Source organism: Lytechinus variegatus, chromosome 7 (assembly GCF_018143015.1).
Source record: "Lytechinus variegatus isolate NC3 chromosome 7, Lvar_3.0, whole genome shotgun sequence".
In the NCBI taxonomy this organism is placed as follows: Eukaryota; Metazoa; Echinodermata; class Echinoidea; order Temnopleuroida; family Toxopneustidae; genus Lytechinus; species Lytechinus variegatus.
This window is the reverse complement of record NC_054746.1, coordinates 23,435,212-23,506,236: the sequence shown is the minus strand read 5'-3', so window position 1 is coordinate 23,506,236 and position 71,025 is coordinate 23,435,212. Positions and strand designations below refer to the sequence as shown.

General features: G+C 37.2%; 3 protein-coding genes across 6 annotated transcripts; 1 reads left to right on the top strand and 2 right to left on the bottom strand.

Annotated features, from left to right (window-relative positions):
- Positions 1 to 8,987: 8,987 nt before the first annotated feature.
- Positions 8,988 to 9,785, bottom strand: LOC121418080 (protein unc-13 homolog C-like). The gene has a single exon (XM_041611785.1). It carries the CDS (start codon positions 9,783 to 9,785, stop codon positions 8,988 to 8,990), a length of 798 nt encoding a protein of 265 aa, XP_041467719.1.
- Positions 9,786 to 26,160: 16,375 nt separating this feature from the next.
- LOC121418797 (heterogeneous nuclear ribonucleoprotein U-like protein 1) lies at positions 26,161 to 50,055 on the bottom strand. 3 transcript variants are annotated; one of them, XM_041612937.1, is made up of 17 exons: positions 49,552 to 50,047; positions 48,133 to 48,393; positions 47,843 to 47,948; positions 39,693 to 39,760; positions 38,568 to 38,707; positions 38,167 to 38,266; positions 37,551 to 37,663; positions 37,072 to 37,224; positions 36,594 to 36,701; positions 35,199 to 35,349; positions 34,742 to 34,812; positions 32,005 to 32,127; positions 31,583 to 31,711; positions 29,352 to 29,520; positions 28,836 to 29,153; positions 28,293 to 28,567; positions 26,161 to 27,792 (listed from the first exon to the last, which is right to left on the bottom strand). In XM_041612937.1, exons 1-17 carry the CDS (start codon positions 49,862 to 49,864, stop codon positions 27,439 to 27,441), a joined length of 2,952 nt encoding a protein of 983 aa, XP_041468871.1. In that variant the 5' UTR covers positions 49,865 to 50,047; the 3' UTR covers positions 26,161 to 27,438. The 3 variants fall into 3 exon arrangements, with proteins under 3 accessions (XP_041468871.1, XP_041468872.1, XP_041468873.1); XM_041612938.1 differs by lacking the exons at positions 34,742 to 34,812; positions 35,199 to 35,349 and having other exon boundaries at positions 49,552 to 50,045; XM_041612939.1 differs by lacking the exons at positions 26,161 to 27,792; positions 28,293 to 28,567; positions 28,836 to 29,153; positions 29,352 to 29,520; positions 31,583 to 31,711 and having other exon boundaries at positions 32,051 to 34,481; positions 49,552 to 50,055.
- A 12,181-nt stretch (positions 50,056 to 62,236) lies between these two features.
- On the top strand, positions 62,237 to 69,719 carry LOC121418796 (dynein regulatory complex protein 8-like). 2 transcript variants are annotated; one of them, XR_005970513.1, is made up of 6 exons: positions 62,237 to 62,344; positions 64,403 to 64,487; positions 65,666 to 65,818; positions 66,642 to 66,751; positions 67,444 to 68,120; positions 69,565 to 69,719. XR_005970513.1 is itself a non-coding variant. In XM_041612936.1 (5 exons), the coding sequence occupies exons 1-5, from the start codon at positions 62,314 to 62,316 to the stop codon at positions 67,560 to 67,562; spliced, it is 498 nt and encodes a 165-aa protein (XP_041468870.1). In that variant the 5' UTR covers positions 62,237 to 62,313; the 3' UTR covers positions 67,563 to 68,275. The 2 variants fall into 2 exon arrangements, 1 of the variants encoding a protein (XP_041468870.1); XM_041612936.1 differs by lacking the exon at positions 69,565 to 69,719 and having other exon boundaries at positions 67,444 to 68,275.
- Positions 69,720 to 71,025: the final 1,306 nt, after the last annotated feature.

Sequence of the window (71,025 nt, the reverse complement as noted above, 5' to 3'; positions counted from 1 at the left end):
TCGTATCTTGTTTATAACAATAAAAACTAACATATACTTAAAACTTCAGTCTTCTGTTAGGACTACCCCCGGGGGGGGGCACTCAGTATATAATGCATAGTGGGTATGTGCCGTGGAGGGGACCCCCATTTTCACACTCAAATTTCCGTTCCAAGGCATAGCATTTTTGCCTTGTTGAGAAAAAGAACAAAGAAAGCCGCTCCAAGGCATAGCATTTTCTTCTTATCGAGAAAAAAGAAGAGAGAAATCCGCTCCAAAGCTTCGCATATTTTTCGTTACGCCGCTCCAATCGCATTGAATGAGCTGCAATTTTGGTGAAAAGCGGCCGCAGAGCTTCCCGGCGGAGGCCGCGCTAGCTGCATCATGCACGCATGACCGTTCCATAGGGATGCATACGCACTCACACGCTGGCGATCCGTTCCAAGGACCCCCGTTTTCACAAACATTTGTCGTTCCGCAGCCCGTTACGAGGACCCTCCTTTTTACAGTAAGCCCGCTCCAAGGCCCCTGTTTTTTGTCTCGCCCGCGGCACACCCCCACCACCTTTTTGGTCAAGTGCCCCCCCCCCCCCCGGGGGACTACCCCCTGAAAAACCAACAAAAAAACTAGATTTTAATTCGTCATACGGACGAATTAGGTGGTCTGTCTTTATTCTCGCCATCATGATTACTATGACTATGTTCATGTAGATTAATATGATCTTCATGATGACAACGGAATGCTCATTGTGGATGGAATACTTGTGAAAGACGGGAGATGATAAAGCACTGTGAAAAGGGTCTCTTTGATGTATGACAATACATGTGATATGAAAAAAGTAATTATAATCTGTTCTATCTTGCTAAATTTAACTTTTATACCATTAAATCATCATAAAGGATCATGTACGAGGTGGTAAAAAGAAAAAAAAATGGAAAAAAAAACTCATCTTGCCTACCCCAGGACTCGAACCTCCGCCCTCGAGAAAGCAAGTCAAATGCGTTATCCATTGAGCCACGATATTCCCCATAGAGATTACACGTAAGCAATTTTGAGAATTACAATTCCAATTTTGCAAGCGAAATACGGGCATGATCCCGGCATCTGATCAAAAAAATGGAGAGCACATTTGCGAAAGCTCAGAATCTCAGCTACAACATACTAAAATCTTAGGGAAAACTGACAAGAAAAAATGGAGATATGGTTCACGAAATAGAGGAATGTCGAATCTAGTTTTGACAAAAAGTCATTTCCCATAGAGATTACACGCAAAATGAGGAAAAATGACCTGCCTTTATTATTTGCAATTTTTTAGGATGATCCGTTTATCAAAATAAAAAATTAAGGCACAATTTATGAAGAGTAAGACCTAAGCTACATCATATCGAAAATTGGGCGAAAATTGACCAATATTCACGGAGTTAGAGCCTAATTTGCATAATTAATATGACGTCATAACAAGGAAAATGGAAATTTTGAATTTCGACGCCATTTTGATGACTTCATGATCAAATTGAGGGACAATGGTGACATAAAATCAAATGTACAACTCATACTCTATCGATATATGAAAAAAAAATTGGGGGTCAATGGACAATTTAAAGAGCTATAGTGAATTTTCAATAGGCATGTTTTTGCCCATATATGGCCTATAGTGAGAGCTCGCGCGCACACGTGCTGCAAACTTTAACGGGTGATAATTTCGTTATTAATGGTCGTAGAAGGTTGATCAAGGTATCAAATTACTCAGAATTATATTATCAATGCAATGATATAAAAAAGAACGGTGTTTCTGCGTTGCGTTAAGGCATTCGCGCGCGCATATGTGTGCGCGCGCAAATTTTTGAAATGCTTAAAATGGCCTGAAACGTACTTTTCAAGGTCACCAAGTCATGATGACTTTGATCAAAAAGTGATTTTGAGCATTTTTAAATTTTAACACACGTGCGCGTTGTGACCTTCAGGTGACCCTTGACCTGAAGTTAATGTGCTGTAAATATTGTTAATTTTTGATAATTGATAATGGAGATATGATTGATAACGTGATTTTACAAAATGGCGTCTACATGACGTCATCATGACTTGGTGACCTTGAAAAGCTTATTCTGGCGTTTCCATGACAGATCCGATAGATGACATGAAATTCGATGAAATTGACTTATTCAAATTTTAGATATCTTGGCGACAAATATGTGGTCATTAAAAATAAATAAAAAGTAATAATAAAGAAAATTCTGACGAAAATAAGAGGTGATCTGTCACAGACAGACCACCTAAAAATCAGATTATAGCGGCCAATCGAGAAAAATGTTGATGAAAATATTTTTCGGCCCCCCCCCAATTGGCAAAAGCTGGATCCGCCCCTGAAAGGGAAAAGGTAACAAAAATGAGGAGGAAAGAAAGAATGAAGGAAAGAAATATGTTTCCTTCATTCTTTTAAAGAAAGAAAGAAAACGGGAAGGAAGGAAGGGAAAGAAAGAAAAATGGAAAAGAATACAAGGAAAAAATAAAATAAAGAAAGGAAGAAAAAGAGGGAGGGAAGAATGAAGGGAGGAGAGAACGAAAAAAGAGAAAATAAGGGAAGGAGAGAAAGAACAAAAAGAAACAAGAGAGGAAGAAAGAAGTCAAGGTAATTAAGGAAAGAAAGAATGAAGGAAATGAAAAAGGGAAATTTGATAAAGAAGGAAAGTAAGAGAAAGAAAAATGAAAAGAGAGAGAAAAAATGGTCAGGAAAGAAAGATAGGATATAAAGATAGATGGAACGAAAATGGGCATGCAGGAAGGATAGGGTAGAAAAGAAAGGAAAAGGAAAAAAGTTCAAACTTCAAGTAAACAAAAAAATTAATCATCTAATAAAAATAATGTTATTTGGTGTTTTTCTTAATGTATTTTAAAAGTTTCAAAAAGAAAAATGTTTTAGAAATGAATAAAATTTCAAAGTGAAACATATTGTCAAACTTAAAAATTAGATGAAACATCGCGGCATCGTACACACCAAGACTCAAAACGAAAGCTGAAAAAATAGATCTATGAAAAGTCAATAACTTCTTGCACCGATTACATCTCCAAATCATTAATCTGAGAATAATTATAAGAATTTCCTGCCGACTTTGTGATTTTTTTGGTGGAAAAACTGTTTATCATGTGAGATTGTTTGCACCATTGTGAATTTGCTCCGATCATACATGCCTAGCTAGTAGCCTGCCACACACACATAGGCAGGATGCCAGTTCATTTGCAATGTATTGGGTTACACAAGCAAGAAAATCACTGCATTACTTGCAAAAGTTTACAGTTATCAATTTAATTGTTGTCTCTGCTTTGTCATCTGTTGGTTATTTATAATTAAATGAAAATTTGTCACTTTTGAATGTACTTTTTTCAATATTCTGAAATACGGGACAATTAGGCGTCCCGGGGAGGGTTTGTCGGGACGCCGGGACAAAGGAGCAAAATACGGGACAATCCCGGGAAATACGGGACGTCTGGTCACCCTGCATATACTATACGTATGGTCACTCCCCACTGACGCCTGGGATCCCTACCTATATTTCCCCACATACGGGTACGAAACCAGAAACTTTCGCCCCCGAGAATTCTACTTTCCCTCTAAAAGATCTAGCCCTAAAACATGTATATGGGGTCCAACTTCATTTCCAACATTTCTGCGATATTGATCTTATTTTTAAAGAAGAATTCATTAAAAAAAACGGGAAATTTGTTATGAGAAGATGGGAAGAGCTTACGGCCGTGTTTACGTTGCCATCTTGATTTCTTTGTCTTCCGCTTGGTGACAGCACGCAAATCGCGCGATTTGCGTGCTGTCGCCAAGCGGAAGACAAAGAAATAAAAGAAAGCTCGATGGTGGCAATAATAAAATTCACAGCCTTAATTCAGCTCATCGGTAGTTTTATTACTGTGTCTAATTTCATTGTATGCGCAATTCCTATCATTGCTTGATAAATTACAGACACCAATATGTATAATACATTCAAAAACGTACTTGGTTTTAGATTAATATTGCTGATGATAACACTATTTGGAAATCATTTGAAGCAATGACAAATTTTTTTTTAAATAAAAAAAAATCTATGTGACTTCAAAATTCAAAATTCAAAATTTATTTCCACAATTAAAAATATACGTATGTACAAATCATTGACATTAAAAGATATATTACACGTGGAGGGGTCAAAGAAAGCATAACTGCTTGTATAAATTGGCCCCTAAAGTATGGAATAAGTCATATTAATACATGTAAAGTAAACAAACAATATAATCATAACATAATTACAAATACCTCTAAGAGAAGGGAGGGGGGGGGTGAAAACAAATCATTACAATAAATGGAAAGCCGTGTTTAAAAGTGTTTTGTTTCGAAGACATGCACGTTTAAATTGGTTTAAAGATTTTGATAATTTAACAGAATTCGGTAATGAGTTCCAAAAGAGTGGTCCAAAATAAAAAACAGATCGTCTAGTTAAAGCTATGCGTGGCAAGGGAGGGTGATAACTGTTACAATTTCTAGTTTGATATGAGTGATATAAATTATTCATTTTAAAATAATCTTGAAGAGACTTAGGTAACATATGGTTGTGGCATTGGTACATGAATAAACAGGTCTGTAATGATATGATATTCTGAATCGGTAAGATATTGTTTCGTTTGAAAAGAGGTGCACTTTCAGAGAGGTAATTGGAATGAGTTATTAGACGGATTGCTCGTTTTTGTAAAGTAAAAATTCTATGTATATTTCTTTTAGTTGTAAATCCCCATGCAATCACTCCATAGTTAATGGTAGATGTGATAAAAGCATGATATAACATTTTTAGAACTGAACTTGGCAAAAAATTAAGTTTAGCTATTACCCCAATCTTTTTAGCAATCTTATTACAGACCTGTTTAATATGAAAGTTCCAAGATAAATTGTCATCCAAATAAATACCTAAAAATTTTACATTGTGAAGTTGAGTAATTTCAAAGCTATTATAGTATAATTTTAAGTTGTCTATCTTATGGCTGCATGTACTAAACAACATATAATTGGTTTTTGAAGTATTCACAATTAGATTATTGACGGACATCCACTCATTGATCTTTTTAAGCTGTAAATTCATATCTCTGAACAGAATATCAATATTACTACCAGACATAGAGACACACGTGTCATCAGCAAATAGCACAAAATTTAGCATATTTGAACATTGGGGTAAATCGTTTATAAATAACAGAAAAAGGAGTGGGCCGAGGACTGAACCCTGGGGCACTCCATATCTCACTGTCCTGGAGCTTGACTCACATTTGTTAAATATAGTAATTTGTTCTCGATCGGTTAAATAATCTGTGATCCATTTGAGTGGCAAGCCCCTTATTCCATGGTAATCTAGTTTTTTTAACAGAATAGAGTGGTCAATAACATCAAAGGCTTTAGAGAGATCAATAAATATTGCTAGAGTATGTTCTTTGTTATTAATAGAGTTGTGTATCTTATGTGTAAGCTCCAAGACAGCTGAAGACGTGGAGTGCCCCTTCCTGAATCCATACTGGTTGTTAAATATTATATCATTTTCATCAATAAAACTAATAATCCTGTTATACACACATCTCTCAAGTATTTTAGCAAATATATTTAGTACAGATATTGGACGATAATTGTTCATATTTTCTCGACTTCCACTTTTGTGTATAGGAGTGACCTTAGCAATCTTCAAATATTTGGGAACAGTACCTGTTGATATGCTTAAATTAAAAATATTACATAATGGAATGCATATCAATGAGATTGTTTTTTTCAATACTCTAACAACTATTGAATCCATACCAGGACTAGAGTCGTTTGGCATATCTTTCACAATTTCATAAATTTCTTTGCATGTTATTGGTTTAAAAAACATGGATTTCAGGTTACGTTGTGGAATGTAATCCTGAAATGAAGGTACAGATGACGAGTTAATAGCAGTATGTTGATTTATCAATTTTTCACCAATAGTTACAAAATGATTATTAAATGCATTCGCAATAAGTGAATTGTCAGACAATGTTTGACCATCAGGAGTAATAATTGAGTCAATAGGTTTAGAATTAAGTTTCTTACCCATTATATTATTTATTAATTTCCATGTAGAATGGATGTTATCTTTGACCTGTTTAAATTCTTGTGTGTAATAATTAGATTTGACTTTACGCAACTGATAAGTCACATAATTTCTATATTTTTTATATTTAATTTCATTTAACTTAGTTGGATTTCTGATATATTTCTTGTATAGATTATTCTTTTTAATACATAATTTTCTAAGTTCCTTAGTCATCCATGGTTTTTTATTCCTTTTCTTTATGGAATAGCTTCTTATGGGGAAGCAGTCATTGTAATGACGTAAAAATGTACCTAAAAAATGATTGTACTTTGTTTCAACATTGTTACTTGAACTAACATCAAATTGAGAGTTAGACAACTTGATAAAGAAGTTCTGTAACGATGAGTCATCAAAGCTTCTCTTAGTGTAATGAGTATCAGCAGGTTTGTCATTATAAGAGGAGATTGAAGGTAACAAAAGAAATACTGGAAGATGATCACTTACATCTGCCACTAAAATTCCAGAATTAATGAAATCAGTGGAATTTGTGAAAATATTATCAAGTAGGGTGGCTGAAGAATTAGTGATTCTGGTGGGTTTGAAAATGGTTGCACGTAAAGAAAAAGTGAGCATCAGATTCATAAAATCTTCAATACTGTTGGAGTTGTTATTAATCAAATTCAAATTAAAATCTCCCATTATAAAACAAGAATTAGAGCTAACGTTCGATTTATTCAAAATATTAGATAATTCAACTTGAAATTCCTCTATTGATTGTCCTGGAGGGCGGTATGTTACACCAATGATCTTGTGTTTATGTTTGCATAGTATTTCTACAAATAAAGTTTCTATGGTTTTTTTAACACATGTCAGATCATTTCGCAATCTAAAACGTAGAGACTTATGAATATATAATGCAGTTCCGCCACCTCGTCCATAATCACGTGGATTGTTTATGAATTCATAATCAGGAATGTTGTAAAGATTAGTTGCTGAAGAACTGGTAAGCCATGTTTCAGTGAGGCCAATGATTTTGAATTTATGATTTATATTATCAAGAAACATGTCAAAATGATCAAAATTTTTTTGAATGCTTCTACAGTTGAGATGAACGATTGAGAAGCTACTCGATAAAGAATCTGCATCATATTGTTTATTAAAATCATATACAGAATAGTAAGTGTATTCGGAAGTTTCAGAACTATTCTCAATGAGCGACTGAAATAATTGACTGCTTTCCACATTGTGAACTGAGGAACTGTCATTATTATCTAGGAAGAGATTGCTCATGACATGATCGGAAATTGTGTTGAAAGGAAACACATTGCCGATGCAGTTGATACAGTCAAAACAAAAATTATCATGTTGGTAACACTCATCCAGCATTAAAAGATGTTGGATACTGGCTTAGTATAAATACATGGCTTTCATTGGACAGTATGTATGTGCAATTTGTAGAGAAAAGATAATAGTTGTTGTAAACAACAATATGTATGTAGTAAAATTCAAAAGTTGACATGGTACGCAAAACTACGCAGAGAAAAAGCAAAACAAACAAGACCTACTAACAATGCTTGATAACGATAAAAATAAGGAATTATAAAAATTAAAAAACAGGTTAAAAAGTTGGTGTGTATGATGTGTAATGTTAGGAGTAGTTTAGGTGTTTTTATATTTAATGTTTGTTTTATTTATACATAGTTCTAAATACTAAAAAAAAATATGAACAATAATGACAATGACACTGTCAACTGGCAGTGCAATATAAAAAGTTCACTGTCATATATATGTATGTTGTGTAATGAATATTTTGTTAATCAGTTTTAGTTATGTATCAATATGTAGTTCATACTTTTATGTATATCAATTTTAATATTAATGTACTAATGTACATTTTATAAAGTTGTAAATTCAAGAAAAGTATGCATAATTGTAAAGTTTCGATTAGGAGGCTTACAAATTAATAGCTTATTTTCTTGTTGTTGTATGTAAAATATTCAAGATGTGTTTTATGTAAGTAGACCGAAGCTTCGTGTAGGAACACCTAGTGACAGTGTCAATGCCAGTATAGAACAAAATTGGATTTGCTGCCACATTCTTGTAAGTACTCTATCATTTATGTAAATATTTGTTCAATATTAATGTGTACATATAAAGAAGTTAAAAAAGAAAAAAAAATAGCTTAAGAAGTTTCTAAGACTTAAAAATGCACAGTTACTTCATTATGCTTTTTCTTTTTCTTTTCTTTTCATTGTTACATTTCTTAGTCCTGTGTTTTTGGGTTAAATTTTATGTAGAAATGTTTAGATGTATGTGTATGTATGTGCCTAAGCAAGGAATAATTGAGCGACAATCTTATAACAATAAAGAACAAGAATTGTTGCTTTTAGCCAGTACTACCTCCAAACATGTATACAGGTTGATATGACATATTTTCACAAGAGTTGATTATGTGTTGGAGTTTATATGAAAATAAGAATCATAACTACATATAACTGCATATTTGTATGCACATTTGTTAACAGCGTATTCATTGTGGCAGTCTGCCAATAATACAGAAAAGATATGTATAATTGCTTTACTTGAGTAGTTAGATACATGTAAGTATAAGAGTTGAAATGTGTACAATAAAGAAATGTACTTCTCAACTCAGTGTGCAAAAATTGTTCCTAGTAGAATGTCTTCAAACTTTCAGAATAAAAGCACTTATATATGCATAGAAGAAAAATTAAACATTGAGGCAGTATCTGCTTGTACCGACAAAGATGTAGTCGCTAAAAACTATATAATCAGCTGTTCAGTTCTTTCTAGGTATGAAAATATGTAATTCCAAGCACTTTGGCACTTTGTCAGTGCATGTAAGTTTTTAGGATCACTTGGGCAGTCAGGAAGGTTGTGATAGTGACACTGGCCATGAAAAATAGTTCATTATCATGTATTCGTGAACGGTCGGTTAAGTTTTTTTAGGTCTTCATCGTTTGCAATTAGTTTTTGTAATGACTTGCCACCTGATGACATTAAGGAAACAATGATTCGACCTTCAGATGACCATGCTGAATTCACTGCGGGAATTTTCCGAGCTTTATTCAAAAGTATCTGTTTTTTCATCGTGAGGTCTTCTACGATTGAAATCCCAGAACCCTTTAGTTTTCTTCTGTTAAGGAGAATTTCACGCCTTTTTCGATGGGATGATAGCTTAACAATGATGCCGCGCGGGCGTCTATCAGGTCCAGATTCGTCTTCAGTGGAGCTTCCTGTAGCTGAATGGGAATGGTTGATACTTGGTTGGTTGATTCTTCCGACCCGGTGTGATCGCTCGATGTCTTTTTTGGCTTCGAATGAGATCCCCAGATTCCTAGAAACTATGTCTGCAACTAATGAATCAGTGTTCTCACCAGTTTTTTCAGGAATGCCGAATATTCTGATATTGCAACCCCGAGAATATTGTTCCAGCTTGTCGATGGCGAACTGAAGACCACGGAATTCTTCTTCTCGACATTTCATGGAATGCTTGAGATTGTTGATTTCCTGATCTTTTATTTCAAGTTTGTTCTGGAGATCAAATATGTCTCCCTGCATGATCTCTAGTCTACTTAACACTTCATCCATTTTTTTATCAATGGCATTGCTAATTGCATTGTTAAGAAGTTCGATAAATTCAGTGTTCTTCAAAAGATCCTTGATAACTTGGCACGTTACCGCCGCTGTTTGCCGTGTTGAGTTTGCCATGATAGGTGAATGAAATATTTCACTCGCATAGAACGTGTAGAAAGTTAACTTTAGTCTTTATACTAATGTACTGGTAGTCGAGTCGGACATACTACATTTAGATCTAACAAAGTTAGACATTTGACTAGTCGACTCTCAGCTCAGCTCAGGCCTCATGTGACAAAACACCAAAAAACATGACAAGTCTTGGATATAATAGGTAGGATGTAGCAGCGACAGACACGTTACAGCCGTTTAAACTCAAGTCTTAGCTCCGGTAACAAATGTTTAGTACTCCCGCACGCTTTGCAGCTAGTAGTGCAGTGGGCACGAGAAATAACAATAACAGTTCGATCACCGTAAAAGTACAGCACGGTTTACAGTTAGTGGGACCAGAGCAAAAGAATCCGAATCATCAGAAGGGAAAATACAGCGAAACTTGCCTGTAATTTTATGTAGCCCAAAACTACTCCATACATACTGGAATGTCCATATGATCAATGCATGTTAAAGCATCCTTTCAGAGAAAAATAAACGCATTCTGTCAGTGTCTCGTCAGAATTCCAGAGGCGATGTAATGTATCATAATATCCGTTGCGAATCAAAAATCAAAAAAATTCTATGTGACTTGAACGAAGCCAGCAGTGTGATAGTGAGCCTTTGTTCATTTGTTAACAAACAGTCCACCAAAGTCTATACAATGAAAAAACTGGACATATTGCAGACTCTGCGTAATGCTTTGCATTGATTTGCGTGTAAAATAGTTTAAGTGCCTATTATTTCCCTGTAGTGTCTTTGATATGAATATAAATCATGCGCCTCTTAAAAGGCAAACAAAATCAGAATCCGTGAGTGACCTCTAACACCAGTCAACGAGAAGAAAAAAACTGCATTGAAATTTCTCCAATTGACGAATGTTTTGGAAAAGTGGCTTCATATCGTTCGTTAAGTCTCGTACCAAAATTTGATTTGAATTTCTAAACTTTGCGCAATGTCGTGCAATCCCATGGAAGTGTTGCATGTGTTGTGCCTGTGATTTTCCAGTGCACGGCGGCATGTAACAATCATATGGGTGAGTTGTTCCTGCGTCAAGTTTCTAGGTCTATCTTGTTGTCTTCCTGGCTTGGATAAATTCCAAAACTGACATAGTTCATACAGTTTCTGCAAATTACATTACAAAAAAGTGACTTAAAAGTGTTACTGAAAACTCTCTTAAAAAAAGGTAGGTTTTGATAACCACTTTCAGTTACAAGAAGCTGCTTTCTTTACTAACAGGAGCGGATCCAGGATTTTCCAAAAGGGGGGCAAATTTTTCGGCGAAAAATTTTGACAAGCCCCTACCCCCCAAAAAAGTTTTCAACCACAAATTAAGGATATTTCATACCTGAAAAAATTTGACAAGCAAAAAAAAAGGTCTTCAATATCAAAAGAGGTGGTACACCTCTGTTTTCATGGCATTTTTACATTACAAATTTTCATTTTGCTTCTCAAAAGGATGCAGAATTTTACTTTTCTTTCATGGAGACCTTTGTTCCATATTTTGATAAAAGCCCTTTGGGAAAAACATCCAAGGAGAAAACAACAAATTCCCTAATAACTTGCACAAAAATTAGTGAGAGAGTTAATTCATTTTTTCAAGTCATTACTTTCTATTCCTTTGTCTTGTTTTTTTTATTTCACAGAAAAACTACATTTTTCCCCCTTATTTTTTCTTCTTTCAAACAACCAAGGTGTGATTCCCCTCAATATAATTGTTCGATCTCAACTTTCTGTTGTAATTTTTAATTTTAATTTTAGATTTCGTTCAAGATGACAAGTTCTCATTATTGATCTGCAAAGCAAAGTGCTTATTGCTCATGGAAAGTCCATGTCATTTGGATTATAATGATGCCAAGACTTCAAAGGCTGAAGCTGATATTAATACTTGATAGAACAATGTGATAATAAAGGAAAAAGAGCTCACCATGATTCTGATGACAAGTAAAGAACTGATCGTCCAGCTTCAGATATTTCTTGCCTTTATTCTGATAATGGATGTCATCAAGCTATCATGTGGAGTACCTCAGTCTCCAGGTAAGCTTGCCAAAATAAGACTAAGTTAGTTTTGCTGTGTTTGTGGGGATAGAAAATTGCGTGTGTAAATTGAGATTTAGCAGGGATGTAGACAAGGCTGGTATTTCTTGAGTAAAGAAGCCAATGGAGAAAACCTCCCATAGAATTTGTACACTTAATTCGGCCTGAGGCCAAGGCCTCGACTACATCCCTGAAATGTAGTTTTTGAAGGGCAAATTCACCCCCATCAACAAGTTGATTTTCTTATCCTTCAAACTAAGTCATATGAATATTCATAATATACAAGAGAAAATGTGTATATGGATTCCATAACTTGCATGCCAACATGCACATAGCTGTTTTGTAAGACCAAACAAATTTCCAAAATGTCTAACTTCACATCAGATTCTGATGAAGTTTTAAGTGTTATACCTGTGATAGTCTTTGGATGTTCTTAAAAAGGTGAACTTGACCCTGAAATTTTTTATTGTGTGACTTTTTTTCTTTCTAGACAGATTTTCACTTTGAAAATCTTAATCAGACTTCATTTCAGAATAAAAAAAGTGGAGTACTGCATTTAGAGCACCATTTCAGGGTTGATCAAAGAACAATGCTTATTCACTGTATGTACTTTGTCTTTACAGTGATATAAAAAATGATCTTGAAGAAAAGAGATATACGAGTTACAATTATTAAAATTTTTGAAGTTGAACAAAGAAATTAAGTATGCACATTTCAAAGGTTAAAATTCCTTTCCTTTCACCTTTTTGATTTTGCCACAGTTTGGAAGAAGATCTCCAGTCAAATCTTGCTGACAGGTAGTCATCAGCAAATTTTGCTTCCTCACTCAGATGCAGCTGTTTGGCTAGATTCCACTACAGGATGGTTATGGCTATTTGGAGGACAAACTGCGCAGAGTAACAAGACTTCTACTCTTGATCAGCTCTGGAAATTAGATCTTCAGACAATGAACTGGATCCTGATCCACAAGGATAGAAAGAAATGGCCTTCAAGGAGACATCAGGCAGTTTTGTGTTCGAGAGGAAGAGCCCTTGTTCTTGCTGGGGGAATACTGACATCTGGCTCCTGGAGCCCAGATGTGTGGAAGTATGACACAGACACAGGGATATGGGAGATTGAAGTTGGGTATGAACATTTGCTAAGTAATGTAACAAGATTCTGGTGCTCCGGTCAGGACCTGTACGGCCTCGTGCAGGATGAGTCTTATACCACATTGTTACAGTATCACTGGGACCATAAGAGTTGGACAAAGATTCCGACCAGATTTGGCACAAAGAAAGCTATGTCAGAACTTGAACCAGACCTAAGGAACATTTCTATCTATCCACTGTGGCCTTCAGAAAGAGGGTTTATAATTCTTTATGCACCTGCTGATGGTAGTAAGTTAAAATTCAACTCTGACAGATTCGGGCTGATAGGCTCACAATGTATTCTTTGGTTACTAGATAAGGACATTCAATGGACACCACTGCTCTCTGACTGCAACACTGATGGTAATTGCCTGGCATCATTATCACCTAATGAAAAGACACAGATTCTACCTATTGATGTGCCACCATGCCGTACACATGCTGGTACATGGATTGACAGTGATCATAATATATGGATGCATGGTGGTAGGTCCAGTAGAGAACCACTGCGAGACACATGGATGTATGACTTAAAATCCAATTCATGGACACAGCTTGAGAGTCCTTGCCTGACAGCAGAATGTCAGGACCCTGATGTTCACATAGATCCTATTACTTGGACTTATAATGACACACTCTTTCTCTTTGATAGTCAACATGGCCAGACATCCTCAAACACAACATCTCTTGCAGGTATCTGGACATTGAACATATCAAGCTTTCTGCAACATTCCATGCTAGCTGTGCCTCCTATTGGTGTATTTCTTATCTCTTTGAGTGTTACCTTCATCGTCTCGTTGGGAACTTGCGTGATCATAATCCTTGTGAAGTGTTCGTCACCAACGGCCCCAAGGATCAGGCCACCTGTAAGGACTTATGGCAAAGTGCAGTATTCACCTGTCAGCTCTACTGATGGGCCGTAAAAAAGAATTATCCTAGAGATATGGTCCTTTGTTGATGTTCATGAATATGAAATAATACCTGTGATTATAGATATCTCATTCCAACAACTGTTCAATTGAAATTCTCAAATTTTTGTTAATAAAAAAGTCGAGTTTCTTCATCCAACAGAATAGTTTGGCAGCAGGTATCTCTGTCTTTCAACAGAAATCAGAATTGAAAATTCATCTATGTGACTTTGATTTTGTAACAAATATTCATTGCTCACAGAAGGAGAAAATTAATCATTGAGCATTAACCTGTCTGTAAAGGATTTGTGTCCACCCCCCCCCCAAAAAAAAAGTGTGAAAGTGCAATCATGCAGTCTATAAAAAAAAATCAAAATTGAAGTTTGACCAGGTATAATGCCTTGATACATTCCATGTCATGATGTCCCATAAAAATGCAAAAATGTTCAGTTGTTTCCTGATCCATTCTTTGGATCTTTCTCTTAAAGCTTCATTATTGTCAGAATATAAATCTGCTCCCTCACTTTAAACATTAGCATTTTCATGAAAAGTACATTTTGGAGAAGAAATGAATGGATTTGAATGAATTTACTGCAAAAAAATGTATGTTTCAAGGGAAATGAATATTAGTCATTCTAACATATTTAAGAATAGTTTTATATTTGGGTTAGGTAGGGTAAATTGATTATCATCTACTCTTGTCTGCAAATGATTGTATAATAATCAGTATCAGTTTACTGTAATATGATTACCATTTTATTTGCCAAACATTGATGACAAAATAATTGCATTATAATCATGTATATTCATCATAATATTCCTGTTTAGACCAATTTTATGCCAAATTGCCATCATGAAACATTCCTGTAGATCCCTGGGGCCGTTTCATAAAGCTGTTCGTAAGTTAAGAGCGACTTTAAGAACGACTGGTGATCCTTTCTTACGCGCTAAACCATCGCCAATTCAATGTACCACTTACCATAAGAAGGGATCACCAGTCGTTCTTAAAGTCGCTCTTAACTTACGAACAGCTTTATGAAACACACACCTGTTCTGGTAAATCACTCGTATTCCAGATGCAAAGAAGTGCTTTTATTTGCACTTCATCATTGTATAAATAGTTGATGTGAAATGTGTACATTCACCATTCCTAGTTTCTAGTTGCCTTATTTTCTTTAAATGCCTGCTTTAATTTGACTTTTGACATTTGACAATGTGCAATCAGAATGCTGTATACAATCTAAAGAGGATTAGTAAAATGCTTATTTTATATCTTATTTTCATTTTTACAATAGTTGTATTTATGAACAAAGAAGCTAGAAGAGTTCTATCATGTAATGCATGCACATCAATGGATTGAGAAATAGATTATTTGAAGTTTGCCATGAGACCTTACTGTGAAGCAATGATATACATGCAGTTCAAGGTACCTATAGGGCTGGGTCATGTCTGATTTTTTTTTCATGACATTTCATTTTCATATTTCACAAAGGGTATCTTATATTGCACAAATACAAATAGATTGAATAACAGAAAAACATGATGAATGTGTAAAACATGAGGGTTTATCTCCCTTTCTTCACTTGCCATTGTTAAAACGTTTGATAATTTTTCATGTATTTTACTTTCAAATTACCACCAATCATACCAGGTGCTCCATATCTAACGAGGCAGTCATAGCCCACCTTTTCCTTTGTAACTGAAACACGATTCATTTTATTCATAGATGTGCATAAAGAAATCATCATTGTAAGTAAACATTACTTTACAAATTCCTTGACAAGTCAAGCCATGTTTTATATTCAGCAAACAGGAACAAACTTGTGTAATTTCATGTAAAAATATGCAACAGAAAAGATGGGCTTGCCTTGAGGACATTGTTTTTGGAAGCATCATTCAATTTACTTCAATAACTCCATACATCTACTTGATTTGCTAGTTCAGCCCTCTGGACTGCCATACCCGAATAGAACTCCCAAGGATTTAAAAAGCGCGAGCGCGCCCTCTCCCGTTCAGGCTTACTACCCATGATCACCGCGCAACTAGCGTCCATCTCCCTCTTTTGCTTTCGGCAAGCCACCTGTCAAGACGTGCTCAGATAAGTCTCCTAAGAGCTCAAATCTTTTTGAGCTTTGGTATATTATTTTCGCTTATCTGTGGTGCATTCTCCCTTTTAATTTCAATCTTTCCATTTGTGTGTAAGATTGTGTTCAGAATTTACACTTGGCGTGACTTTTTAGACGTGTTTTTGGTGACACTTAAATTGTTTTTCTAACGTTTGAGTTCTCGTCGCGCCGCATCGCTAGCGCGTTCGCGAGGCACCGGGCTTGGCCTGCCTACGTGGCAGCAAGCCTTCACCACCTGTCATGGTTATTGTTCTTCACGTTCAAAGCGTGGTGGCTTTTGGTGCCGTTTTTGAATTAAATTCTAGACAGCCTCTACACTTTGTTGTCGAGGGTGTTATTGTTATTTCTTTTTGCAGGTTGGGATCTTCTACTCTATTCCTTCCTTGCTTTCTGGAATTGATTTATTAAGATTTTCGATTGATTATTGATTGATTAATTCTTCAATTCTCTTTCCTTTCTGTTCTGAATAAATTTCTTAATTGATATTTTATTCACAGGCGGATCTTAAAGCTCAATTCCTTTTTCCTTCTGTTCTGAATAAATTTCTTGATTGATATTTTATTCACAGGCGGATCTTAAAGCTCAATTCCTTTTCCTTCTGTTCTGAATAAATTTCTTGATTGATATTTTATTCACAGGCGGATCCTAAAGCTCATTTCCTTTTCCTTTCTGTTCTGAATAAAATTCTTGATTAATATTTTATTCACAGACGCTTCGGGGATTGTTTAATTCGGCTTACGCAATTATACCTGATGATTGTTTGGTTATTCAATCCCCCCTAAAAAAAAAAAAAAAAAAAAAAAAAAAAAAAAAAAAAAAAAAAAAAAAAAAAATTTTTGTTCTTTACAGGTGGGGTCTCCTTCCTGTTAGAAATTTTTTTTTGACCTGTCCCGGAATTGTTTTCTTCGTTCAATTCCCTCTTCCCTCCTAGTCTTATATATTTTTTTATTTCGACAGGCGGGCTCTACGATTCCCTTTGAGGATTTACTGTGTCGTTCTTCCTCTTGGAATCGTTACTAGAGACGTTCCTCCTTCCTCCTGTTCTGAATTTCTTTACCTTTCCACAGGAGGTTACCTTTTTTTTTCCTCTTGGAAATTATCGTAAAATTTCTCTTATCTAGGAATTATTTGTCTCTCAATCCCTTTTCTTCCTGCTCTGAAATGCTTGTTTTTGTGTTTCTTCGCAGGTGGAAACTTCGTTCTCTTCTGAACTTGCATTCATTTTTGAATTTTTGTTTCGAATTTTTCCTTCGGGCAAAAAAAAAAAAAAAAAAAAAGAGAATATAGAAGGGGAACCTTGTAGGAGTTTCTTTTTTTCAAAGTCTCCGACCTCCTTTTTATTTTCTTACAGGCAGATACCTAAACTATTCTTAGGTTCTTCGTCCTCCCTACCCCTCCCCTCTTGTTTTGTTCTGTTTGCTCAAACAAACTCCTTTTAGGAGGAGGGAAAGACCACTCCGGTCTCCACTTTTAATCTAAGCGAGATCTTTGTAAAAAAAAAAGAAAAAGAAAAATTCTTGTTTTTCCTTTTTCAGGGTAGAGAGAGGTATCTTTGAATGGGACTAACACAGCCCCAGAGGACCTGGTGCCCTCCACGGGGACCGTCCCGATTGCAAGTTACAGAAGTCGGCCGCCTCCAGGCGAGCAGGAGGGACGCCGCGGTGAGCGCCCAGCGGCGGTGAGTATGAGGGTGCGTCGATCAGCATTCCGAATTTGCGGTCGGATGCTAAGAGAAGGAAGGCCGAGACTGTGGTGCCACGGTCTCGGACAAAGGAAAAAGTGGTAGCCAAGGCTTCCAAGCCTAAACTAGGTCCTGCCGCCGCAGCACCCATAGGGCTATGCGACCCACCGGCTACCGGGTCACCAGAAGTCCGGAGGGAGAGTGCGGTTCTCTCCCCCCGGCACAGGTCAGGATCTCTGCCGTATAAGTCGTCCTCCGTTGACAGCATCGGGAGAGATCGCCCAGCCCCTGACCGCGAGAGGCGTCACACAGACTGTAACCACAATCTGATCGTGACCACAATCTGACCCCGTCAGATTCGGGTGAAGTTTCGTTGTTGGCGGCCGCCCTGCCAGGGGCGGCAAATCGTAAGAGATCACCCGTGCCTCTTGTGCCTTCTTCTGCTCCGGCCACGCCGGCGGAGCCCGCAAAATAAGAAGAAGAAGAAGAGGTCGAAGGAGAGGTCGGCCAGCCCTGTTGCCATGGGCATTCCTCCTTCAGACCCTCTTATCGGTGGCCAGATGTTACAGTCATACATGTTATGCTGCTATATTCTGCTACCGCGAGAGGTGTCACACATCGGGCTGTGACCACAATCTGACCCCGTCAGATTCGGGTGAAGTTTCATTGTCGGCGGCCGCCCTGCCAGGGGCGGCAAATCGTAAGAAATCACCCGTGCCTCTCATGCCTTCTTCTGCCCCGGCCACGCCGGCGGAGCCCGCAGAAAGAGAAGAAGAAGAAGAGGTCGAAGGAGAGGTTGGCCAGCCCTGCTGCCATGGGCGTTTCCTCCTTCAGACCCTTGTGTCGGTGGTCAGATGTTACAGCTATTCATGCTGCTACATTCTGCTACCGCGAGAGGCGTCACACATCAGACTGTGACCACAATCTGACCCCGTCAGATTCGGGTGAAGTTTCGTTGTTGACGGCCGCCCTGCCAGGGGCGGCAAATCGTAAGAAATCACCCGTGCCTCTTGTGCCTTCTTCTGCCCCGGCCACACCGGCGGAGGCCGCGAAGAAGAAGAGGTCGAAGGTGAGGTCGGCCAGCCCTGTTGCCATGGGCGTCCCTCCTTCAGACCCTTGTGTCGGTGGTCAGATGTCACAGCTATTCATGCTGCTACATTCTGCTTTCGAGTAGTGCGGGTTCACCCCACCCTCGACGTCTACTCACCCCGCTGATGCCCCTGAGCATCAAGCGAGACAAGTGGGCAATAACCACCAGACACCCGGGAAATCCTCGAGCGATTCTGTTAAATCGCCAGCCAGTGCACCGACTAACCGGGTGCCCCAAGATCGCGTGTGCTTTCCAGCATTTTCGTCGATCTCAGAGCACGTGTCCCAGCCGACACGCGGGGCCACCCCGGCGCTTACTGGACAACCTCCCGGTTCAGTCCATAGAGCGAGACTCCCTTTACGAGGACAACCCCTATCCCGCGGGCGACTTTTCAGTAAGCGCTCAGGCGCTGCTTGACAAGTATCTACCTCACATCTACCCTCCGAGCGGGGGTATTGATGAAGCAAGGGAGTCCATATTTTCTCGCCCCGCCTCTTCAGGCGCTCCGAGCTCAATCGGCCGAATTGGGGGTCTCGGAGAGTGACGGGGTCGCTCTAGACGAGGCGGCTCCTACGACGAGGAAGCCGCCAGCTCCGTGGGTGTAAACCCACCCCCGCTCTGCTGCTGCCCGGAAGCGCCAGGCTCCGGCGCCGCCGTCTCGAAATTTTCAAGCCTCTCGAGGCTAGCGAGAAGGCAGAGGCAGGGGGGGGGGGCGATTATTATGCAGGTACTCCCGAATTCGCCCTCTACGTCAAGCTCACATACGGCGACGACTCCTTCAGCGGTAACTCTCTCCATTCTTCCCCCTAAGCGGGCCCGTAGATTGGAGGTATGAATCTCTTACATACCGCATGCCGCACTTCTCTCGTGAGAATGTTTGGCTGCTTTGAGAGGACAACCTATCACGTCCGCCCAGGCGACGGGACCGTCGCTTTTCTGGCCTGAACCTCACTTTCTATTCGAAAGTAAGGGTGCCCTGTCTTACTTAGCTCCTACCCTTGCAACGCCAGAGTCAGGGCTATAGTACAGACACCCGTTCTCCAGCGATCGCCGCCGAAGAGAGGGCGACTCTGATATGAGCACCATCACCGCTCAGCGGTATGTCTCACTATCTCATAGCTCTCCGAGCTTATGAGTATGTATATCGGATCTGAATGTCACGGCGATTAAAAGTTCTCCTGTGCTTAATAATCGCTATGCCTCCACCGCCCGGTGCATTATGGTTATGTTAACCTATTTGTCTCGTATTCGGGCGGCTCGTACGAACCCTGCCCGAGCTGCCATCACCGGTCGTCCCCCCGGACACCGCCGGCAGCACCCGCACCGAATACGTGGAAGGAATCAGCTTTTCATATGCTAGATATCCCTCCTGTTGACATTCACAGCTGTTCCCCGAGTCTTTCCCGGTTGGGTAAACATCATTTCGGAGGAAAGTAACCGCCGTACATCTCATGAGATTGTTGGCTATGTACGTGCGTTCAAACTTGTTTAAAGCCCCAGGATTCTCTGACGGCATTCTATGCCTACTTTCTGGGCACACCCACCGTACCGGGTCGGCGAGTTCACACCAAACTGTACACCGCCAGACCATCGGTCGAGCTCTAACTGTCTATCTTATAGACTGCCCTCTATGTGGGTCAATCTTGCGGGCGTCTCCGCCGCTCCCTCCTTGTGCGGAGTGGTCTACGGTGGATGTCTTTACTGTGCCCGTTAGTCGAATCGGCTTCTTTCTTAGAAATTTTTTCACGGCACACTCGAGTCGCCCTGCATGCTGCTTTCATCCTCCTTCCATGCAAGGCATGTGGCCAGGGTCACCGCTCGACCGAGGATGATGTAACAGTGGATGGATGTATGCTTATGCCTTCCTAACCACGATCACTACGACCCGCCTTCTCTCGGGCCGACTGTGGATGAGCCTCTCCATGTAAGTGATTTACTTCACTGGAGTTCTTTTAGAAATTTAGATTCTCATCCCCCGCTGCTTAGGGCGTCATTTTTGCCGCCCCCCGCAGCTTTTTGGAGCTCCTTATCTTACCGATATCGGACTGTTCCACGCTGCCGCAACCGGCGCCGGCGGTGCTCGCTCTTACGATCACCTGAGAAACAGGCCTTGTGACTGTTTTCATAAACAACTGGTTCTCACCGCAGACTGATGGAAATTTTGTGATTACTTCCTCAAGTCTCCCTCGCTTGTTTCTTCAAGCGAGGACTTCGACACTCTTAGCCAGTTTCCGTCCCTAACTTGATAGGACAGGGCCGTTGCTACCTCATTCGATTCCGTTGGGAATGTAACGGTTGAGGTATCATATCTGGCGATGTCTGTTCGTTTAGAGCATCTCTTGATGGTCGTTTACACGTAATATCGTGACAGATTTTTTTTCGCCAGCTCCCTCTGGCGTACACTTGCTGCTGCTAGGGATTCCCCCGCCCAGCGGACAGCCATCGCAGCCTAGCCTCACGGGCTCTCTCGGCGATGGTGGCTTGAGCCAAGCCACCTCTTCCACCGCGGGCACTGCACCCTCAGATGGGTGCTTCAATCAGTATGGGAGAAAGGGGATCCTGAGTTCTCTCTCGATCACTCGGTCTAACACACCTTTGTCGTGATGTGTACCGCGCTGTATCCCTGACACGCCCGGTTGAGCTGTTTTGACCAGACTGCTCTATTCTACATAGGCAACATGTCCGCGGCATTCCTTATTAACAGGATGGCACTCAGTCGCTTTCTCGACCCTTGTCTGCCTTACGAGTGGTTTTCTTCCTAAATCCCTACTCTCCGTCGTTCCTGGTCCCCTTCGGACCGCTAGTAACTTTTTACCACAGCTCTCTATCAGAATTCTGCAGATTTCTGCCCTCACGCATTTGAGACAGATATCGAATTCTGGGCGCTTTCTCCCACGCGGAGGCTTCCCCTACAGAAATTTCCAAGCTTGCGGGAAGCGTGCGACTAGCTTGCGCAAGCTTGCGACATGCTAGTAACTAGCATGCGGTTAGCTTAATAAGCGTGTGATATGCGTGCAGAGTAATAGTTAAGCGATCTTTTAGCGAGCAGGGACTGTTCGCTAGCATGCACTCGCTTATTAAGCGAGTGCCCTGCTAGTCGCATGCTAGTTACTAGCAAGCGGCACGCTTAAATTTCGGTAGGGGTTCTGAGATATCTCGCCTTCTCAGATTGGTCGATTGATCACTTACTGAGCCTTAAAAGCTTCAGTTTTCCGATCACGATTCTTGTTGAAATTTTCAACAAATTTCGATTCTTACACTCTAGTCAGCAGGTGATGTTGTTCTCCTGACACTAGGCCGAGGGCCCATGATACTTAGTATTCCTGAGTATACAGGGCATTCCCCTCGAGGACATTTTTGAGGGCCGCCTTTTGGCGCTCAACTAACTCCTTCACTTCTTTCTACTTGAAGGACATTCCGTCCAGCGAGGCGAGATTTGCTGCTTCGGCGCTTAAAGCAGCTGCGGTTTTTCCCCCTCTCCCTAAATTTCGTTGTTTTTGTTTTTTCTTTTAAATTTTCTTAGGCTTACAATTGAAAACATGCCTCCCTACGGTTTGAGTCCGTGCTGGTCTAGCAAATCAAGTAGATGTATGGAGTTATTGAAGTAAATTATGAAAATACTTACCTGATTTTCTTATTTACGAGATAACTCATACATCTACTTGATACCCTCCCACCGACCCTCCGCCTTGCGTAGCAACATGTTTCAACGTATGGGCTTGCGAAAGGTGAGGAAGATGGACGCTAGTTGCGCGGTGATCATGGGTAGTAAGCCTGAACGGGAGAGGGCGCGCTCGCGCTTTTTAAATCCTTGGGAGTTCTATTCGGGTATGGCAGTCCAGAGGGCTGAACTAGCAAATCAAGTAGATGTATGAGTTATCTCGTAAATAAGAAAATCAGGTAAGTATTTTCATAATCTCAATGACAATCCGCTGCTTTTTTAAATTATTTTATTTCAGATCAAGGTTTCCCAGGGCATCCTTCCTTCAATTTGTTTATTTCCACTCATGCATGAATGAGAAATCTTCTAAGTTATATTACACCAGGTGAAAGAGCTTCTAAACTTTACAATGTTTTGATAAATCATTCTTTTTTTTCTGGTACGTATTTTAAAAGGAACAAGCTGAGAGTCTGTAGTTAATAAGACTGAATGCACAATTTTTTTCAGGAATCCTTAGTTCTGGTGAGTCTCGAAACGGGTTTCATCATGCATGCTATTATTTCCACAATTTTTTTTTTATATAACTATGCAATTGGGATTTAATTTTGTATACTGCAATTTTATCTGCTTAGACTTGGCCATATGAAATATTTGTCTTTGTGTAAAATAGTGGAAAGAGCACAGAACAGTGAATTTGTTATTTATAAACTGGTTGTCTCTATGAATAGATTGCTGTATTGATAGAGAAAACTGTTTGGTGAAACCAGATTTGTGGACTTTATGGACAGGTGATCACTAAAGTAAGATTTTGTGTCTAAAATTGGAAATATTTACTTAGAAAAGACTCGAGATCAGGACCATGCTCCCATTTAAACTTTTTCAAAGGGCAGTAAAATTTGAATAGGGTATTACAATGTTCATATTACTGAAAAAAAATCCAGGATGGAGTTTGCATTAGTTTATTCAGCTAAGCATGACTGAATGCACAATTGATGACTCTCTTGCCAAATTAGTCAGATTCTCCTTTCAAATTAAAATCCTTGTGAATCCATATGAATGTAGTCATTTGTTAAAACTTTATTAAAATTATAGAAAGAGCACTCACATTAATTTGCGTTCAAAACATATAATTAGGGGTATCTCATTCAATGGGTCACCACTTGCAAAAGTCGTGCATAACTTACAGCTTTTGGAAATGACTTTTGGGTTTCAGTAAAAATTTCCATTAATTGCAAACTCACTCCAAGTTGTAACAGTGGTAGGTTTTATGCAACATGGCTTTGAAGTTCCCAAGATATGTGTTCATAGTAAAATCACTCTAATTGAACATTTAATGTTTGTCTCCAATTCTCATTCTTTCCAGTTGCAGACACAATAACAGAAAATGAAGGAGATATGAGAGGAAGATGAGAGAAGAAAAGGAAAAGAAATTGAAAAACTGAAATATCACTATATACATGTGAGATATGAGAGGAAAAAATGCAGGAGAAATGATCACAGAAAAATGAATAATGGGGAAGAGTATATGGCCAGTGGGCAAGGCTGCTGTCCTCACATCAAATGGTAACTGTGCCATATTTCTAACTTCCGAATAGATATGTATATGAATTTTTATACAATGTGCAAGAATACGCTGGAAGTTAAAATCTATGGCCAAGTTATCATAGATGCCAAGTTTTGTGCAACAGTCCCCTTTGGCCATTGTATACCCCTCCTCTCTCCCTTCCCTTCTGTCTCATCCTCCCCCTTTCATCTCTTTTATTTCACAGAGCTCTTTGTAAAGTTATTGACCCATATTTTGAAGTTGGGTTTATCTTGGACCACAGTCTACATGCTAAAATCATGGAAGCCAAACATTCTATTTTGTATATTTCACTTGTTTACCCTTTTGTTTCACTTTGCTATCATAATAAAGAAAAATACTTCATAATATTTTATTATTCCAAGACAATTATTAGGATCAGAGTGTCAAACGAGTTTAATTGGATGTTTTGTTAGGGATTTGTGCCCAATCGGCCCTCCATCATTAAACCAGAACTTTAAACCAGAATTCAGAATATGGGCCATTGACTTCATAAACAATTTGATTCCAACCGTCAAGGCAATTTCTTCATAATCCAGGGGGTCATGATGCATAAAATAGTTGCATTCATATGCAACTAAAAATATCAAAACACAATTCTAAATTGTATACACTTCTGATTCGTTAAAGATTTTAATTTGAATGTAATTTTCTGTAACAGGCCCCATATAAAGTAGAAATGTTTTAGATGTTTTCAAGCCACAGAAAACTTGAAATTCAGTCAAATCTAAAAGTTTCAAATTTCCCAATTTCATATAAACACCATTACTAACTTTTGGTAACAAAACGAACAGCTGTCTGAAATACCCCTGGACTATCTTTCGCACCACATTAATTTCTTGTATCATATACAAGTCCACATGTTGGAAAGTGACAGATCACAATCTCTATGGAGCGTTTCAAGAAACTTGCAATCAATTGCAAATCAATTTCATGTCCCAAAATCAATCACAAGTCTGGTAATTAATTGTAAATTACCATTGGTCTGCTTCTCTCATCAACAAGAATAAATTGATTTGTACGATTCAAAATTGATCTATCAGTTGTAAATTTGCAACTCAATTTGCAAATGATTGCAAACATTTTATAACAACACCCCCTTAAACTCTTTTCACAATTAAAGGTCAAGTCCACCTACGAAAAATTATGATTTGAATCAATAGAAAAAATCAGACAAGCACAATGCTGAAAATTTCATCAAAATCGGATGTGAAATAAGAAAGTTATGACATTTCAAAATTTTGCTTATTTTCAACAAAATAGTTATATGAACGAGCCAGTTACATCCAAATGAGAGTCGATGATGTCACTATTTTTGTTTTTTATTGTTTGAATTATATAATATTTCAATTTTTACGAATTTGACAATTAGGACATCCTTGCCTGAAGCACAAAAAGGTTAAAATAATGGAAATCCACGTGTTTAGGGAGGAATGAAACTTCATTTTACATGACAATGATGAGAAAATCAAAATATTTCATATAATAAAATACAAAAGAAATAGTGATGTCATCAACTCTCTCATTTGGATGTAACTGGCTCGTTCATATAAATATTTTGTTGAAAATAAGCAAAACTTTAAAATGCCATAACTTTCTTATTTTACATCCGAGTTTGATGAAATTTTCAGTGTTGTGCTTGTTGAATTTTTCTCTTTTTATTCAAATTAAGTTTTTGTTGGGGTGGACTTGTCCTTTAACACTATTCACCTGGACAGGGCTTATCTCACTAGTGGCTTTACAAAAGTTAAAGGAATTCCTAAACATATATTTCTAATTTCCTTTTGTTCTTTGGTTCTTTTTATATATTAGGTGAAGTTGTCTATAAAAATCCCACAAATCCCATCACAATCTCATTTCAAAGGCAGCATCACTGATCAACACATTTTGGAGAAAAGAATCCCTAGTGAATTATCAAAATTTGACAGGAATCAATGACAGAGATACTGTACTGCAATTCCAAGAGTACATGAAGTGAATTTCTCCCAAAACAAGACATATACCTGTACTACTTGGGATCTTCCTGAATATATCTAGCATATTCTCCCAAATTTATATCAATGAAACTGCCATTGAGTTGGTAATATTTCATCACACATCCTTACCACAGTCCAAGAGAAATAAAAGTATGAATGACATCAAATCTACAGTTCAATTATTTATTAAATCAGGAAAGAGTCTTGTGTCTCCTGAGATAGCATGGTAGATGGATTGAGATAATCAACAAGTCTACATCTAACACAACAATCCTTACCATACACTTTGCATATTAAAACTATGTACAAAATTAAGAAACACATTTTAGTAATTGTCCAATGCTTTTCTTCCAGTGAAGGCAAGAATTAAGAGTCAAGTAGTATTGACAGCATGAACACAATATATATATTTACATATCACTGAATTGGATCGCTTATTGATCTTACAGAATCATTTGCTTTTTACCATCCAATTATTCCATGTGTTGTGTCTATCATCAATATATCAATTACCCTTTTTTCAGAAGAGGGGATATTGTACAACGTTAAGGTTTAATTCTCGCTTGAATATCTAAAAAGCATGGCCAACAAAGTATGAATACCATATTTAATTAAACAAAAAAACATCATACATCATTTTAAAATTATCTTGATAACTGGATGACTCAAGTGAAATAAACTGGATCTGACAGAGTACTTATCAGGTAAATCAGTTTAAGGCTTTCATATGATTTCAGACTCATGATTTTAATTAATTAGGTTTCCAGGGGGGGGGGGGGGTGATCAACAATTACAACATAAGTTGTTTCTTTCTTAAAATGCAAAATCCCAAGATGCACCTAATGTTGGGTTGAGGGTGTATCCAAAGCAATGTCAATATTTACAAACATGTCCTTGAGCAGGAATGTATCTCTTCACTGTAAAACATAAAATTCATTTCATGATCATCAGTAAACATATAATCCGTAAGACAGAACATTTCACTGACATATAAAAAGATTTATGTGAAATCCAAATAGTAATCTAATACAAAATCTAACATCTATAAAACAACAGGTCAAAAATACAAACAAAATTACAATCTTTTCCATTTGATTACTATTTACATACTCCCACATATTAACGATAAGAATCTGTTACTAACTGTATTAACTTACCACATTAGGATGTTCGTTTTAATTATTTTACCATTCAAGCAGTATTTACACCATATAATCAAAGCTAAAGGTTATTATTTTGCTGGTTAGGGGTCGAATGAACAGATATTCTTACTAAATACCACTGACAGGGTCAACAAATATGCAAGCATTTTAAAAATTCAAAAATTCAACAATTCTTGAGGTCACTACACAAAGAAAGCCTGAACTAATCAAAGAGCCAAGATGTATTGTATTTTGGAAATGATCTCAACATTGTTCTTCAACTTTCTCTTTGAATCTGTACAGGCCTACTGGCTTGACCCAGATCCTCCATAGTTGCCATAGTTGCTGTAGTACTGGGCGTACTGTTGGGCATACTGAGGGTTCTGCTGGTAGTATTGTTGGTACTGCTGTTGATAGTTAGCATACTGTTGCTGCGTCTGCTGCTGAGACTGTTGGTTCTGTTGATACCCCTGGTTGTACGAGCTTTGACTGCCCTGGTTGTAGCTACTGGTGTTGCTGTTATTTCCATACCCCGAGGTGTTGCCGTAGTTTGATGAAGAACCATAGCCTTGGTTTGAGCTGTAGTTACTTGATCCACTACCACTCCCGTAGCTGGACTGCTGATTGTAATTTGACTGCCTGTTCTGTTGGTAGTTGGACTGAAAGAAATACAAAATTTGAGATTAGAATTCACCTCAATGAATAAATGCAGAGATTTGGTTAATCAGAAAACCTTACTTTCAAACCTAGTACATTTTTATTTCATCTGTATTCATAATGAGATCTGACTTCTTTCAATGTGCATGAATGAAAACATTTCTTTTACATCTAAGTAACTTCATGGTTTTGTACGACAATTTTCATTCAATATCTTTGAAACTGGAATAACAATCTCCATCAATCTGATGCAAGTCAAAATCAATTTATCCACCGTTATAACATTTTGAACAATGTAGTTGAATCATAAAAAGCAAACACCTAAAAGCAGTTTCACATGGAAAATCAGCATTGACCTTAGACAGTCAGCTGCCCCTGGGTAACAATTTCAACTACAGCACTACACTATTATCTCGCTACATAGCTTTATCCTTAAAAACACAAACAATTTCATACAGCTGTTCCTACAAAATGAATAATTCCCATGATGCAAGTCAAATACCTGGTTTCCGTATTTGTTGTATGAGCCCTGGTTCTGACGATTGCCATAGCTTCCGCCACTGCTCTGGTTTCCATACCCACCAGAGCTGGAGTTTCTGTTGTAGTTACTACTGCCACTACCGTAGTTGCTGCTTCCACGATTACTGTAACTGCTGCTACCACTGCCGTATCCACCACTGTTGTATCCTCCTCCGCCACGTCCACCGCCGTAGCCACCACTACCGCCATATCCGCCACCGCGACCACCACCATATCCACCGCCACCACGGTTCCAGCCTGTACAAAATGATATGAAGCAAATAGTAATTATTTCAAATAATTGTTATTTCACATAACAATGAACATGTTGGGAATGTACTCTGGTTGAATATTCAACCTTGGAAGAAGGTGTTAAGAGTTTTTATTAAGTACTAGCATTAACCAGTTAAAGAATTTTTGAGAAAAGAAAATGAGATCTTATTCTTGATGATTAATATGAAAAAATTCACAATGCATTGAGCAATCTGGATATATTTATGAAGTAAATGTAAGAGTGGTAGCATACCTCCTTCACGATAGCCTCCTCGGTATCCACCTCCTCCACCATAACCTCCACGACGGTCACCATGATCATAACCACCAGAGCGATAGCCACCACCGCCGCCATAGCCTCCTCTTCGGTCATCATGACGGCCGTATCCACCACGGTCATAGCCTCCTCTGAAGTCTCGACCACCACGACGGTCAAAGCGAGGTTTGAGTCCTCCAGCGTCCTTGCCTTCTTTGCGGTAGCGCTCTACCAGGGGCTTGCACTCCTCCTCACTCAGCTCAACATATTCCACTTCATCAAAGAGCACACCCTTCTCAGGGAGCTCAAAGTTAGCTAAATAAATCACAATTTGGGTTAGCATGAAAGAATAAAAATAATTAGCACATGGAAATGTTACTTCATGAAGCAGAGTGGCCCATACTTTACACTTACTCTACAGTTGCCTACATTAAGACTTAAGAGGCTAATTCTACAGAGTAAGACGATGGGTGATTACATTTGTTTGAGCCATTGCTGGCTATTGATCCCTACCTTTCATCTCATTCACAGCATGGTCCGGGACGTCCTTGCCTTCTTCTTTAGTGCGTTTTTCCACCCGCTTCTTAAACTCTTCATCAGTGGGAACTAATACGATTGCTTTGGTGCTGAAACCCTCAAAAGGGCGCATTTTTCTTCTTCTTGCGGAGGGATACACATTTGTCTGACAGCAGCATTGAAGTAGGAGAGAATAATAGTGATTATTTCTGATTCCATACTTGGGGCTATTAAAGCCGCATCATTCAATTCTCTGTAATGATAAGTCCATACATGTTACTAAAATGGTCATAACAAGAGTTTGAAGTAACATACATACCCCATCTGAAAGAAAGAAGTGGTTAGTTGTGCTTGCCTTGTGCATAAAACTGAAATTTAAAGCCAACAGAATCAGAACATCCAGTGCATCAAATCTTCAAATCTACCTCTGACCCAGAGATGCCATTGGTGATACTAACAGAATATAATATGTCTCAGTCCTGCTACACTACATAAGTAATTCACATATTGATAGCTTTAACATTCTTAAACAGTACACAGTTAATTAAATATCAAAGCATATCAAAATGAATGTACTTAAAGTTTTCAGAGAAAAAGGACAAATACACTTCTAATTATGCATGCAAAAATACCCACAGCTGATCCAACAACAAAGATAATGCCTTTGATATTCAAAGTGACAACGGTTTGTAGTTCTATTACTCTTAGATTACTATTCATTTGAAGAGTTTGAACACCATTGCCTTCCAAACTTCTATTCCAGACCAAATCGTGATTTTGTGCAATAAAGCAAAACATTGAGCGACATATGAATCTCTGATAAGTCATGAGTAAGTTTTATCCAGAATAACCATTAAATTAAAATGAAATATTGGGCACTTTGCTACGTATTCTTTTGTACTCAAGTTTTCAAATCTATTTTCATCTATACTGCACTTACAGCCAACTTCAGAAAAATGGACAAGAGCATTACTGATCAAGATCAAATGAAAATGTATTGTTCTCCTTTAGCAAAACTATTAATCGCCATCATATCACAAAATGATTTAAATCATGACAAGAAATTTCTTCCAATTTTTTTTAAAAACTCAATTCACTAGTATGTATGGTATCCTTACTTTCTATTTTCATTTAGTAGGCAAAGTGTAGACATATATAGCACCATTCATTTTATTTGTATTTCCTTTTCCAAATACTTGTTGACTCATAGTCTGAATTTACCAAATACATCCCCTGATCATCCACAAACTTTGATTTGGTAATGTTACCTCTTTCAAATTTCACCTTTTTCATTTTCACATAGAGCTAAAACAGAATAGAAATGCAGACCTCCATGTAAAATGTAGATGACCTCCAACATACTGCTTGTTAAACAATACTTTGGAAAGCAAATTTTGTGTAATGAAAAACTTTAGCATCAGAGATAGTCTTTACGGTTTCAGTTCACCCTTTCACTTAAAATAAGATTCAGCAGTCATTATACAAACACTTGCACATTATGAAAATTCAGCAAAGGTAAGACTCATTGTGCGATTCACGCATGGCAAGCTTGAGCATGATTTTGTAACCAATATAATAGATTACACAAATTCATTCATTCGAGGAAAATTGTTATGCTGAATATCTGACTTTCTCTAACATTTCAAAGATTTCCTTTTTAAATATTCCATGACTTTCTTTTGCTTTGGGAAAAATCTTTAACTTCCCATGATCTGTGACCCATATGACCCTGGCACAAACCAATTCTCATAACTGTTGTAGCTTCCTGAACATCCTCTGCTTTGCGTCATATCATTTCTCCAATTAGGTAATTGACATCAAATGGGTCTTCAGAGTTGGTGAAATTTAAGCACATCTTTGTTGTATGAAAAATATCACTTGATCCCCACATATAATTACCTAAATCATTATATTACATAAATTACACAAGAGTTTTACAACAGAGGCAAAATGATTCTAAATTGAGGCAATTCTTTAATAGCTAACAACATATCAAATAATATATCAATAGCAAACATAATTTTCACTGCAAACACATACCAAATCTAGTCGTAATTGTTGCTGTTGAAGTAAGACCAATGGCAAGCTCATTAAGGCAAACAGAGGTATGTTCTAGTGATTTGTAATGCAATGAGAATTTCAATTTTTTTTTAGTTATAATTCAGCTTAATGCAACAAGGCTAGGATATCAGCACTACACTGATTCTTTCTCCAGTTAGACAACATACCTGGTCAAGAATGTAATTACGGCGCTTTCGGGCTGCAACTTCAAAGAATCGATTCAAACACTTGGTAGCCAAGTCCATCAACTTGTCCCAACGACCGGCATAGTTACGCTGACGGCGGAGCCCCATCACCTGCAAATAAATATATTGTTCAAAATACTAACGATTCCATAAATATCTTTGACATTGAAATATTTATAACAAAGCTGGCAATTATTGCCTCACATCTGACTTTAAAATTTGCAAGGGTTAAATGATAGCAACATTTCATTTTACTTCCCAAGAAAAATTTCATTTGGGTTAATCTCAATACAGTATACAAAACAAATACCTTTGAGATCCATCATGAGCTGATATAAATTAGGACTGATAATAACTTTAGTAGTGGTAACACTTGGGATAGTTGTTTTGACATGTTAACTTACCTTCATCTTATCCATGATGAGATTGGTGCCAAGGATGTAGTATTTCTTGTCAGTCATATCCTTGCAAGCCTGGATGGTCCATGTTGTCTTACCAGAGCCTGGCAGACCAACCATCATCAACAGCTAAACAAACAACAAAGTGTGAAACATTTATCAACATAATATTCGACAGTCACGTGAAGTTTTAATAATGAATACTGATCTGATGAATCCAAGATGACCTCTCAAATGCTATGATGTATTCAAATTCTCTCAATATGTTGTCAGAACTCGATCCCAATTTCCATATTTGCTGAAAGTGTTCAGATTTATTATTTCCCTCTGGTTTTGTATGCTATGAAGGAAAAATTAAGTTGCTCAATACATCTTGTACAAAGAAAAAATTGAAATTTAAATGTGAAATCTGTAATCTCAACAATTATAATGAACAAAAAAATAGACAACACAAACAAAACAGATGCACTGAGGAGTTTTTATTCATCCACCACTGCTTTCTAAGAAAAAAAGCACTACATAGTCTCAACAAAAGAAATGAATTCCAAAATATCATCAACTGATGAAAATGGCATAGAAAAGAGTCTTCTCAAAAATTAGAACACACAAATAAACAAACATGTCTGTTTTTAAACAGACATAGCATAATTCACAAATATATTCCATGAACAAGGTACATGTGAAATCACCGCCACTTGGTAACTTTTATATTCAATGAAAGGATAAAGGATGCTCTTTGTTTTTCAACCAACACATGTAATTCTTGTTAATAATTTACCACTATTTAGGTGATAGTAGAGAGGATCAATATATCAAGAACATCTATACAACAAAACAAAACAGAATAGAACAAAACTTGGGCTGGAAAAAAATCATATAATCTTACTCTAAAATTGAATTACTATACACTCCAAGGACTATAACATATTAAGAAAATATGGACTACCATACCACAAAATATAATAATTTAAAAAAATATGGAACAAATTTGGGGCTGAAAAAAAAAATCAAATAATCTTACTCTAAATTTGATCTACTAGACACTCCTTGTAAGGACTGGAATATATTTAGAAAATATGGTCCACAAAACAAAACAAAATATAAATAATCAAATACTTCTCTAAAATTAAATTCCCAGTCTCCATCAAAGGACAAGAGAGCTCTATCAATATGAATTCCCTGAGAAAGTCATTAAATGCCATACTCCCAACAAGCACTTTTAATGTACACAAATCAGTTATTTATATGACAAGAGTATACCAATTCATTACCACATAAACAACCCTTTCATAGACATGACATTACATATACTACACATGAATATTCTTTTCAAAAGTACACCAATTACTAAATAAACAACCCTTCATAGACATGACATTGCATACACATGAATATTCTTTTCAAATCTTCTATTGGAAAACAAACAAGGATGCAAACCGAATATGCATGAATCTAAATGCATGCAACATATTACATTTTCATTATCAGAATGTTAGGAGACAGCAGTAACTCCATAAAGAGAGGGGAAAAAACCTTTCAAGATTCCTTTCTGTTCAATTAAACCTACTACGGGAAGTAACAAGCTTGGGGCATTTTGGCAGAAGGCACTCTGGCTGTAGATCTCTGAGTGTGAAAGATTGATCAAGCAGCTGTCTACACTCCTTCCACACCGTACCCTGATCTGCAGTTGGAACATTGTACAGTTCAAAGATGTGATGCTGAATCTCAATCATTCTAGGACATGTTATAGATGGACGGGAACCCTCACTCTTGCTGGGGTACATCTTCCTTGCCAAACGAAGTGCGCATACTTTGTAGTTGGCACTAGACTTGTAGATTTTCTTAACCTCTGACTTGTGCAACATCATCTTGGAGGGTTTCACTTTTGGCCTCGCTTGAACAAGGCTTCTCTCAACTTCACCAGATTTAGATAGAATAACGACAGAACTCTTTTCATTAGTCTTTCCATTCGATGACTTGGACTTTGTAAGCGCATCAGGGATTTGGTCAAGAGGCACAAAGGATGGTGTCGGTGAACGTGACATAGTTTTGCCAGCAGTTTTCCTCTGTGAGATACTTGCTGCTGATCCTGGACATAGCCTGTTCAGCTTCATCTTGGTTACTTGTAACTTGTTAACAGTTTGTGCCAGATCTTGACATACACCTCCATTTTCTACATTTTGATCTAATGTACCTGAAAGTGTATTGTTTAACAAGTTTATGCTTGTCAGAAGTGATTCTAGAATTCCATATCCTTCTTTCGCTTTAGGACATGATTCTGCATCTGTCTCTTGGAGATGATGTCCTGATAGGCTAACCTTTGGGTTACAAGTATCAAATCCCTGTGGGAGATCATTATGATCACGCATATGCTTCATTGAGCAAGACGAGGTATGATACAGACTGATTAAACGAGTCTCTAGCAACTTCTTCAAGTTCTTGCTAACAGTGTCATCACTATTCAGGAACAAGTCCTCAGTCATCTACAAAATAGACAAGTAAACTTTAAGAATTAGCTTCTTCCTAAAACATTGTTTTTACAACCTTAAAAAGTTAAAACTATATTGAATTGACCGATAAAATGAGAAACCCCAAATTCAGAAATATTTCAAGGGGGAGGCAAATTAAGAAATGAAAAAAGGATAAAGCTAGATAATGACCCAATATGATTTTATTAATGATCAGATTTGTAATAGATTCACATTCTCTGGTCTTAGATGCATTTAAGGTGAAAACAACACACCTTGTTCTTGTATTCTGGTGAGACAGGACATGGTAGATACTGGACCAGCATCTCAACATCATCTGCACTTCCTGCATATCAAAATTGACAATCAATGTACCTCAGAAAATATCAAGCATGTGGCTACTCACAATTTTCAGATCAATTTTATACATCACAAAGCATTAACTATTTTGTTTTGTTGCTTTCAATGTTTCAGTAAAAATATGCTTGAGCCACATGTTCTGCAAAAAAAAGCAAAAAAGCTTATTTGGAAAAAAATGTGTACATTATGGGACAAAATAAGGGCATCTATGATTTACTCATTATTTCTTCATTCCAATATGAAAACAAATAAATTATCATCCAACTTCCTTCTTTACCCATACCCAGAACATTCCTATCCATTTTATTGTAAGTAGCTGTAATGCAAGATAAATGTGATTCATTTTAAATAAGTGCTAATGCAAGCCCTTACGTAGAACAGACAGCACTTTCCCACGAAGAAGAGATCCTTCCCACACAACAGTAACAAATGTATGCTGGATAGTTGTTCCTTCCACGATATGACTAGCTGGTATGATACAGGGGCTCCATTCACCAAGAAAACCTACAAGTACTGCAACATTCTAGAAACGGGAAAGGAAATTGGCTGGCCAGAATTTGGCTTGAAGGTGTGATTGTCGGTGATCAGTCCATGGGTAAGCTGACTTTGACAGGGATGATAGTGTGACGATGGGTGCTGATGAAAGCAAAGGTCTTCAAGGCCAGTCTCGCGTTAGTTGTGTCACTTGGAACTAATGAATGGCTAGTACTACATTGTACACCCACACATTACCATACCACAATTACCTGCACTTTTTCACAACTTACTGCACAATTGTCAGTTGTTATCAGGGACTTTTTAGTGATGGAAATGAAACCTCCCAATCCCTTGCCATATGGGGGCCATGGGGGTTCAAAGGAATGAAACAGTATTCAGTGCTTAAGCTCTTTTTTTAATATCATTTCATACATCACTGGGGTAATTTGTGCCCGGTGGAAGAAAGGATGTGCTGTAGAATTGAGTGCAGCTTGAAAATTTAGATGTTGGAAGTGGCGCCGACAACAGAAGTTACAACAATGATTACCATCACATAGAAAAATATTCACAAGGAGACATGGATGACTTCTGGAACAATTCAAAATTTATTTACAAATGGCAGGTAATAACATACATTGTATAAAGAATTAATTTCATGATTATTTCATTATTCTACACTTACTGGTGTTTACAGGCTTGACTTTTCTTCTTATGCACATGAAACAAACATATTTTGAAACAATCTCACGACAATAAAACATGTTAAACTCAAGTGACATTAACAAATAATCTATACAACACAATTTGACACGAAAACACCCACAAACAAAAAACACAAATACACTGACATGACATGAAATACAAGTGTGACTACAATTCTGTATTTTGAGTTATCGAAAATCAAACAAAATTGTTACAAACAATAACAGGTTCAACTGTATATCATGAATACTCAAAACCCATGTCATTACTTGATGTCATATGTCACAATTTTATTACATTTATTCACATCTTCAGTACATTAAATACACCAATAACATATAATTCATTTAAACTGATCAGGGTCAGCCAAATTTTCTTAGTTTCTGTCTAAGCATGGAAAAATATATTTGACAATCAGTTTTACAACTACAATTTACTAAAAGAAATGAGACTGAGGGGCAGTTTCACAGAATTAGACTGAACATCGTGCAAAAGCACCAATGAATACACCAGTATTCAATATGTAATCCCCATTAAAAGGACACATAAATCTTTCCAGTTAGAATATACTGTATTATGAAGACTTACCTCACAATCCTTCTTGGTTGCAGGAGGTTTAGGCCCACGTACAGAGTCCTCAGCAGGTAGCTTACCAATGAAAGAGAACCCTTCCTTCAATGGAAAATAAGGCTCCTCCTGAATGACGGAATTGATTGAAAATACTATTATTCAGAAATCTCACCTCCCACCACCAGCAATGATTCAACTTTATTCAGTAAAATAAGAAAAATAATTTACAATTAAACAACAAAATAATACTCATTGTAAGTCAATCATTCAATGTATCGCAATCCAGGGATGAAAAAACATGTAACAGGCAGGTTCATGTAATTTTTCCTATGTTTATTCACTTGCTACACATTTCTCAGATGGAAACACTAGTTCAGTCTCTTCATGTTTTGAGTGCTCAATCAGAAGCAGAACTGGCAGTGTGAGTATCATCATAGAAATTGTCCTCTGAAAAGGTAAGATATGATCGTAATAACAAAAATGTACTTTATCCTACCTTCTGGCCAAAGTTGACCTCCACTGAGATATTCTTGACCATGACATGAGGGAACAAGGCTTTGCCTTCTAGGTCTTCTTCAATGGTGAAGGCAACACCAAGGTCATTGCCATTCTTGGTGTATGAGATTGTCGGCTTCTCTCCTTCAAAGTCCTGCAAATGTAAAATAAAATAAAGTTGAACATTAGCAATACGCTTACATTCAATGTCAAAAGTGTCGATGAGAGTCACATTAATGTGGTCTCGTGCAGAATAATCCCATTTTTACTGAGTATATTTTACTGAACACCAAATTCTCAGATCATAACACTAGTTCAATCTCTTCATGATTTTGTGTGCTCAATCAGAAGCAGAACTGGCAGTGTAAATATCATCACTGAACAACATTTTCCAATGTTATAAATCGCAAGAAAAACTTTTCTAGTTCTTCATAACAGTCTCAAATAACAATTTCGTGTCAAAGCAAACAAACAACTTACCACATATGCACCGATAACATCTCCCACACCAAACTTCTCTCCATAGTTATCAAACTTGCATTTGACCGATGCCTTTCCTGTTCCTCCATACCCATAAGAAAAGTCTTCCTCTCCTGCAGACACATTAACAAATAAAGTCAGTTATTCATATCAGTTATAACTTCTATGCATAACATTCAATGCAAACTTGCTGGTCACCAGTATATTGAATTGAGGAAAGTAGGCATGCAAAACAAAATTCCTTTGCAATTCATTCACTTAATGTTAATTTAACTACAGCTAATCAAAATATCTCGAGGCAGACCAGTAACCAATATTGCAAAACTTATGATTGACTATGGGACCCAATACCACCAACGATTTGCTTTGAATTGATTGGAATTTGTCGGGAAGCCACTTGGGTACCTTTACGCCATAAGGTTTGTTTACATCATAATTCTCAGATGGCTACACTAGTTTAGTTTCTTCATGATTGTGAGTGCTCAATCAGAAGCAGAACTGGCAGTGTACGTTTCATCACAGAATTGCAAACATTTGCATGCAAAAAGAGTGACAGTCTGTCCTGTTGAAGATGTCAAAATAAATTTGGAAAGAGTAATAATGAAAATGAACTAACCCAACTGAAGAGAAGATGCATCAATGGACCATCCTACACGGACAACATGTCTGTTGGTCTCTTCAGGAGGTAGATGGCGCACATCAGCTTGGGACTCCAGCTACAACAGAGATGAATACATAATTATAAACACAATGCCTTCATTGTTCTTAATTCATAGAATATAAACGCGAATTGACCATCCTCAGAAAACAAACACTAGTCCATCCTCTTCATGATTGTGAGTGCTCATTCAGAAGCAGAACTGGCAGTGTAGATTTCATCACTGAATTTCTAAAACGTGCTATCATCATGCAATCTTCAAACTATAGGACTCAAATTATTTTTTTAGAAATACATTATTTATATACCGGTACATATTAATAATAAGAGGGTATTACTCTTGCTACGGGAATACATACCTTGCATTCATATCCGATTTTCCCTTTATTCACACCATGTGTAGCCTTGACTCCACCCCACATGTATGCGAATCCTTCCATGCTGAGGGGACAAGCATTGTAGCCATCTTTGCCAATTTTTAGATTCAAGTCAGACAGGTCTGCATAGAAAATAGAAATATATTCATATAAGTAAAGAAAAGTCATAATTTGTCCCTTATCAAATCCTATATTGTAATTTGACCCAAATTATTTGATAACATTCGATTGTCATTCTATCATACCAAATTTGATTTACAAGTTGCTTGGGAAGCCCCCTTTGCCATCTCTAATATACCATAAGATGATTATAAGATCATTGACATAATTCTCAGATAGCTACACAAGTTCAGTTTCTTCATGGTTGTAAGTGCTCAATCAGAAGCAGAACTGGCAGTGTATGTTTCATCATAGAATTACAAATGTTCACATGCCAAATAATAGTGACAATTATCCTACATGAATTAAATCCTGTATGCTGATTGGTTCAAATAACAAATGCTATGTTGAAAACTACGCCCACTGAAGAAAATTTCATCCATTATGTGATGTCACAGATCATGTAATCTCCCAGGCGCACCAGTCAGTGAGACTATACCGGAGGCAAGTCCTGTGAAGGGACGGCACAGGCAAAAATTCAGTTGTTCTGGCCAAATGACCAATTTTAGTAATGCCAGTCTATCCTCGGACGAATAATTCACATTATACTTACTCAAACCTGGTATATTTGTATATTTATGCCAGAATAAAATTTGGCGAGTAATGCTAATGAAAAAACTTGACTACTGTACAGATACATCACCATAATCTAACAGGGTCAATGCCCTTCCTATATGTATGCATGACAAAGACTTTGAAGCTAGATAATAGGGATGCATCTTTTCTTCATTAAGATTCATTTAGGTTATCCATGAAACAGTTCTTCATTTGTAGAATAAGTTAATCTGAAAACAATGCCCCTGGCAACCACCTACAAAAGGCAGAAGTATTCAAACACTCCACCTATTTCCATGAATGCATGGAATAAATCAGACAGAAGCAAAACTTAGAATTCACATTCCATAGGATACATGTATTTAGCAGTCATCCAAATCCCAATGAACTTACATTTGCTGAGCACACACTGTGTATCTGGTATATCATCATCTTCTTCCATAACCACAGGAGGGGGCGTTCTGAAGGTAAGAAGGATAAAGTTGGTTGGAATTGTATATTACACTAAATGCAGTATCTTTGTGAACTCCTACAACACAAATCATTTTTTTAAACATTGGTAAACATACACTAAACCTGCTTCCTGCTTTGAAATTTCATGCACTGTAACTTCCTGCATAGAATGGGGAATTCCCAATCCATAACTGGATTAAACAAGCTGGTACTCGTCTGAAATCGAGCAAATGCAGTTACTATAATATAATTTAACAAATGATTAGGGAACAATGTACAATGCCAAACTAAGGCTGAGTTACATGTTCATCAAAAGAAAGAAAAAGAACAAAAAAGTCAATGAAAACCTGTAAGTTTCTTAAATTCTTTTTTCTAAATTCGTTCTCATTAGAATGGTCATTTAAGAGAAAGAGTATCACATCAAATTTTCTTTCCAAAAAGATGGAAGATTGCATTTTGTTTCAAGTCTACCTCTCAAGTACAATACACCCATTTGAGCATGTGGGTACAAAGCCACACTTTTGGATGGTTTTATGTACATCCTTGTAAAAAAACGAGGCAAAAGCAATTTTGTGTCTCGCCCGCTTACAAAAATAACAATATCGTGATTTGCGAGGGCACGCAACAGAATTGTCATAAGAGCCTTGCACATAAACTTTAATGTTGACCTGAAAATGACCTTTGACCTTACCATGTGACCTTCCACTGCAGCAAAACATGCAGGTTGCCTAAGTACATCTACCATCCAAGTTTTGTTGAAAAGTGACTTACGGTTGCGGAGTAAGGTGTCATAAGATAGTCTTGCATGTAAACTTTAACGTTGACCTGAAAATGACCTTTCACCTCATCATGTGACCTCTGACTGCAGCATAACATACAGGTCCCTAAGTCCATCTACCATCCAAGTTTGGTTGAAAAGTGACACACGGTTGCGAAGTTAGGTGTCATAAGAGTCTTGCATGTAAACTTTAACGTTGACCTGAAAATGACCTTTGACCTTACCATGTGACCTACGACTGCAGCATATCATGCAGGTCCCCCAAATCCATCTACCATCCAAGTTTGGTTGAAAAGCGGCTTAAGGTTGCGGAGTTGGGTGTCATAAGAGAGTCTTGCATGTAAACTTTTATCGTTGACCTGAAAATGACCTTTGACCTTACCATGTGACCTCTGACTGCAGCATAACATGCAGGTCTCCCAAGTCCATCTACCATCCAAGTTTGGTTGAAAAGCGACTTATGGTTGCAGAGTTAGGTGTCATAAGAGTCTTGCATGTAAAACTTAACGTTGACCTGAAAATGACCTTTCACCTTACCATGTGGCTCCCTAAGTCTCGCCTTCACCTCTGGTGGGCGAGACAAAAAGCAGATCCAATTGAACTATCTGTTGATATGTCCCCCTATTTTTTCTTTTTTTTTACAGTTGAACAATTTCAAATACCCAAATAAAGATAACAAGTGGAATGCCTCTGGCCGTCTCACCTGCATCACGCAATGCAACATAGCAGCAGTGCTGACTTTGAAAACTACTGTAACTCACACAAGATGTTCAGTGATACTCGTTACTCTCATTCCACGTTTTATGAATTAGACCAATACACTTACAGAGATAGGGTGGTAATTCAACAAATACCCCCAATGCGGCCAAAGTTCATTGATCTCACATGACCTTTGATGTTGATCACGTGACCTGAAACTTGCACAGGATATTCAGTGATACTTGATTACTCTTAGGTCCAAGTTTCACAAGTCAGATCAATAAACTTGCAAAGTTATGATAGTAATTCAACAGATACCCCCATTATGGCCAAAGTTCATTGACCTTTGACCCTGGTCATGTGACCTAAAATGCGCACAGGGTGTTCAGTGATACTTGATTACTCTTATGTCCAAGTTTTATGAGCTAGACCAACATACTTTCAAAGTTCATTAACCCCAAATGACCTTTGACCTTGGTCATGTGACGTGAAACTCATGCAGGATGTTTGGTGATACTTGATTAACCTTTATGTCCAAGTTTAATGACCTAGGTCCATATATTTTCTAAGTTATGACATTTCAAAAACTTAACCTCGGGTTAAGATTTTGATGTTGATTCCCCCAACATGGTCTAAGTTTATTGACCCTAAATGACCTTTGACCTTGGTCATGTGACATGAAACTCTAATAGAATGTTTAGTAATACTTGATTAACCTTATGGCCAAGTTTCATGCACTAGGTCCATATACTTTCCAAGCTATGTCATTTCAAAAACTTAACCTTAGGTTAAGATTTGATGTTGACGCCGCCGCCGTCGGAAAAGCGGCGCCTATAGTCTCACTCTGCTATGCAGATGAGACAAAAATAAAGCATACATTGAGGACCAAGCATCCCCCCCTCCCCCGTCATTATGCACCTGCACCCTTACATCAAGATATGTAGTAAGAATATAATTATCATCGTTTTCTGGGGCTGCCACGCAGTCAAGCTTAGCTTATAGTAGCAACCCCTGCAACCTTTTAATAATCAATGTTTTAATAGAAAATGCAATTTTTTTTGTATGTTTTGCTTGTCAGTTATATGTATATTATTATTGTATTTTCTTTGTTAATATGATCATGAAAAAGTGTTGCAGAAACCAATAAATGAAATGAAAAATTATAGGGTATATAAGACAATGTTTGTTGATCACTGCATTATTAATGTAAAATTGAGATTCTTACAAGCTTGATGAATATGTGTTCAAATAAAAAAAAAAATTTCATTTGTTGGCAAGAAAAAAAAATTGTATTGTATATCTAACATTGTTCAATAATGGTAATGAAAATGTAAAAAATAAAACAATGCCCTCTGGCAAAAATAAAAATCCACTGAAAAAATTACAAATGTGAGTTAACTGTATAATGCCTCAGAAAGTAACACTAGTTCAGTTTCTTCATAAATTTGAGTGCTCAATCAGAAGCAGAACTGGCAGTGTAAGTATCATCACAGGACATGTTTAGTAACTTGTTTACAAGTCTTCATTACTCGCACCCACCCAAGCCTTGAAATAAGCGGGCGCTGAGCGCAAATTCGCGCTCATAAAGCCATCAATTGCGCCCATAAAGCCCCAAAATCATCAAAATTTTGACGACCGGGCGCAAATATTTTCCAGGTAATTGCGCCCGCCGTGAGTGAGCAGTAAAGCCATATCATACATGTAATTTAAATACTGTATCTGAAAAGCCAAAATCAAGTAACTTTCAATTTACGATAAATACAGTTTAAAATTGCTAAGTGCGTCTTTTTTTCTGTACCATAAAAAGTGAACTACGTCCGTCTTTTTTTTCCTGTAATACATGTGCGCGCGTGCTTCTGGTAGTGGTTTTTCCATACTTCACCATGTGCAATTTCTAATGCACACATTTCCAGTTGGGATATCACAATTCTGCGATATAGTAATTCGAATTGCACAGGAGATAAATCCCAGTTCACAGCATTAGATGTGCGAGTCTTTTATCCTCACAGTCGCCGACTTTGCTTGTCAAAACGGAGCCTTAATAATCCAAAATCACTTAACTTATAGTTGTGAATTGTAGCTTTTTTTATTTCTTTCTTGGAGAGGGGTAAATATCAGACAATAAATCATCAAACAAAGCTCCATCTAAAAAAAAATAGGACGCCGTGCACTCGAGTGTGGTGTTAGCTAGCTAGTTTAAACTCATGTTCTCTGCCAGAGCTCTGGGTGAGAATTCTATCAGTAATGGCCTAAGTGATGGTGATTTTCCGTTTCAGATAGAGTTTAGATTTCATGTTAATTTTTGAAAACTGTCAAAAACTTTATTTCTTCATTGTGATGAATATTTAAGTTATTAATGAATACATTTTCACCGAATTTAGACTCTCCAATAGTGAAAGGCATTTTCTGTGGAGATCTGCGTTTTCAAATAACTTGTGAAAAACTTAAAGGAGAAATATATTGATTATGAATGTGGTCTTATTATATATTAATGGAAAGGTAATGATGTGGGGATCATCAGTGGGTCATTCAAAAATACCGAAAATAATACAAAAAGGTGAAAATCGCCGATTGAAAAACGCTAAAATGCCCCTCCGAAATATGCCTCGCATCGGTCTCTGAATTGACTGGAATTTGATGACGTCACTGTCTGTACGAATGGCGTGATTGGCTCTCCCACGTGAAGCTCCACTTGCATGCAAAACCTGTTGCGTGGGTACGTTTTCTCCACACTGTCACTGAATACTTCTATCACGAAATGAAAGAAAACCCAGAATTTTATCTATATTTGGATTTTCAAATTGATGATTTTAAAGATGAAGAGAATGATGATGAAGTGAACAACACAGTGAGGTAGTTGGAGGTAAATAATGGGGGAACAATGCCGATGATTATGATGAAAATTCAACTTGCCTGACGATCACAAGTAAAGTCATGTACATGCCGATTCGCTACCAACTCATGCAGCTGCTGCTACAAGTGGTAGCTATACGTACACCGCGCGGGCCAAATTAAATCCATGAAAATGAATAACCACATCCAGAGAGAGTCTTTCATAAGAAGAAAAATAATGATATAACTGTACTTACAAACAAGTGAATAATCCGAATTAACCTAGCTGAAAGCAAATCAACTCAACGAATAGCAGCAGACGATATGCACCGACGATAAACTTCATGTGGCTGGGATAGATTGTCACTCGTTCTGTTAGATGTAATTTGTAACTCATTAATTTGACAAAATTACGAAACTCGGGGAATTATTTATATATATAAAAATATAGTAACATCTCTTATTATTTTTTGTATTACGATAAAACCTCTTTTGAAGGAAAACGTTGAGATAAACTAAAATTACTTTTAAACCCCCCCCCCCCATGCGTAGCTTGTATGTCATTGCAAACAAACCATCGCAAACATGCACGTATTCCTTCCTTGCTGATTGAGAGCTGTGCAAAACGTGCATAGTTCTCTCAGTCTCAGCCAATGCAAGGCGAGCAAACAATACGGCATGTGTTGTTGTGATGGTTTGTTTACGATCACATAATGCTACGCATGATGGGATGATCTTTTACATCTAATTTTAATTTACCTCAACGTTTTCCTTCAAAACAGGTTTTATCGTAATTCAAAAAATGATAAGAGATGTTACTATATTTTTATATAGAATAATAATTCCCCGAGTTTCGTAATTTTGTCAAATTAATGAGATAAAAGTTACATCTAACAGAACGAGTGACAATCTATCCAGCCGGATGAAGTTTATCGTCAGTGCATATGCCATATCGTCTGGTACTATTCGTTGAGTTGATTTGCCTTCAGGTTCGGATTATTCACTTGTTATATCATTTTCCTTCTTATGATAGACTGTCTGGATGTGGTTATTCATGTTCAGCATGAATTCAATTTGGCCCGAGCGGTGTAGCTAGCACTTCCAGCAGCATGAATTGGTAGCGAATCGGTATGTACATTACTTTACTTGTGATTGTGTTGCAAGTTGAATTTTCATCATCATCGGCGTAATTCCCCCAATTTACCTCCAACTACGTCACTGTGTTGTTTCACTTCATCATCATTCTCTTCATCTCAAAATCATCAATTTGAAAATCCAAATCTAGATAAAATTCTGGGTTTTCTTTCGATCATTTCGGGATCGAAGTATTCAGTGACAATGTGGAGAAAATGTACCCTTGCAACAGGTTTTGCATGCAAGTGGAGCTTCACATGGGAGAGCCAATCACGCCTCTCGTACAGACAGTGACGTCATAAAAAATCCCCAATTTCGCGGACGTAATTCTGCGTGTTTGAAGCATTCAGAGAGAGAACTTTAAACTATCAATTAACTGAGTTTCATCCGTCTCCATGATAAATGATGTACACCATCGTGTTCTCCTTATTTTCTCCTTTATTGTGATATATGATTCTCCAGTTTTACGATTTTCAATATATTTCTACTTTAAGGTACACTTGTATATGAACCTACAATATACAGGTAGGCCTACATAGCCTCTGGCTACATGTATATGTGCTGGAATTTGAATAGACCGAGTTGGATATTGATTTCATTTCTTCATTTCTTTAGCATAATTTATATGCAATCCAAGTGCACCTTACAGTCACAATCACACACAAACACTCACTCACACCCGTGATTCTAACCATGAAAAAAACCTTAAAAATTATACATTTTTTTCAAAATTTATTATTTGATCTGAATTCTCTCTTTCTATATTTTTATTTTATTCATTTATTTAGATTTTTTGCGGGGAGGGGGGGGGGGGGTCATTGATCGTGGTTCATTAAAGATGAAAATAAATAAGCCCATGTGTGTGTGTGGTTGTAAAGGGGATGTGGAGTGAGAGTGTCAAAACACACTTAAACATTTAAATCTGATTTCTTAAAATGTTTGAATAAGCCTAATACTTAGCATATGCTATTCATGTACTAATTAAAAAATTGCAGGAGCTGTGCTCAACAAATTTGCAGTGTGGTTCACCGTTATATATATTTTTTAATTGCCCCCGGTTCCTGTAAAAAACCTGTGAGCCGGGGGCAATTTAAAAAACAAGTGGAATGCCTCTGGCCGTCTCACCTGCATCACGCGGTTCAATATAGCAGCAGTGCTGACTTTGAATACTACTCTAACTCGCACAAGATGTTCAGTGATACATGGTTACTCTTATGTCCACTTTTTATGAACGAGACCAATAAACTTACAGAGATATGATGGTTATTCAACAAAAAACCCCAACATGGCCAAAGTTCATTGACCATACATGACCTTTGACCTTGATCATGTGACCTGAAACTCGCACAGGATGTTCAGTGATACTTGATTACTCTTATGTACAAGTTTCATGAATCAAATCCATAAACTTTCATAGTTTTGATGGTAATTCAACAGATAAACCCAATTCGGCCAAAGTTCATTGACCTTTGACCTTGGTCATGTGACCTGAAACGCGCACAGGATGTTCAGTGATATTTGATTACTCATATGTCCAAGTTTAATGAACTAGACTAATAAACTTTCAAAGTAATGATGGTAATTCAACAGATACCCCCGATTCGGCCAAAGTTCATTGACCCTAAATGACCTTTGACCTTAATCATGAGACCTGAAACTTGCACAAAATATTCAGTGATGCTTGATTACTATTATGTCCAAGTTTCATGAATCATATCCATAAACTTTCAAAGTTATGATGGGAATTCAACAGATATCCCCAATTCGGCCAAAGTTCATTGACCCTAAATGACCTTTGACCTTGGTCATGTGACGTGAAACTCATGCAGGATATTCAGTGATACTTGATTAACCTTATGTCCAAGTTTCATGAACTAGGTCCATATATTTTCCAAGTTATGATGACATTTCAAAAACTTAACCTCAGGTTAAGATTTCGATTTTAATTCCTCCAACATGGTCTAAGTTCATTGACCCTAAATGACCTTTGACCTTGGTCATGTGACATGAAACTTTAATAGGATGTTCAGTAATACTTGATTAACCTTATGGTCAAGTTTCATGAACTAGGTCCATATACTTTCTAAGTTATGATGTCATTTCAAAAACTTAACCTCAGGTTAAAGAGAAATGCCAGTAGTTGCAGTAAACACTGATTTCATGAGAAAGTCTGCAAAACCAGGCTTAATTGTCAGTATATCATCGAGGATCTAGATCTGGTAAAGTTACATAAACTGAACTTTGTGAAATCTTGAAATCTACGCTGAAAAATGTTCACAATGAAGATCACCAACACAGATAGGCACACGTGGGACAGTGTATTATTATTGCTGGAATAAAGACCCGACGGAAGTGACCGAATCCGCGCTTATTTTGCTTATTTCTCAGCAATTACACAATTTCTTCCAGAATCCTTTGGCACATATTTTTTATTCATACAAACAGACACTTGGGTGGTCATTATATTAGATTCTGTAAAAAGTCATTTTGAGATCGTTACCAATACTGGAATTTATCTTTAAGATTTGATGTTGACGCTGCCGCCGCCGTCGGAAAAGCGGCGCCTATAATAGTCTCACTCTGCTTCGCAGGTGAGACAAAAAATTGCCCCCGGCTCACAGGTGCTCATTTCAAGGCTTGTACCCACCTTCTCCTGGGAGATCTATCTCTGCCTCCAAATCGGCGATCACGGTTCCTGTTCTCATAGTCGCGCTTCCTTTCTTTATCCTTGTCACCTTCTTCTTTCTTGTCTCCTATAAATACAAAAAGTCAAACATTTGTGGTACTTCATTACACCTGACACAGAAACATAATTGAAAATGTGATTCATGAAATTCTGCATGTTTTAGAAAGGCTATAGAATTCTTGAATACACATTTTTGTCAAAAGGAAAATGGGAAACTAACATGCTATACTCAGAGCATGTATTTTCCTTACCATCTCCAGACTGCTCTTTATTTTCACCTTCCTTCTCTTCTGTTTGTGGTTGGGCTTCTTGCTCCATGCTTTCTGGTGGCTGTTCAACCTGCTCCTGTTCATTCGTTGCTTCTGGTTCACCTTCTGTAACTTGAGGCATAGCATCCTCCTCTTGCACCATAGCTTCTTCTTGCGGTTCTGGCTCTACTTCTGCTTCCGGTTCCTCCATAGCTGGAGGAATTTCCAAGTCTGCCAAGAGTTGGTCATCTCCACCCTCTTCACCTGAAACAAGAGAAAGTTCTGGTCAAAATACAAAGTAATGAAAGGTTTTACCGTGGTATGATTAACCACTTCAACTTTTTACACCCCCCCCAAAAAAAAAAATACAGAGACAGACGTGAAGTTGCAAGATTTTATGAAGTTTTCTGTCAAGTTTTGCACAACTTTAAGGATTTGCAATGTATGCATAAAGCATCACAATGCCACACATTTCACGACCCAGACAAGCTCCTTATGGCACTTTTTTGTGACCAGTAAAAAAGGCAATGATAGAAGAAATTTTGATGGTCGCACTTTTTGTAACTGGTCTGCCAAATTGGCTAAATCTGTTATTAGGCCAAGCTGCCAAATTATAATCAAAACTCCACCATTACAAGCCCAATGGCCAAAAAAAATGCAGAAAATGTTGAAAAACTCTTCTGAAACAGCGGATTTGTCAGTCTAGCTTGCAGAATGCTGGCTTCATGATATACACCAATCGCAATGCGGGAGCAAATGAGCGCTGCAACTTCTGGGTTGCACATCGCATTTCAGCAGCTCTTGCACGCATTGACTTTTAACGTGTGATGCGCTATGTTTAACGAAGGCCAAATCTCGATCTCGACTGTGAAACATGGCGATATATCAAGATTTCATTAATTATTGAGAGATGGAATTTGAATATGAACATTGCAATTAAAAATAGACAAAGTCACATATATTTAACAAATATTTACATTGGCTTGGTGGTGCAAGTATCATTTTGTGAACAGAAATTTTAGAAAAAAAATAGTGCAGAGAAGCTTAATTATAAATTAACAAATATTTAACATACATGTCGAAAAACAACTTAGTCTTAGGCCCTGGCATACATTATAATTCTGACTAGGCCCTACTCCATTATTTTACAAAAACATGCTTGCAATGTTGCATAGCCATAGGGGATTAGGGGCCTATATAGTGCTAGCATAGAAGTTGCAGTTGCATACATCACATCATGACATGCCAAATATCAGACACTGAGTGACAGCGGGAATGTACTTAAATGTTAACTTCAAAGTTCAACTTTACTTAATCTTATTTAGATAGGCCTAACGTTAATTTGAGTGAAGATGGCCGATAGGCGATGGACAAGTCAAGACTTTTCTTGACAATGCCTTGGCCGAATTCCCGAACCTGTACCTGCTTGCAAGAGATCGTCTGCTTCTTGGCTGGTTCCATCCTGATCCCCTGAAAATCCAAATTCATCACCAAATCCTTGCTCTGCTTCTGGTAGTGCTTCTTGTGCTAGTTCTACAACATCTTCGTCAAAATTGTCATCCTCTTCTGCTTCCGCAGGTTCGTTCTCATTCCCTACTTCCTCGGCTTCGGCAAGCAAAGCATTCTCAAGTCGATCAACAAGGACAGCTTTCACTCCCTTTGAATCAAGTCCACGCGCTTGCAGTTCCGCGCGAAGCTCCGCGACCTTCAATTTGGATGGTTCAATCTCACTCATTTTGTCACCTTTGATTTCTCTTCACAGACTCTATGTATGCAGGTTAAATAACAGAACTATAATATGATAAATTCTAAACCTATGACGACTAAATTAATTTAATTCAAAGGAAAAGAATGGCAGCACTCTACTCCTTGCACACAAACGGTACCACACAAACGCAGAGTTCTGTCGAAAGCGCATGCACACGTAACGCCCGATGAACTGTACTAAAGAAATACCATCTGATTGGATATCTGATTTATTGATTTATTGAATCATTTTTCTGAAAAATTATTTTGGTTGATGAAATTTAATAGATATCACTTTATTGAATGAAATATACTTACGAGTTGTTATTAGATCATTTAAATATCATTTGATATCCTAACAAGTATCTTTTATTTGATTATCACAGCACAGTATCAAATTGAAAGCATCCAATCAGCGGTCGTTTTACGAAAACCGACACTGGCGTGGCGTGATGACCCTCTTTATGTCGCCGCGCCGCCGCGTTGAATTCTGGGATCCGGATCGAGCATGCATATAGTACTGCAATTCACATGCGGCATCCAGAATGTGACCATGCAAGGATTAAGTACATCCAGGGGCAGCGAAGGCAGATATAAAAATAGAACCAGAACCCCCCCCCCCCTGCCAGGTAGGGGGGGGGGTTCTGGTTCTATTTCTATCTTTTTAAAAATCTACTTCCTTGTTTTAATATTTCCATCTATGCTTCTATCAATTCTCAGTATATTTTGTTTTCTCCTCCCGTTTTCGTTTTTATGTATTTCTATATGTTTTAATTAGCTCTCTTTTCTATCAAGTAAATAAACAAAATCAAAGTAAACATTTTTATGATATATTGGTAGCAGAAAGATATAAGCGTCCAGTATAGACTTCAAAAATAAATGATATTTCAGATAATGAATTGGTATTGGCTTGTTCATTTATTCTATTGAACACTAGTATAGAGAAACTTTCAGTTCAAAGTATTACGATATTTTTAACTTGAACTATAATGAAAGTCATTATCTGTGTCTAATGCAGAAAAAGAAACCATCGAACATTTATTTTGGAATTGTTCATTTAGTTATTTTGGAATCGGCTTTATATGGCTTTATAGGAAAAGTATTTTTGATTTTTCATTTTGAACGGAAAAAGTGTAATATTCGGTATATGTTATCAAAAAAGGCTCTCTTTTTAATCATGTTCTAGTTATTGCCAAGAAATCTATTTATCTTAGTAGATGAATATATGTACACCAACAGTTTCTGATTGTGTTTATTTGTTGACTATACGAAAATAATTCTTTTAGCTATTCGAAATAACAAAAGGAGTGTCTTCGAACTATAGGCGCTGTGGCGTGCGCCTGTATAATCCAAGCTGATGTGGTGAAGTTACAAATTGATGCAGAGGTTCGAGCCCCGGTCACGTCTTTCGGATGGTGACGTTAAAGGACGGTCCCATACGTAAATAATCATATCTGATTGACGGTCTGACAAAACTCAAATCACACGCAGGTGGCTATAGACATGATACAGTGGTTATGTAAGTCAGCTAGGGCCGCGGAATGGTTTTCAAAGTGGGGGCTGGGCCAAAAGTGGGGGGTGTGGGCTGATCAAGCAAAAAAAATCTTATGGTCATTTTTACGTTTTTGTGCACAGTTTTGGAAAAAAGTGGGGCGGGGGGGGGACCCCGCTTCCGCGGCCCCCGTAATTGTTAAATTATATGTAATTTCGTATAATGTATCATTTTTTTACTTGTTCAATTGTATTGAATTGAATGTAACTTGAAGCGACCAATAAAACGTCATTTGAATAAAAAAAAGCGGCACAAAAAATGGAAAAAAGGTGAGAAAAGTGGGAAAGGAGGGGGAGAAAGGGAGTAGGTAAAAATTAAGTAAGATGAGAAAGACAAATGAATGAAACGTGAGGGGAAGACCTGGAAAATATAAATTCTTCATATCATAAATTTTCGCTAGATCGGTGCTTCGCGCTGGCATTGCCCAGTGGCGTAACTACGGGGGGCATGGGGGCACGTGCCCCCCCCCCCATCGGCTGGCAAAAAAAAAAACAGGGAAAAGGAGAAAAGAGAGAAAAAGGGAGAAGAAAGGTCGTGGGAAAGAATCATGTTATGTTATAAAACCTAATTTGCTCAGGGCCTATGTCTTCATTGTTCCTGGTGCTCGCATTGTCTGTTTAACGAGATATATAATCCTGTTGTACTAAAATCTATATACACCAAATATATTTCCTCGCACTTCGAATTATTATTGTTTTATGTAGTGACATATGCTTCCTTTTCATGACTACTTAAAGTGATTGCCCCATTTTAAGGTCTTAATATAAAACATTTCCTGTCCGTACTTTCGTTCACATTCGACTGGTGAGATATGTATGCTCTTCATGAATTCCTAAAAATGTCCTTTTGTCTGATCTGAATAATGAAAATATTTTAGCTTGCGCTTCGCGCTCGCCTCATTTTGGTTAGTGGAATACACATGGTCTTTGTGAATTCCTACAAACAAGCCTTAGAATGCCCCTCTTCAGGTCTGAATTTCCTAAATTTTCAGCTGGCAATATATTTGATTAGTGAGATGCGTATGATAATCAGGATTAGTGCTTCATGTGTTTAGATGAATATAATTCTAAAAACTCAACAAGCGCTTTGCACTCGCATTAGATTATGGCGAGATATGTATACTTTTAATGGATTCCTTATAGTCCCTGCTTGGGGTCAATATACAAAAAAAAATCAGCTCGCGCTTCGCGCTCGCATTTGTTTGTTTAGCGAGACAGGTACGTGCCATGATAACAAAAATTTGCAGAGTGAGAACGAACAGATATAAGGGAGAGCCCGGCTCAAGTTCCTTTACATACAAATTACCGAAAGGACTGACAGTGAAATGTATTTCACATGCTCTGGATTTGATTGATTGTGCACGTAAAAGAGAGACTGAAAGCCGCGTTCCCATTGATATTTTACATGATGAACTTACAAAGATTTATCCTCTACTAAACACTATAATTTGTAGACATTTTGCCCTTATCCGACATGTTACGGAAGTAGCCGAAGACATCGAAGATGACGTAGATGACGTAACGTCACCGCCCAACGATCAGTCCACTTTGAATGACATTCAACCTCCTGATGAAGACTCGAACAAAGGATTGACATCCGAAGAATGTCATCAGTGCGGCGCTAAATGTGGATCAAAGGATCAAAACTGCATGATGAAATGTAAGGGCATGATTCATCGCATCGACCAACTGTCGCAGGAATTACGCAAGGTTCAATACGCCGTAGAAGCTTTACTCGACAACCCTAGGAATTCCCAGAATCCCTCCTTTCAGCAAGTTCATCAAAGTGATCGCCTCTCAGCACAAAAGCCTCATCTTCAAAAACGTCAAGGTCATCAGGTGCAAACAGATGTTCCCAGGGTCCCGGATGCGTTCCCAGCCTTACCCACTCATCCTTACTCCCATCTCCCATCTATGATGCATTTGAATGGATATCCAAGACCCCCACCACCTCAAGCAACCAGACCCCCTCCACCCCCCAAACCCACCCAACTTGCTCAACCCAATCCTCAATATAGAGTTTCGCAGTTCTACACTCAGGATAGTGTACAACCCCCCGCGACATATAACCCGCCCCACACAGGCGCGTAGCCAGGGGGGGGGCGGTGGGGGCGGTCGCCCCCCCCAAAACGTCCCCAAAAAGAAAAAAAAAAGAAGGGAAAAAAGAAAGGAGAAAAGAAAAAGGGAAGGGAGGAAAGGGGAGAAAGGTAGCTTTGTGTTTTTTTTTTCTTTTTATTCTTTTTTTTTTCTTAAAAGAGAAACTCCATCACTCTTGCTCTAAATTTATATATGAATTTTTCTTCCGCGCTGCGCGCGGTTAAATGACAATATTGCAATTCTCCATTGTTTCCCCCACCCTTTCTCTAACCCTGTTTTTCCACCTCAGGTATATGTGTTTCTTACCGGTTAAAGTTCAAATGTATCCATTAGGGCATGGAATTAGAGTAAGGCTACGCCAAAGTATATGAAGTTATCTTTTTTTTTAAATTGATCGCGCAACTTCTGGTCGGGTCGGCTCCGGGCGGGTAAAATTTTATATCAATTTCCACCTCCATAAAGTCAACTTCTCCTGCTTTTCAGCTCATTACCAAACAATCATAATTCTGGGGCAAACAGGTTCCTAAAATTCGCGTCGTATTAAATAAAGAAGTACAATATTTTTTTTCCCCAATTCTATTAAACTTCATGTCATTTCCCTTCACATTCATCTCCTGCCCTGTTTTGCGCCCTCAGTTTGAAATGTTGAATGACACTTAATTTTCTTTATTATTCAAAATGAAGCACTTCAGGATAAGTCAAAGAAATTAGGAATCCTCTTTTTTTTTAATTTAATTTCAATAAATCACAGAAGTTTCAACTTTCTGCGCACTATTTCCTCATAAAGAAGTTCAATAATCTTAGAAAATCATTTTAATTAGAGTCGATGGTGGTATTAGACGTATCTGCATTATTTTGATGAAACGTCCGCCCTTTGAAATGTCACAGTTTCATTGCTCTGCGCGGGGCTGAATATCTTTCTCCCGGCATATATACACTTCTTCTCCTCTGTTTTGCGAGTTAAAGATATGCACTGTCGCTAAATTGTTTGTAATCAAATCTGATCTTTCCAAGGGAAGTATTCAATATATCTTTGAGAAGACCCTTTAGTCGGGACCCTTTTCATGGCAAAAAAATGATAAAACGCTTTAGCTTCCGCGCTTCGCGCGAGGGTATTATTATTTTAATTTCCTCCAATGTATTCCTTTTTTGTGCGTTCACAATCACTTTTTGAAAACAAATTAAGGTTCATGAAAACAATGTTCAAAATCACAATGAGTCAACTGAATTGGAGCTGAAATAGGCACTAGAGACAAGAGAGACGGCTCCTTTTCATTTTAATTTATGTAACACCAAAAGCTTCGCGCTTCGCGCGGGAGGGGGAAACTCCCCCTCCCTGCACCCACCCCCTAGGGAGCGCGCTTCGCGCGCTCTTTAAGTGTTGGCACGCTTCGCGTGCATTTACCGCCCCCTCCAAAATGAAATCCTGGCTACGCGGTTGGCCCCACACTAGTTTTCAGGCCCCCCAGCGGTACCACATTCCATATCCTAACTCTTCACAACACAGTCATACTCCAATGGATCCGTACCTGGATCCTTATCTCGCCAATAAGCGTCGTTCATACGCTTCAGTAGCTCGACCCCTACCTCCTTTCTACGATATTCCAGCAAGCTGTAGAAATTGTGGCGAACAGAACCACCGTGAGCACACATGCCGACATGGAATACAGTTACAATGCCGAAGATGTTTTGAATTCGGTCACAAAGAGAAAATGTGTCAATATTAGGTCCACGGCCAAGAAGAGTGTGCCCCAATTAACTTGACGACGAGAAAAGATAACATTAATATGAATTTGTCACCCAACATGCCGAAGAGCGAATACTATGAATGTGCTTCTCGTTTATCTAAATACAAGGGCCTAACAATTGGTCACCTCAATGTCCGTAGCCTTTATGATAAAATTGATGAAATACGCTTTTTAATCACCAAGTTTAATTTTGATATATTATGCTTGACTGAAACCTGGTTACATGAAAAAATTAGCAATACTGAAATGAAAATTGGAAGTTATAACATAGTAAGAAAAGATAGAGATAATGGTCAAAGAGGTGGAGGAGTATTACTGTTTATTCGTGACACCTTAACGTTTTCTGAAAGATGTGATTTAGACAACGAGTTATTGGAAGCGAAATGGATTGATGTATCATTGAAATGTAGAACAATAACTATTGGTTGTGTTTATCGTCCACCCAATGCTGATGTAACTTATTTCAATAACATGTTGGACATTTTTGAAAAAGCAAGTATGAGCAATGATGATTTAATTGTACTAGGGGATCTAAACTATGATTATAAGCTCGATGACAATCTGTGTGACAACCCAGTTAATCTGCTAGAAAATCTTTTTTCTTTAAGACAAATGATTTTAAAACCAACAAGAGTTACTAGTACCTCATCGAAATGTTTAGATCACATTCTCAGTTCAATGCCTGACAAGCATTTAATCAGTGACGTTGCTCAAATCGCATTAAGTGATCACTATCTAATTTATACATGCATTGGCTTACGTAATGAAAAGAAAATAAAACATAAAATTATTCGTTATCGTGACTTTCAAAATTTTGATGCCAAGTTATTCATACAGGATTTGAAGATATGTGATGCGTTCAATAATTCAAATACCAATAATTTACCATTAAATGAAATGTGGTCTAAATGGAAAACGTCTTTCCTTGAGCTTTGTAACAAACATGCTCCTTTCAAAGAAAGTAGATTGAAAGATCGTCATAATCCATGGATTTCCTCTGATGTAGTGAAACTTATGTATAAAAGAGATTTCTTGAAAAAGAAGTACGATAAGCTTAAACTTCCTGATCTTTTGTATGAATATCGTCTAACAAGGAATAATGTCACAAAATTGATTAAAACTAAAAAACGAGAGTATTTTAATAATATAACTGAAATGTACAAAGGTAATAGTAAGAAATTATGGAAAGAAATTAATAAATTTACAGGACAGAAACAAAAAAATAATGATATACCCAATTCCCTGAATGGGGATGATTTTAACGATTTTTTTATGAATGTTGGCAAGACAATTTCAGACTCTTTTAAAAACGATGCTTTTGTTTGGAATCATCCTGACAGCATTTATACTTTTACATTCCAGTGTGTCACTAGTGAAAAGGTAACAAAGATCCTTTCTCAGTTGCCGAGTGACTCTAATGTTGACATGTTAAATTTAGATACCAAACTATTACGAATAGCGGCTCCTTTTATAAGTGCATCATTGAGGGTAATCTTTAATGAAAGCCTGTCTAGCGGATCTATACCAGATGACTGGAAGATCGCTCGGACCACTCCAATTTATAAAGGTAAAGGGGATTTGGATGATATGACTAACTACAGGCCAATATCTGTTGTATGCCATTTGGCGAAATTACTTGAAAAAGAGGTACAAAGTCAGTTTCTTTCCTATCTTAAAGAACACAATTTCATAAACATTGACCAATATGCATTTTTACCTAATCATTCGACAACTACATGTTTACATAAGATATTAGAGGATTGGTATGATTCTTTCAACGAACGTGAGATGGTTGGTACTTGTTTTTTGGACATATCTAAATGTTTTGACTGCATTGATAATAATATCCTATTGAAAAAAATTGAAAGATATGGTGTTAAAAATAATGAGTTGATATGGTTTACTAATTACTTATTAGGTAGAAAACAAACTGTTTATTGTCATGGAAAATTGTCTAAATTCAATAATCTTTCTGTAGGAATTCCCCAGGGTAGTGCCCTGGGTCCCCTACTTTTTCTTGTTTTTATTAATGACCTAAGTGAATGTTTATTATCATGCTCATGCAATATATATGCAGATGATGTTGTTATTTATATTTCTGATAAAAGTACCGAAGTCATTACTTCTAAATTACAATCTGATCTTGAAAACATAAGTAGGTGGTATAAGAGAAATAAATTAAAAGTTAATGTCGACAAAACGTATACTATGTTATTAAAACGAAACACACAATCTTCTCAAGAATTAAACATATATCTGGATAATAACATTATAAAACAAGTAAAACATATTAGGTATCTAGGAATCGAAATTGATGAGAATCTTTCGTGGAATTTTCATGTAAAAAAACCCAACCTAAGTAAATCTTTAGCTTTTAAGTTATTTTCTTTGAAAAAGGTCAGTAATTTCACTAATACGAATGTTCTAAATAAAATTTATAATTGTACAATTCAACCCATACTGGATTACTCTTGTTCGGTATGGGGGAACTGTTCTGTCAGTAATAGGAAAATTTTGTTTAGATTACAAAAAAGAGCAGCAAGAATAGTTGAAAAGAATTTTGATTATACTCATAATGGTATTGACATTATTAAGAGATTGAAATGGCAGGTTTTAGAAAAAAGACGAAATTATTTCCTTGCATGTATTATGTATAACTGTGTCTATGGACATGCTCCGATACGTTTATGTAATTCTATTGATATGGTTATTGATAGGCATCCAATGAATACAAGATTTGCCAATTCGCTCAACGTAGTTATACCTAAACCGAACATTGAGTTTTTTAAGAATAGCTTAAGATATGCAGGAGGAAATGTATGGAATAGTTTAGATTCGGAACTCCAGAATGCAACTTCAATTGATATACATTTAAAAGGAAATATAAGAAAACACACTTCTCGTAACACTCTCTCCGCTCTCTTTATGCCGGTTTGTGTTTTCAACTTTCAGTTTGGTATTCATTACCCAGTGCACATGTATGATATCTTTTGTTATTTTTATATATCTATGTTTGCTAATACCTATGTTACTCAATTTTGTTTTACTATAATTTACTCTGCCTGAATTTGAATTGTTTAATGCACCTTTTCTGTACATTGTTAGATATTTACTATGTCTACAGGACCATGTTGAAAAACAGTGTATATATTATCTGAACATGCTTATCCTGTATAAAGATTTTTAAATAAATAAATAAATAAATTAATGATTGCCATATCAGTTGCTCCCAGCTGACTTCTGGTCTAGTCAATTTGACTGATTTGTTTTAAGAGTGCATATTGCCTGTTCATCTTGGGTAAGAACATTATTATTTTTTTTTGTAATAATATTTATTGGTCATTCAGTTTAAAGTTAAAGTGATGGTTCATTGTAAAATATTACAATATCAATTATATTAACAAAACATTGTTCACAAAAGACAAATAATTATCCATAATACAAAAAAACGAACAAAATGTCATACTCATAGTATAAACATATTCATATACAGGGGATAACTAAGTAACAAAAAACGTAAATATATTAACCATTTATAACCAATATAAATTCACAAAATCATACAATAGTTATGCAAAAAATTCATTGCTCAACATTGGTGAAACTGAATGAAATTTATAATATACACTGTATAAAAAAATATATAATGGAGTATAATACTGCACAATATTCAGTGGCGTATACAAACGGCGCCCCTTTCAAAGTGTATTATATATTTTTTACACTCGACCGGTCAAAATAAAACATATCAGTGCGAGTGTGAATATTTCTCAATATCAAGACGGTATATATTATAAGTTTTTTTTATCATCATGAAAAGGGAACACGTAAAAAAACCCTTGTTAGAAAATAGATAATATCTCTGTAAATAAATCGACCTAATGAGGGCGAAGCGCGAGCTGAAAATGATTTATATTGAGACCGGCAGTCGGGGCATTTTAGGGAGAAATAATCTCACAAAACGTATAAGCAATAAAATGCAAGCAGGATGGGTGAGCTGAAATTTTTTGATAATTATATACTTACCTGAAAAGGAAAATTTTAATACCTTGAACATACCTTGAAGTGCCACACTTCCATCTTCACGTATAGGTAGTGTGGCAGGGTTTGGCTGGCTTTGTTAGCCCATTAATAACCCAATTTGGATAGTCTCTGTTTGAAGCTGAGGAGTGAGGACGATTTGATAGCTTCTTCAGGAAGTCTATTCCAGCTATCGATTACTCTTTTGCTAAAAAAGTGTTTCCTTATGTCCAGTCTGGAATTAGTTTTTTTTTAGCTTTTGAGAATGGCCTCTGGTACTCTGATACGTTGCTTTCTGGAACATGAAGTCAGGATTGATGTTGTCGATCTGTGACATTATACGGTAGGCTTCAATGAGATCACCCCTCTTTCGCCTATATGTTCCAATGTTGTAAGGTTTAGTCTTTTCAATCTGGATTCATAAGGTACGTAGATCTCTTAATGGGGTATGAGTTTAGTAGCTCTAGCCTGCACCTTTTCAAGGAATTGAATGTCTTTAGATAATATGGGCACCAAGCTTGCGTACAATAGTCCAAATGTGGCCTGACGAGTGATTTGTAGAGTTTTAGGATTACATCTATACTTCTGTAAGTGAAATTCCTCTTGATCATGGGTCATTCCCGCACGATGGGTTGATTAAGAGACTTATCCATACACCAAGATCCTTTTCTTCCTCGGTTTCTCGAAGACTGTCCCATATGATATGTGTGATGTGGGTTGTGGAATCCTAGATGCATAACACCACACTTATCAGCATTGTATACTTCATCTGCCACATTTCTGCCCAAGTATTTAAGTGGTTTATGTCCATTTGCATGCTGTCAATTTCTACTTCATTGGCCACTGGATGGACAAGTTTTGTGTCATCTGCGAACATGCTTATGGTTGATCCGTTGTCAATGTAGCAATTCATATCGTTCATATACATCAGGAAACAGACTGGTCCCAAAACAGAGCCTTGCTCAACAGAGCTTTTGATATTTTCCCAGTCGGATTCTGCTCCCTGAGTTATGACTTTTTGTTTCCTTCCAGCCAAGCCTCGATCCAGCCTCAAAACCTTTCCATCAATTCCATGAGCTTTTATTTTAGCTATCAGTCTTTTGTGAGGGACAGTATCGAAGGCTTAGGCAAGATCTAAATACATCACATCCACTGGAATGCCATCATCTACAAATCTGGTTAGTATCTCTAGGTGCTCAAGAAGATTTGTTGTACATTTCCCTTCCTAAAGTTGAGAATCATGAATTAACTTATGCTGGTATAGGTGCTGTGTTATTTGGTCTCTAAGTATACTTTCCAGGACTTTGCCAATCACAGATGTGAGGCTTATTGGTCTATAGTTCCCCGGTTTGGCACGTGATCCCTTCTTAAAGATAGGGACAAAATGGGCTATCCTCCAATCTTCTGACTGAACCTGTTGCAAGGGATTTATTGTAGATCAAGGCAATTGGCTTACACAGTTCATCTGCCATAAGGTCTTCAAAATACAAGGGGGATACCATCCGGACCTAGTCTGCTATGCAGACTCTGAATGGCTCTTGAGGAGGGATCTGCTACTGGTTTGCAAAGCAAACCAGCCTGAACATGTGAAAGGGCGAGCGCAGCCTCAGTAGACCTAGTCTGCTATGCAGACTCGTTGAATCAGCTGAGGTACACACACTGCAGATGTGGGTCTACATTTGTAGACTAATCCGGACCTGCTGCTTTCGATGGATCCAGTTTTACAAGTCTTTCTTTCACATCTTCTTCTATATAGTAAGATAATTCAGTTTCTCATTCTCTAGACTTTTAAGATTTTCTGTGGTATTGGTACTTCGTCTCTTTCCACTGTAAAAACTGAAGCAAAGAACTTGTTCAGGGTATTTGCAGTTTCTTGTCCAGGTGGAATAGTATCTCCGTTATCATCTTTTAAAGGGCCATGCATCTTTGAATTTTTGCTTAGATCTCACATATAAAGTGTAAAAACTCTTGCAGCCTTCCTTTATATTCTGGGTAAGCTTCTTTTCAAAGGCTCTTTTGGCAGCTCTAACTTCAAACTTGGCTTCCTTTTGACACTTTTTATATTGTTCTTTAGCTTTACTAGATTGGATCTGTTTGTATTTTCTCCAAGCTCTCTGCTTTCGCCGAACTGCTCTCAGGGCTCTCCTGCATGGTTAACCAGATTGCTTTCCTTTTCTTCTTATCCTGTTTGACAGGTACGTGGTTTTGGATAAGAAGTTGGATATCGTTTCTTAACAGACATACCTGTATACAGACTATTGTGATAGTTAATTAGTATGACCGTATATATCCTATCTCGTTCTTTATATAGGAAAGTGGCAAAAATTGCAAAGTGAAAACATTATTTTATGATTTGGTCATTGGGTTTTTTTTCATATGATTTGGCGTAATTTTTTTTTTCAATTAAAGAAAAAGTGAAACGAATTAACATGTCATTGACTTGGTAGTTGGTGCAGTCTGCAGTCATGATTTTAGTTTCCAACCGAGATACAAAATTCAAACCAATTATCAAAATACACTATACAGCTGTGTATACTTTCCTGTTTGGGGACGGATCCAGCCTTTGCCAATTAATAGAGGGGGGGGGTTCAGCCATATTTTCCCCGATCGGCCGATCGAAGATGATTTTTGTGGTGTTTGTTTATTTGAAGTGGTAGTCCTAATAGTCACTTCTTAGCTTCATTCTTATAAATCAACATGAAAATATAATCCAATTTTTGTCGTGAACAGGATAGATATATGACTAAACAATGATGCGAGCCCCCCCCCCCATCCGCAGGAAGTGAGATACGCAACTACGCAAACAAATTTCCAAAACAAAAACAAAACAAGACAAAAAAACTCCAACTATTTTATTTGCTAGTCTTGTGTGAAAACTAACTTGATCGAAGTTTCAATCAAGGTCTGTGCATGTAGACTAGTTTGCCAGTACGGTATACTGGTACTACTATACAGTACGGTCATACGCGGTAGCTAGCTAGCAACACGATGTAAACAATCTATCGATCGGCGCTAGCTAAAAATGGCACAGGCAGAAGAAAAAGAAAGTGCTGGTAAATATCGTTTACTTTTAGCTTGGTCATCTATATTTCTAGCATAATGGACTTTGAAAATTATTTTGGAAATTGGTGGGAAGAAAAATGTCGTTACCCTTGTATGTCTGCAATGAAGTAAATTTAAAAACTTGCAATTGATTGCTCGTCGTGTTTGGAGTGGCATGGCTCAGCCTGAGGAGCCGCTCTCACCGTACCGGCAACTAGCCCGTACCCAGGGGTGGCTGTCCGCGAGGCTTCTTGCCACTTAGCTGAGCTGCGGCAGCCCACGGCTAGCCACTAAGCTTGCTAAGCCAGGAGGCCCCTAGACTGTAAAAATAATTTATTAACATATGCTTACTATCCACAGAGCCAGGGATTCCTTCCCATTCACCTGTGTGTACCGCCAAAAAATCTGAAATTTTTAATTTTCGCCCACGAGATTAGGCTTAACTTACACTGTACCGCTACAGGTACTTGTCTTATTCTTAACTGAAACTTTTAAAGTAATCTAGATCTAACTTATTAAAGTACGGTCATGATGGTACCTGGGCCCGGTACTTATTCTAAAAAAAAATCCAGGCCCTAGCACTAAATCATGTATGGGATACAACTTCATTTCTGACATTTCTACGATATTGATTTCATTTTTACAGAAGAATTCATTCAAAAAATGAGAAAAATGTTATGAACAGACGGGGAAAACTTGCCATCGTGTTTACGTTGCCATCTTCATTTCATTGTCTTTCACTTGGCGACAGCACGCAAATCGCGCGATTAATTATTTTGTACGCGACATGCCATATCAAGCTGCTTCAAAATTTTTGGCTCATTTCACCACTATATTACAGCAGAAGATCAAGATACACACAAAATTATGCTCATTATTGTCTATCTTTTACTCGAGACAAGTACGGTATATCTTTTTCTCAAAATTTTGGTAGGTTGGCCTAAAAAAGAATCTGAGAGTCAAAGTGGTCCTCGAGTAAAAAAAAGGTTGAGAAGCAAATCATGGGTCTACTACCATAGACTATAATTTTTTTATTTTTATGTAAAAAGGACCTTCTAAACTTTTAAAAGAAATTTATTGGTCATTGGATTTAGAATAGAATATAACATTAGCCTAGACTTTAGACCTATATAGTATTCATGTATAGATGTATACAAAAGTTAGACCAAAAGCTTTGCTTTGGTCTCTGTTATTGGTTGTTCCGGTGAACTCTGTTGCTCCACTCACCAATTACAGAGACCGAAGTTCTAACTTGTTCTGTACAGAGACTCAATGGCCATATGTTTCCATATTAAATTTGGATTAACCAGGAAAGTGAAGTTGCGTGACAGCCAAAGTATGTCACTGTTTTTTTTTTGTCCTTTTACATGTAAGTTTATTTTTCGGATTTTTTCCCTGTTTTGGTGCATTTCAGGCCAAAAAGGAATAATAATCGTTATAATGGTCCAGTTCTTTTCATAAAATTTTATGAAATAAAGACAAAAAATCGATGAGCTCGTCAGGGGGATTTTGCATTTTTAACCCCCTAATGGCAGCTGCACAATCGCGAGCCATCTGTGTACCAGGAGATATTTTTTTTTTAAATGTTTAAAACCAACTCAAAGCAGACGGCTGCCAGCTGTCTATGTACTATGACTTATATGACAGGTATATGAAAGCCTGGAATTTCACCCCATTTCATTACATACTTAGATATTTAAAAAGAAAAGTTGTATATGAAAGAATCAAATTTCGATCCTTGTGTTTATTTGATCGGACACCTATACATAAAAATAAATTTTCCTTAAAATATTTTTGTCCCATATCACTAGTATCGGTTTATGCATGGTAACTTGGGGTATAGTGCCCCAAAATATAGCAATGAGAGCAAAATGTGATGACTGGTGCTCCTAAAGTTTAATATTTGAAGAAGTTGATCGAATAGGATTTCGAATTGTTGATATGTTAAATGAATAAAGGTTGGGATACCCCTATATACTGTCATGTATTGGGATTGAACAGACCTGTACATTTGAATAAAGTTACAGGCAGATTTTCACTAAGTAATATTTTTGATAACTTTAACACAGAATCACTGCTTGCGGATATTCAGAAGAAAATTACAGATGCATTTGATATCTTCGACCATGAGTCTAATAAGACTGTTGATGTTAGGTGAGTAAATGATGAAATATTGATTGAATTGACTGAATGTAAAAATATTTGCACACTTCGATCAAGGGATAAACTAGAATATGAAAATTGGGTAATGTTTGCAGTTTGTGGGTGGTGCAGTTTCCTGTTTTAGTTTCATACATTTTCTTTTAATGTTTAGCAACCTTTTTGGCCTAAATTCTTTCACTGAGCCATTAGTTTCAAAGTACCACAGACTGGAGTAATGATGCTTCCCTCTTATTTTTGAACTAGTATTGAGTATATGTCAAAGAGTAATTTAGATAGAAGTATTGGCACGAAGCTTACATGTAGGTTATAATAAAGTTGTGCAACCATCAGTGAAAGCAGTTTGTGATTAGCCAAACAAAAAAAGGGGGATAGAAAAGGATACCCTGTACTTCAGTGTGTAAACCTATCCTACAATTGAATATTAAAGGGGAATCCAACCAAAACAAAAACTTGTTTTTATAAGGAAAAGAAAAATCAGACAAGTTGATAGGTGAAAGTTTGAACAATATTGGACAAACAACAAGAAAGTTATGAATTTTTAAAAGTTGTAAATATTGGTTTGGTAATCACTATACCCATGGAGACTTCAAATTGGCCGCATATGGGATGCCATAGTGATGTAAGGCAAGGACTTCTCTTCCATGTACTCCAATACATATTATGGCTAAACTGTCCTATTTTCCCAAAAGTTTTATTTCAAATTATATTTTTCTTTCATGATGACATACTACAATATACTACCTGGGTTATATTTAGATTACTGCCCCAGTGGAATGGGTACTAAGGAGAAAACCACAAATCCCTGATAATAAAGTACATGGCCTATGTGAAAGTTGACCTTGCCCCTTGTCATAATTTACGTACACAGTTGCCAATTTGAAATCTACATAGTATTAGTGATCTCAATTTTAAAGCAGCTATAACTTTCTCGTTGCTTGTCCGATTTCTTTCAAACTTTCACCATTCTATTAAATTTATTTTTCTCCTTCCCAACATCAAATTTTATGGTCAAGGCTGGATAAGCATGTATGTTCATATTAATTGCGAAACCACTTAAATTCACATTCAACTGTGTTGCTGTAGTTGTCATATTTACACTTGCGAATTTCTTAATTACTGCAAGTGATGTTATTAATGTGATTATTTGTTGTTCTTTTTACGTGTTACAGGGAGATTGGGACCATTATCAGGTCATTAGGTTGCTGTCCTAGTGAAGGTGAACTCCATGATCTTTTATCTGAGATGGAAGAGGAGGAGCCCACAGGATACATCAAGTATGATCGTTACAAGCCAATCATGCGAGAAGTTCTCATGGAACGCAAGTAAGTGTAGATGAGATGGATGACAATCTAGGTTGCAGGTGCATCAGTGCTCTTTATATCCCAACTTCACTCATCATTAAATCAGCATGTAAATCATTAAAGGACAGGTCCCACTGGCCGACGGACACAAAACATTTTCATAATGGATTCAGCGGACAAACAAAATTTTGGGGTGGCTCTTTCCGTTTCCGTCCACTCCAGACAATGGACAAAATGGACGAACAATGAAATCACAGTGGACGGATGTTCGATGGATGTAGAGCGTATGAAACTTGTATGCGATGAATACACAATGGATACGTAACGTTTTCCAACAGATGGCAAGATTCTTTTCTGTTTTACATCCTCTCTGCAGCCTTTACAGACTGACCTCCTCCTCTTCATCATCATCACCATGATGATGATCATCATCACTTACATTATCACCATTATAATTGTCATCATGATCATAATCACCAACATTTTCATAAGCATCATCATCATGTTAGTTATTGCCACTATCCTAACAATTTTATTAATGTCATCATCAAGGTCATCAGGTCAGGTGTATCTTGCTATAATCTGAATATATTTATCATTTTTACCCCTAACTGCTATATCTTTTGATGGAAATTTTTGTATGACAGTATGTTTTCTAGTAAAAGAATTGATGTAGAAGATAAACGTTATAAATTGTTTTGATTATGCTCCTTATAGTGTTTAAAAGAGTTCTAGTATTAGAGAGGATAACAGATGGGGATGACAGGGGATGTCATCATGTGTTGGGCAGTGTTTCATTTTAATTTTTCGTCTTATTTTAATATTTTTTTATGTTTCTTTGAAGATTCAAGCCATCCCCTGAGGATCAGCTTGTCAAGGCATTTGAAGTACTAGATGTTGAAAAGAAAGGCCATCTTACAGTTGAAGAGGTGACAAAACTCATGTCTGAAGAAGGTATTACCACTTTCTTTTATTTCATAATTGCAGTAATCATGGCCGTATGCAGACATTTTTATAAAGGTGAAATAACAGAATGTAATGAAGATACAGTTTTTCACTTGTGCATAGTGATTTGAGTAGACCTTTTGAACTAAATCATGTTTAAAAAAAATCTACTTGAAACATATTGCAGTTTGCTCCCTGTATTTCTTGTGTGTGGAAAAGCTTTAAGAAAATTGTAGTTTGATATGCATACAGTATGAGTCATTGAAAAACAGGACAAAATTTGTTACTTATCGTTGAGGAAATATAGAAAAGAAGTGAATAATTGGGGATTATTAGAAGTATCATAAAATATTTTTAAAAGATGGGATGGTAAGAGATAACTTTGACCACTCTAAAGCAAATCTTGAACATTGCTTCTTTGTTTTTATTACTTTATCACTTAATGTTCAATTGAGGATTCTCAAAGTGTTAAGGGGATTCCAGATCAATTGCACCCTTGCCTACTCCTCTTGAAAGGCAAAACAAATCTCCATGACATATTGCCTGTAATTAAATTTTGCCATGTCAAAATCACCCATTACTATTGTGTCTATTAAAAATAATAAACTTTTTAATATATTCATATTTATTCAAATACATGTATGTAAGTAGTATTCCAAGTCCGTATTTAACGTACTGAAACTTTGAATTTGATTTTACAGGAGAGCCATTCACGCAGGAAGAACTTGAAGAGATGCTTTCAGCTGCTGTGGACCCAGAGAAAGGGGTGGTCCTGTATAAAGATTATGCTTCGATGATGACACTTGATGCAGAAATGTGATTCCTGTCCTTTTTTTACATCATCACTAAATGAAATGTCAGTGATGAATTTTAGTGATTTTGAACAGTGTCCAAGGAAAAGATTGTGTTTTATCGCTGCAAAATATTTGAATCACAAAATGGATGACAAATCGTTTCAAGTCTGTCCAAGGTCATATGCACTGAACACAAATAAGCATGTAATGGACTATACAGAGGTGTTTAGCCCGACCGTTTCAGCTGTTTGTTATATTTCAATATTGAGGGCATTTGAAGAGTAATCCTTTGCTAAGAAACATTTCTTGATCCGATATTCTTCCTGAATACCATGATAAGAAATGCTCACAATGCTATTAAACATCGGTCTTTCCCACAACTGTTATTTCTTTGGAAAAAAAATATAAAGTAGTTTTTCACACCAAGTACTTCAATACAGTTTGGACCATATTTGTCAACTTTACTTGGTCTTGAAAGTCATTTGTAGCTCTGAATAGGAAGTTGCAAATGTCAAATGAAAAAATGCGAAAATATTTTCTATGTTAGGATAGAAAATATTAAATGCACACGAGTCAAAAGTGAGGTCAAAGATGCCCAGCTTTCAGCAGGCCTGCATAACATATAATAATAGATTCCAAAAACAAGTTTCATGATGAGCAAAATAAATATATGGCTCAGCTTTTGTGCAAAAATAAATGCTAATTCAGCTTTGCTGGTCAGAGCTCATCCAATTAATTAGTTGAGGTGAAAAAGGTGATTTAAATGTCTTCTTACATATTTACCACCATTATGGAGAGCTACATGTATTGAGTTTAATTGGTATTCATGCTGTTCACATACTTAAAAGCGGCACATATACATTGTATTAGTTTTGTTCTGCCATGTGGAATTCGAAATAACAATATCGGGGCACTGCATGCAGACTATAACAGATATCATATATTAGGTTTAAAAGAATATTGCTCTTGATTTAAATTGCAGTAATTGCAGCATCTTTCCAGCTCTATGAATCAAACTGCATTGGGAGTCCTTTTGGCCTCAAAGGGTTTAATTCTAGTTATAAAAACAAATGATCCATATTGCTAAGGAAAATATCCATTCTATTGAATCTCCAATGTTATTTTATGTATTAAATGATTATAGTGATATATCATGTATAGTGTAAATAACTGTAAATAAAACACACAAAAAATTGATCAGCATGTCTTGGACCAATTGTGTTGAATGTACAGGACTAGTAATTAGAAAAAAAGTTTCAAAAAATTTCTTTAGGAAAGATGCACAGGAGTGGTTTGATTTAACCCTAATTCTCCCGGGGGGCCATAATGGCCCCCCCTCAACAATTTTCGCGATATATCTGCTGCGCGAAATTTTTTCACCTCGCAGCTCACCGACTTTTTACATTCGAGTCTCGCGCAAATTTTGAGACCAAAGTTGTGACGCCCAGGTACGCGGTTACGACATTACGCAACATTATGCAAGTGCATGTCAGACCCAAAATTGCTCATAAACGTGATTTCACCTTGGTGCAAAACAATGGACTATGCAGATTTTTGTGTACAAACTTATGCTAATTTCATTGCATATATTAGGAAAAGTTCAATTATGAATGTTCACTTTTGGCAACGGGTGTTAAGTTAATTATTGAATGAAGCCTGATAATACAAGAGATCTGTATAGTCCTTATTTTGTACGGTGAAATTCAAGCCTCCTTTGTGAACTCTGGTCAAAGAGAGAGTGAAATCAAAAGACTAATAGAAAGGCCAGCAAGTCATACAAAAAGAGTAAGAGAGTGAAAGAAAATGGAGACAGAAGAAATAGCATAACTAATCTAGAAAGAGATTGAGATGATTTTTCAGTAATTTTTCAATTTGGGTTCTTGTACTATCTCTTCGCTCCATGAAATTTCCCTTGACATAAATTCAACCTTGTTGACTCAATTCACTAATTGAAAAAAAGTATGGAGTACAGTCTGTAATAATAATGTTAGGATAGAAAATATTAAATGCACACGAGTCAAAAGTGAGGTCAAAGATGCCCAGCTTTCAGCAGGCCTGCATAACATATGGTAATAGATTCCAAAAACAAGTTTCATGATGAGCAAAATAAATATATGGCTCAGCTTTTGTGCAAAAATAAATGCTAATTCAGCTTTGCTGGTCAGAGCTCATCCAATTAATTAGTTGAGGTGAAAAAGAAGTTGATTTAAATGTGTTTTTACATATTTACCACCATTATGGAGAGCTACATGTATTGAGTTTAATTGGTATTCATGCTGTTCACATACTTAAAAGCGGCACATATACATTGTATTAGTTTTGTTCTGCCATGTGGAATTCGAAATAACAATATCGGGGCACTGCATGCAGACTATAACAGATATCATATATTAGGTTTAAAAGAATATTGCTCTTGATTTAAATTGCAGTAATTGCAGCATCTTTCCAGCTCTATGAATCAAACTGCATTGGGAGTCCTTTTGGCCTCAAAGGGTTTAATTCTAGTTATAAAAACAAATGATCCATATTGCTAAGGAAAATATCCATTCTATTGAATCTCCAATGTTATTTTATGTATTAAATGATTATAGTGATATATCATGTATAGTGTAAATAACTGTAAATAAAACACACAAAAAATTGATCAGCATGTCTTGGACCAATTGTGTTGAATGTACAGGACTAGTAATTAGAAAAAAAGTTTCAAAAAATTTCTTTAGGAAAGATGCACAGGAGTGGTTTGATTTAACCCTAATTCTCCCGGGGGCCATAATGGCCCCCCCTCAACAATTTTCGCGATATATCTGCTGCGCGAAATTTTTTCACCTCGCAGCTCACCGACTTTTTACATTCGAGTCTCGCGCAAATTTTGAGACCAAAGTTGTGACGCCCAGGTACGCGGTTACGACATTACGCAACATTATGCAAGTGCATGTCAGACCCAAAATTGCTCATAAACGTGATTTCACCTTGGTGCAAAACAATGGACTATGCAGATTTTTGTGTACAAACTTATGCTAATTTCATTGCATATATTAGGAAAAGTTCAATTATGAATGTTCACTTTTGGCAACGGGTGTTAAGTTAATTATTGAATGAAGCCTGATAATACAAGAGATCTGTATAGTCCTTATTTTGTACGGTGAAATTCAAGCCTCCTTTGTGAACTCTGGTCAAAGAGAGAGTGAAATCAAAAGACTAATAGAAAGGCCAGCAAGTCATACAAAAAGAGTAAGAGAGTGAAAGAAAATGGAGACAGAAGAAATAGCATAACTAATCTAGAAAGAGATTGAGATGATTTTTCAGTAATTTTTCAATTTGGGTTCTTGTACTATCTCTTCGCTCCATGAAATTTCCCTTGACATAAATTCAACCTTGTTGACTCAATTCACTAATTGAAAAAAAGTATGGAGTACAGTCTGTAATAACCATTCTGACCTCATGGGCCTGTATTCTGAAGTCGGGTTTAACTTAGATAATGGTCTAAAC

Excerpts from the sequence above, each read along its gene's own strand:
- LOC121418080 (XM_041611785.1), bottom strand. The coding sequence starts at position 9,785 with ATGGCAAACTCAACACGGCAAACAGCGGCGGTAACGTGCCAAGTTATC.
- LOC121418797 (XM_041612937.1), bottom strand. The coding sequence starts at position 49,864 with ATGAGTGAGATTGAACCATCCAAATTGAAGGTCGCGGAGCTTCGCGCG. Across the intron at positions 38,708-39,692 it reads ACAGTGTGTGCTCAGCAAAT|ACCTGTCTGACTTGAATCTA; the intron begins GTAAGTTCATTG and ends TTTTCTATGCAG. Across the intron at positions 32,128-34,741 it reads CACCAGAATACAAGAACAAG|CTGTTGATGATGGTTGGTCT; the intron begins GTGTGTTGTTTT and ends TTGTTTGTTTAG.
- LOC121418796 (XM_041612936.1), top strand. The coding sequence starts at position 62,314 with ATGGCACAGGCAGAAGAAAAAGAAAGTGCTG. Across the intron at positions 65,819-66,641 it reads GAAGTTCTCATGGAACGCAA|ATTCAAGCCATCCCCTGAGG; the intron begins GTAAGTGTAGAT and ends GTTTCTTTGAAG. Across the intron at positions 66,752-67,443 it reads AAAACTCATGTCTGAAGAAG|GAGAGCCATTCACGCAGGAA; the intron begins GTATTACCACTT and ends TTGATTTTACAG.